The sequence below is a fragment of the Gossypium hirsutum genome, chromosome D05 (genome assembly GCF_007990345.1).
Source record: "Gossypium hirsutum isolate 1008001.06 chromosome D05, Gossypium_hirsutum_v2.1, whole genome shotgun sequence".
Taxonomy (NCBI): Eukaryota; Viridiplantae; Streptophyta; class Magnoliopsida; order Malvales; family Malvaceae; genus Gossypium; species Gossypium hirsutum.
Genome location: NC_053441.1, coordinates 2,121,294 through 2,192,699, shown reverse-complemented (window position 1 = coordinate 2,192,699; position 71,406 = coordinate 2,121,294). Strand labels below are relative to the sequence as shown.

General features: G+C 31.9%; 7 protein-coding genes, 1 long non-coding RNA gene and 1 other non-coding gene across 12 annotated transcripts in view; 3 read left to right on the top strand and 6 right to left on the bottom strand.

Moving 5' to 3' along the window:
- Positions 1–523, bottom strand: part of LOC107907214 (probable chlorophyll(ide) b reductase NYC1, chloroplastic) — a 3,654-nt gene extending 3,131 nt beyond the window's left edge. The window contains exon 1 of the mRNA XM_016834484.2: positions 1–523. This exon is cut by the window's left edge and continues 35 nt beyond it. Coding sequence (XP_016689973.1) covers positions 1–325 — 325 coding nt within the window. The 5' untranslated portion in view covers positions 326–523.
- A 4,315-nt stretch (positions 524–4,838) lies between these two features.
- On the top strand, positions 4,839–6,008 carry LOC107907215 (transcription repressor OFP8). Its single transcript, XM_016834485.2, has one exon. The coding sequence runs from the start codon at positions 4,903–4,905 to the stop codon at positions 5,797–5,799; it is 897 nt and encodes a 298-aa protein (XP_016689974.2). The 5' UTR covers positions 4,839–4,902; the 3' UTR covers positions 5,800–6,008.
- Positions 6,009–16,581: 10,573 nt separating this feature from the next.
- LOC107907217 (indole-3-pyruvate monooxygenase YUCCA2) lies at positions 16,582–19,495 on the bottom strand. 3 transcript variants are annotated; one of them, XM_041093089.1, is made up of 5 exons: positions 19,126–19,478; positions 18,232–18,909; positions 17,446–17,694; positions 17,211–17,333; positions 16,644–17,123 (listed from the first exon to the last, which is right to left on the bottom strand). In XM_041093089.1, exons 2-5 carry the CDS (start codon positions 18,859–18,861, stop codon positions 16,908–16,910), a joined length of 1,218 nt encoding a protein of 405 aa, XP_040949023.1. In that variant the 5' UTR covers positions 18,862–18,909; positions 19,126–19,478; the 3' UTR covers positions 16,644–16,907. The 3 variants fall into 3 exon arrangements, with proteins under 3 accessions (XP_016689976.1, XP_040949024.1, XP_040949023.1); XM_016834487.2 differs by having other exon boundaries at positions 16,582–17,123; positions 18,232–19,478; XM_041093090.1 differs by having other exon boundaries at positions 16,640–17,104; positions 18,232–19,495.
- Positions 19,496–23,821: 4,326 nt separating this feature from the next.
- Positions 23,822–24,862, bottom strand: LOC121217487 (uncharacterized). Its single transcript, XR_005913571.1, has 2 exons — positions 24,780–24,862; positions 23,822–24,047 (listed from the first exon to the last, which is right to left on the bottom strand). It is a non-coding gene; the product is annotated as an uncharacterized lncRNA (long non-coding RNA).
- Positions 24,863–37,456: 12,594 nt separating this feature from the next.
- On the bottom strand, positions 37,457–38,978 carry LOC107907218 (heat stress transcription factor C-1). Its single transcript, XM_041093088.1, has 2 exons — positions 38,503–38,978; positions 37,457–38,426 (listed from the first exon to the last, which is right to left on the bottom strand). Exons 1-2 carry the CDS (start codon positions 38,710–38,712, stop codon positions 38,019–38,021), a joined length of 618 nt encoding a protein of 205 aa, XP_040949022.1. The 5' UTR covers positions 38,713–38,978; the 3' UTR covers positions 37,457–38,018.
- Positions 38,979–43,449: 4,471 nt separating this feature from the next.
- On the bottom strand, positions 43,450–48,992 carry LOC107907219 (kinesin-like protein KIN-13B). 2 transcript variants are annotated; one of them, XM_041093087.1, is made up of 13 exons: positions 48,852–48,992; positions 48,602–48,747; positions 48,323–48,499; positions 47,825–48,013; positions 47,412–47,519; positions 47,004–47,081; positions 46,841–46,922; positions 45,647–45,806; positions 45,265–45,567; positions 44,653–44,871; positions 44,134–44,572; positions 43,979–44,044; positions 43,450–43,901 (listed from the first exon to the last, which is right to left on the bottom strand). In XM_041093087.1, exons 2-13 carry the CDS (start codon positions 48,731–48,733, stop codon positions 43,725–43,727), a joined length of 2,130 nt encoding a protein of 709 aa, XP_040949021.1. In that variant the 5' UTR covers positions 48,734–48,747; positions 48,852–48,992; the 3' UTR covers positions 43,450–43,724. The 2 variants fall into 2 exon arrangements, with proteins under 2 accessions (XP_040949021.1, XP_040949020.1); XM_041093086.1 differs by having other exon boundaries at positions 48,602–48,960.
- Positions 48,993–52,162: 3,170 nt separating this feature from the next.
- On the top strand, positions 52,163–53,480 carry LOC107907220 (uncharacterized). The gene is made up of 2 exons (XR_005913570.1): positions 52,163–52,579; positions 52,873–53,480. It is a non-coding gene; the product is annotated as an uncharacterized protein (transcript).
- Positions 53,481–56,947: 3,467 nt separating this feature from the next.
- On the top strand, positions 56,948–58,264 carry LOC107907222 (lysine-specific demethylase 2A). Its single transcript, XM_016834492.2, has 2 exons — positions 56,948–57,359; positions 57,652–58,264. Exons 1-2 carry the CDS (start codon positions 57,150–57,152, stop codon positions 57,838–57,840), a joined length of 399 nt encoding a protein of 132 aa, XP_016689981.2. The 5' UTR covers positions 56,948–57,149; the 3' UTR covers positions 57,841–58,264.
- A 2,806-nt stretch (positions 58,265–61,070) lies between these two features.
- LOC107907221 (ras-related protein RHN1) lies at positions 61,071–63,616 on the bottom strand. The gene is made up of 8 exons (XM_016834491.2): positions 63,058–63,616; positions 62,850–62,927; positions 62,595–62,762; positions 62,259–62,307; positions 62,096–62,169; positions 61,846–61,939; positions 61,641–61,748; positions 61,071–61,394 (listed from the first exon to the last, which is right to left on the bottom strand). Exons 1-7 carry the CDS (start codon positions 63,094–63,096, stop codon positions 61,648–61,650), a joined length of 603 nt encoding a protein of 200 aa, XP_016689980.1. The 5' UTR covers positions 63,097–63,616; the 3' UTR covers positions 61,071–61,394; positions 61,641–61,647.
- Positions 63,617–71,406: the final 7,790 nt, after the last annotated feature.

Genomic DNA, 71,406 nt, shown 5'->3' with positions numbered 1-71,406 from the left:
TTTCGTATTCATCTTGAGATTGAGAACCAAATTTACTAACCCCAAAAACAGCTGATTTCAAAGATTTCCAAAACCCATCTCCTTTTTCCGTCCAAATCCCGAGCTTTCTTTCACTTTCCATGTCTTTCTCTTCCACTTCCCCTCCATCTCCTCCCCTAAACGACCGACACTTTTGAACGTACGCCCCACGACGGTTTCTAGTTAGAACGGGTAACCCTACAAAACAACCACGTTTAACTTTAAACCAGCTCCGTTTCTGTTCCTTGAAACAAAAGTGTTGGTCTTTCTGGAAAGTACACAAGTGAAGCTTTGTCACTGCCGCCATTTCTGTAAGAGATTCGAACTAAATAAACTGAATGTTTTCAGTTTCCCAACTTTACTGGAAACCGAGAAATAGAAAATATCTTTTATTTCTCTCCTAATTATCCAATTTATTCTATTTTTTACATCAAATCTTTTTAGTTATATATACACGTAATAAATAATTTAAAAAAAAATCGGAGAGAGAATTGAAGCGGATCTTACCTTAGGTGGAGGAATGTGATGACCACACGTTATAAGAAACGTAATCTGCTGCAATTTTGGCCAAAACGTGGCGTTGTGGGTCGGTATCTGCCTGTCGTTTTGCTACAATGTTAGGAAGCCATCGAAGGAGGGTGACGCTTCTACGCCTTGTATTGTAGGGCTTATTGGTTTTGGGTCTTAGCCCTTGGGCAGTTGGGTTTTGGGGGTACTTACGTAATCTAAACGGTAACCATTACCGACCCGTATCTAGGGTAATGGAGATAACTATGAATAATAAGACCATGAACAAAAGCAGGGGCGAACCCGGGAACCCCCCTTAAAATTAAAAAACTTTTATTTAGACTTTTTTTTAAGTTTTTAAAATTTTAAATTTGTAAAATATTTTGATCTTACTACAAATATAAAATTTTAATTTAATCTTTTAAAAATTATAAAGATGTAGACTATTAAAATGATAAAATTATATTTTTTATCATAAAAATTAGAATTTCAATTTCCACCCCTAACAAATTTCATGGTTGAGGTTTTGAATGCTTAAACATATCTTATCATGGAAGAATATGTTTTAGACTGGTGAATATATGAGCAGGAACATGGGACATTTTCTGTTTTGGATTAATAATGCTGGGTGGGGGCAATGCTTTATATCAAAGAAAACTGAAACTCATATTCAGTCCAAATCGAAATCTTGGGTTGGGAGACGCTAGGCTCATTTGGGATGGGCCAGTATCCTCAGCTGTATTGGGCAGGGCACCCGTCTCTATTTTATACAAGATACATCGACTAATTTTAGTGCTAAATCATTCTAAACTTCGTTTCTGGATTTGTGCACTAACAAATAAAAGGCTCTAATTCGTACTTTTAACCTAAGCAACTCGTCTACTGTATAAGAGTTAAAAAGGTAATCAATTATAATCATCAATTCTTTTAAAATAATCATTTAAAAAAAATCTTCAATCGAATGCATTACAAAATTTTTTATCATTAAACTCATGTGAAAAATCTAAATTCAATCTGTACTTAGCTTGATTTTTTTATTATAAAATCTTCACTGATGAGCGTCTAACAATAAACTATTATCAATTAATAATCTAAATAATTTTGATCAAAATATGCCACTCAAATAAACTAAGTTATTCACTTTTCATTGTAGGTAAAGTTAACCCAACTTTGGCTTCAATGATTCGTAATTTTATTTGTGAAATCATGGTGGTGAGTACACTGTTGTTTTATTAACTTGTTACCAGAAACCAAATAAAAAAGACAAGAGCTTGGAACAAGACTTAAGCCAACCTAATTTCCCATGATTTTTCACTCAAATCGGAAATAGCTTTTGAAAAAAAATTCGAGACCAATAAGTTCAAGGGACACCTTTTTTTTTAAGAAAAAGAAACGATTATTTGTTCATGATATAATTTTGAAGGGTGCACTGATGAGAAAATTAAGCCATTTTTAGTATCTCATGAAAGACTTTGGCTTATATCTTTGTTCTTACGTTCCTGTCCTATAATGGATGATATATTATCCTATAAAAATAAATAAATTTAGTTAATGACGGATGACTGTTAAGAAAACTATTGTAACTTAAAAAATTTAAGAAAAATAATAAATCAATTAATAGGATTTATTTTCTTGAAAACTTTATGCGCCATGAATGTTGCATTAATTAAGCAGATATATATACATATATCGATAATAAAATTATAAAGCAGCTATTTGATTAAAAATTAAATGTATTATTAAGAGACAATTGCACATGAAAATTTGGCGTAAACCCACAAAACAGTACTTATAATATAATGTTATAAAAGTCATAATCCCACATGGATATGCTGCCACCCTATGTTGGGATTTGGGATGTTTTAAATTAAAAAAAAAACCCATTCGAAATGATCATCGAAGGTTATTTAATGTAATATTTATACCAAATCAAATGCAATTGTGAATATTTTAATATTTTAAGTGAAGATATTAGTAACTTTAAAGAGTATTTAGTCATAAAAAGAAAATTAAATTACTAAGAGCACACTCTATATAGTAATAATGTTTAGCTTCTGAAAATAATTACCAAAAATGTTATATTAACTAACCTTAAAAGAGCAGCCAAAAAACACTCAAATATAGGAGAAAAACAGTCAAAGTAAAAACTTGTAGGTGTGACTGAACTTGACCTCATACTCTAAATAAAAAAGCTGAAACTCAACCACTCAAAGACTGTCTGTTAGTTGTTGTTGTGGCATTTCCAACAATTGAAAGGGTAATAAGTAACCAAGTGAAGCTCTTTGATCCTATGTGTTTTTGTTGTTTGGAAGCTTCCCAGACAGTGAGATACTCTTAATTTCACTGTCTTACTATTCACCATTTTCGCGGGGGGGAAATAGAAATATATATAGACATAGATTTGATGTGAGAGTACTCCTTGTGTTTATTGATTTGTCCTGTTTACGTACAACTTTGAAACATAAGTATTAAAAATAAATAGATAAATAAGAATTATGAATCCATATTCATTATTTGTTGTTAGACAAGTAGAGATTTCGATCTAGATTCTTGGACCCTCATCCATCCTCTATAGCTAATAGGGTCATATCGAATTATAGGATATTTTCATATATAATAAAGTTTTGAAGCATATTCGTATAGGTGGTTAAGGGACAAGGGGGGGGGGAGGAATGGTCATAGAAAGGAATTTGTGTTGTTATACGGCAGCAACCCCAATTCATGTATGTGAAAAGAAATGATATGTCATTCTTCAATGTCCTATTAGAAGTCGGTGTCCCGTTTCCCACATTAACACTGTTCATCTTAAATACATCTTTTATTATAAAATTAATCTTCAATGTACATTTTTTTTAACTACTTTATTCAACATTCCAATTTTCGTTATATTTTAATTATTGGGTATTAGCCAAGAATTTTAACCATTATTATATTTTCTATAATATTTTTATTTATTTGTCAAAATTTTAGATGTTATTTGACAGTGACTGTTGTACACTTATATAACGTTATATTTGAAATTCAAATTATTATTTTTTAATTTTTAAATTTTTAAATTATAATATATTAATAATATTATTGCTTAGTGAAATTTAGACGGTACTTGTAAAATAGAATTATATTCATTTTATAAAGTATGATTAATATTTTTTGGGTAAACTATATCATTAGTTACTAAATTATGAGTAAGTTTCAGTTTTGGTCAGTTAACTAAAAATAGTTACAATTTGATCACTCAACTATTCAAAAATTTTCATTTAGGTCATTAGGTTGTTAAATCGGTGCTATATGGCCTTTTTTTGTTTGCATTGCTTACACCAGTTGAAAGCTCGCCTTCCCATTCTCTTCTACAATTTAATTTTTTTCATTAAACAGTTTTGGATATCACGAATTTACGAACCAAAATTCAAACAACTCCTTTTCTCTGATCTCCGGCACTGATCATTAGGTTGACTTGGATTAAAGGTATGTTCTTTTACTTGTCAATGTGTATTGATCTACCGTACCATTAGTTGAATTGTCGCTTGTAGCTTGCTAGCGGAACTTTGAAAAAATTAATAGCCCAATGACTTAAATAAAAAACCTTTTGAATTCTTCAATTACTTAAATGAAAACTTTCAAATAATTTAATGACCAAATTGTAACTTATTTTAGTTAAGTGACCAAAATTAAATTTACCCATAATTTGGTGATTAATGGTGTAATTTGCCCTATATTTTTATATAAAATTCAAACATTTATGGAGATAATATCTTAACTAAATTTTATTATTTTATTTTAATTAAAAATGAAACAAATTAAATTTACTACTATTCTAAGAAGTCAGGGTGGACCTGCATGGAGCCCAAATTCCTTACCAATTTCTTTTTATCAAATTATTTTTTATCCTCCAATTCTTCCAAATATATCCTTCAATAAACAAAAATGGGTAGTTTGCATTAAATGTAACAATACCATACCTGGAATTCATTTCCCAAACTAGGTTTGGCCAGCCCAATTCATTACCCTTTTTTTTTCTTTTAACCTGAAAAATTCTCCATTTTCAAAATGTGATTAAATTTTAAAACCGGTAATTAAATTTTGATTTGCAAACAATTTAAGCGCGCAAATTTAACAAAGAAAATTAAAGCAGGTAAGAAAAGTTGACTACCCGTGACTTTCATCCTTATTTTATATCACTAATTAATCCCAAAAAAATAAGTCGTCTTAACCCTTAACCCAAAGTTTAACACAATAAAGACAAATAGATAATATTTTAATAGTTTTCGGGATTTAAATTCCATTCCTCACATGTTTATATATAACTTCTCTTTCTGCATTGCTATATCACCACTCTCCTCTCAAAAAAGAAGAAAAAACCTCTCTCGCTTGATCCGTATGGAAAATCCATTCAAGCTAAGAATCTCTCGCATGTTTCGATCCTCGTTTGCCTCTTGTCGGACCCGGAACATGTCGGACGTTATTGAGAAACCTGTTTTTTCACCTGAAAAGCACAACAGCTTCCATTTGGTCGAGCCATTTTCGTCGTCGCCACCACCCAAGTCTCGACCCTTCCCTTCCGTTTCTAAACCCAGAGACGCCATCAATGCTCCTAAAGAATCTCTTCCCAGACGTAAATCGTCAGCTCGTTATCCCTCTTATATAGTCTCCGCCGCCGATTTCGACGGCCGAAAGTGTCCGCCGCCTGCTTCTCCTATGATGCCTTTGAATCTCTTCTCCGACTGTAAAGACTTTGGTTTCTATGAGAAAAAGAAAAGCTTACCCAGAAACAAGAAAAAGAAGAACAACAAAAGGGTTCATATTAAAAGCAAGTATATGTCTTCCACCGCCGCATTTTTCAGTTCATCTGTTGCTTACAACAGTAATACTTATTACGGTGGGTGGTGGTTTAGCAGTGAAGATGAAACCGACACTCTTTTCTCTTCAAGGACTCGCTCGTCGGATTCATCCGAGTCTCTCCGACAGCATTCTAATTGCCGTAAAAGGTGCAAAGTTCGTCGTAGAAGAGGTAGAAGCTCCGACATGGGGATGGGAGTTTTACCCCTGGAAGGTGGAACCGATAAAGTCAAAGACAGCTTCGCCGTAGTGAAAAGTTCTAGCGATCCCTACAATGATTTCAGGACATCAATGGTGGAAATGATCGTTGAGAGACAGATATTCGCAACAAAAGATCTGGAACAACTGTTACAGTGTTTCCTGTCACTGAACTCTCATCACCACCATAGCATAATTGTTGAGGTTTTTACAGAGATTTGGGAGACTTTGTTCTCTTGAAATGCACAGTCCGAAGAGAAAGTTGAAAACTTTGCTCGTTTTCGCTTTTGTTTATTTCGCTACCAGTAGTTTTTAAATTAGAATTTAGAGTTCTAACTCCGAATTAACGTTGTTAATTAAAAGAGAAGTTGAAAACATTGCTGGTTTTCTTTGTTCTTTGCTTTGTCTTGTCTACAGCACGGATCAATGAATGTATATGACTTTTTTTTTGTTTTGTTTTTTTATGTAATCTTTAAAATTTTAAACAGTGAATTTGATTATTTCGATGAAATCCCAAAAGTGGAATTCTTTTTCCTTCAAAACAAGCAGAGATTGCGTTTGTTTGTTCTAGTGTTTGTTTGCCTTTCCATTGACATATTACTGCAGGGGAAGAACTGTTACTGAAAAGATAGGGCAGTGGCAAAAAGGAAAACGAAATGGAAAATTTTGTGGCAGCAAAAATCCTTTGATTTCAAATCCATTTTATATGGGTGAAAGTACCCCCCCCCCCACTCCTACTCCTATTATCAATAATTCCTTCTATTCTACCAAAATTTCTTTTTTTTTTGAAGTCATTGATATATCATTTGTTAACATTTGTAATGGAAACAGATGACATGTCAGTAACAGTGCTGACATAATATATATTTAATTTTGACATGAAAATTTAATGTATATATAATATCTTTGTCATATTTAAATAATAATATTTTATAACTATGGTACCAATATTATGAGTGGCATGTCATCATTTATCGAAAAACCATATTTCGATGGTTTCCGTTAACAATTTTACTAATTTATTTACATTTTAAAATGCAAGATTTAATTGTTTCTTTTTTAGTAGAGGTACTTGTTTGTTCCATTATTGATAAAACAGGGACTTTTGGGGTTATTTGACCATTTTATATGTTTTTACACCCAAAAAAAAAAAAGAAAAGGAAATGTAGTAAAAAGTTATTGATTTAAAAGATTATTTTCTTGTCTTTTTTAAAAGCTCAGTAGGTCTAAATTAAATCTTCATTAAGAAAGTAGAACTAAAATTTAAAACACTAACACATGCATATTGATGAAAAATATTATATGCTCAGACGATGTATTAAGAAAGATTCCTTGAGTAAGGATAAAGCTAGTTTTTCATTAGTTATGTATTTATTTTCGGTACAAGCAATTGACTTGCAAATCATTAAATAAGAGATAAATTTTGAATTCTTGTTGATATCTAAACAAAAACTGCACATATTTATATCTAAAAAGTGTATTAATAGGAGTGGGTAAAACATGTATGGCTTATACAGAAGGTTTGTTTTAAGTCTCTCATTTCTTCGTCAAATAAAGAAATTGTACTATGACAAGTTCATGAGTTTAAATACGATATACATATAATAAACCCATTTTTTTATGAAAAAAATTTGCAACATAAAATTAAAGCATCTTATATCATTATTTAAAATGATAATAAATTTGATTAATTTCAAGAAATGTTTTGTTTTTATAATTGATTATTAAATAAAAAGTTTAATACATGTGGAGTTTATAATACCAATTTTATTGAATCATGTAGGTATAGCTCAACTTTTATAGGGTTGAATTTAATATATATATATATTGCTGAATCAGAAAAACGTTTAATTATACGAATATAATTAAGAAACCATTGTCTTTATTTGTCACAGGCTACACAAAAAGAAAAAAGATCGCTTACCTAATTTAAAAACGCCAATAAATTTTCATTAAAAAAACAATAAATAACACCATTTACCATACATATATATATTTATTGTTTTAAATGGTCCAAAATTATGGTTGGCATCATCCCAGAAGACAATATTCAAAACGATGATTTGAAAATTATTGGTTTGTAAAAAGAAGACTGTTGTGGATAATGGAGGAGCCAATACAATTATTAGTAAGGTACAAGAATTGGACGTCACAAGAATTTTTTTTTTAGAAACTACGTAGGCCAGAAAAGATTATATGAAATAGAGATGTTATTTATTTTTAATAATTTAATGTTACAGTAGAATAATTTTGTGGCGTCAGTGTTTCATATAATCCTTTCTTATATATAGATTATGTGATGTGGCTAGCTATTAATAGAGAGAATGTGAAAAGAGATGGTTTGGGATTCTATTATCTTCTCATCTCAAGTAATCCTTTATCTCATCTTTCTATTTTCTACGCAAACTTTTCCGACATTTAACACTTAAGATAACAACTTTGTTATAGAATTCATAGCAATAATAGTACTTTCACTAGAATACTCATTCTCTAAGGGCAAAGACAAACTTTTAGGACTAAAGTTATATAAGGTTACATCTCTCTCTCTCTCTATTATATTGACTAGTGTTGTGTTCTTAACAAATTACTTTATTTAATTTATTTGATGCAAATTCATTTTTGTTTGTATTATCAGAAGACAAAGATTCAAGCAAAAAAAAACACCACCACCCTAACATGAAACAAATAAAACAATTTGTTTCTATAGTATAATGCTTGCGAAAGGTTTCAAACCTAAAAAAGATAGGTGGTTTGTCCCTAGTTTAGAACCTCCGACAACATAATCAGTATAGTAGATCCAATCAACTATTAAGTCAATCACATTAATAATGATGTTTGGCTTATTTATATCCATAATACACATTTTAAAATTTGAAAACACCCATGAGATCTTTGTTTTGCATTATCCGTGGGGTTGAGTTGAATGGAGAAATTAGTATTTATGAGCTAATCTAAACACATAAAAGAACCCTTAACTACAACTACTAAAACACAGGAGAAAAATAAGGATAATTAAAATTTAAATGAGCAAAGGAAATGTAGGTTTCAAGTTTGAAAAAGATGGAAAAAACAGACAGAAAGGGTGGCGAGGAAAGGAAGAAAACATGTTGATGGTTAAAAAAAAAGACAAAATGTAGAGAATGTGAGCACTGCAGGCTATCTGGTTTTTCATTATGTAGGGGCCTATTGGATGTGCCTTTTTTTTTTTTTAATTGCAAAATCTGTACCTTAACTCTTTGAAAGCTATATTACGGTGCATGTATAAATGAAAAGGAGAAATGGGGGGGATTGGATTGGAAGGGTTGTTTTCTCTCTCTTTCTCCTAAATAAATGCCATTAATGAGCAACCTGGGTTCTTGTAAAACGATTATCTTATTGGAAGGATCATATCCCTTTCTCTTCCCACCCTCCTCCACACGGTGTTTTAAAATCTCGAAAATTTTCCCTAGTTTGTATACAAATCAGAAGAATGTCTGGTTTTGGCAGTGAGCATATATGTGTTGTGCTGGGCTTGCAAGTTGCAATGCCCTTTGCTTTATTGGGTTGGTTAACACTCTGGTTTTTGTCATTAATGCTCGCATGTTATGGGTTATTGTGCCTCTCAGCCAAACAAATACTCCATTATGTATTAACTCCTCTTTATCTCTCATTTGCCACCATGTGATGGTCTCTGATATTAGGTTTCGTTTTCAAATTTGAACTATCTATAGTCCTAGTCGTAGGGCGTCCTTGAATGGAACTACAAATTTGATCATATGAACTGGCAATCCATGCTTAGATAAAAGCTTTGAACTAGGCTTTTGATGACGGTTGCGACCCATGGACAAATTGGTGTTAGCCATTTAACCTTAGCTATAAGCCCATCCTACGTTTGTTTTAATCTCTATATCGGGTCCTTTCTGTGTACATGGAATAATCCAAAATTAGGTGAAATAGTACTCAAAACCTTTTTTTTCTTTCTTTTGAATGTTGGCATGCTGAGAGGCAGTAAGTACACTATGAATAGAATCATTTGTGAATGATTACTTTTTCATGTTTAGATTCTTGGAATTGATTGTGATTTTCAAAGTTTATCCTTACCAAATTTAAAAGTTATTTTATCAATATTTGTTGAGTCAAATGATAAGAAATTTAATATCTCTTAAATAAATTAATTTATGAATAAATAAATAATAATTTTAAATTATATTTTAAATTTAATCAAAATCTAAATTACCGATCCTACTAATAATAAGGTTAAGGTTCAACAGTTTGAAATTTGGAAGGAGGATGCTATTGCTAAAGGAATCCAAAGCTAGCCTTGAAATGTAAAGCAGGCTTGATTCTAAGTCTGAGGCTAGACTAGGCTAGGCTGCATCCAACTCTAAATTAAACTGTCTACATCTACTCCACATTTAGACCTCTACTTACCCTTTTTGTCTCTTCAACTGTCACTCTGTAAGTTAAACTAATTTGCCAACCTTTTAGTTAGAATGCTTTCTTGTAAGAAATTTAATTTCTTTTTGTAATTTATTTTAAAGTATACAATGTTGTTTATTTAATTTTGGAAAGGTTATGTTTACATATGATTTTTTAGGTCAAGTGTTATTTATATTTAAATATGTGATTTTAATATATAAAATTATTTATTCATTTAAATTGAAAATTTCAAATAATTTTGTATTGATTTGCTTAAAAGATATTTAAAAGTTATATTTTATTTATCACAGTTTAATTTTTTTTTTTGGATATAAACTAAATTAACTTATTTTATGCCTCCAAGCATGGGGCGCCCTTCACTTCAATCCTCACTAAAGAGGAAAAAAAAAAGGACTTGTTTTATTTTTTATAAGATTAAACTGAATATTTTAATTTTTAATTTTTTTTTTACATTTAAGCACTTAATATATAAGGGCAATTATTTAATACAAAAACACACTTTTGTTTTTACTGCACTTTAAAAACACTTTTTTTCACAAATAAAAGATATATAAATATATATTCTAGGTTAACCATCCATTGTCCATAATCCATATATATGTATTTCCACTGTGAGACCCATAGTTAAGTAAGAATATCATCTGGGCTTCCTTTTGACCCATAACACAACTACAAATGGTGATTGAGGTCCAGAACTAGGGGTTTTTTTTTTATTTTTTATACTTTTCTATTTTCATAGCTGTTTCCTTTAGAACCTTTTCATAGTGCAATAATTTGCTAATTAAAACTTTAATTTTGATATACACTAATATCTTTCTGGACATTACCAAAAAAATATAAACTTATATATATACGCGTATATTTTAAGGCGGAAATATTAATGATAGGATATATATTAATGTGTGTTGAATGTAATAGTAAGATACATTGTACTTTTAATGAGTTTAAATCATAGAAAGGACATTGTTGAAAGACTAACAATTAATCATGAGCATAGACTGCAAAACAAACATAAAAATATTTTGATATAAATTAGTAAAACAATGAAAGGATAACCATATGCCCGTTAGATGATAAAATGATGTCTAATAATGACTTTTAATATTCAATAATTTTGTAGTTGTCCTTATTGGGAGTATTTTTCTTTAATATTATTTTTTATTTGGACAAGATTTATCTTAAATTGTAAAATGGATGATCGAATAAATTTATTATTTAATTGTAAAACTGTAAATATCAGTGTGAAAGAAAAAAAAACGAGCTGGTAAGATTTATAGGGAATCAGAGTTAATTTTAAAGAAATGATGAGTGGCTAGGGATTGCAAAAAAAACCCTGGAACTGACGGATTATGACTCAATTCGATCCATTAGAGTCAATTTATTTTTCTTGAAATCGAGTTTGGGGTGGGTTAAGTTTAAAAAACAGTCAGGGTTGAGTTGGAATCAAGTTTTGCATAGACCCGTTCTGAAACATTTAAGAAAATACCCTATTTATAGTTTTAACCTAAAACGCCTCTTCTTCTTCATCTCCTACAGCCACAACCAAGAAATTTCTTCCCTTCTCTCTTTACTTTTTTTTTTTGTCATAATTTCTTTCACAGTCCCACTTATCTTGCTTTTGCTGACTTTAGATACTGCCCATGATTTGTGTTTACAACCTTGGATCTCCTATTTGTAATTTGAATGTAATCCTCTCCCTTGTGTTTCTAACTTTTAGACTCAATTGATTGAAGCAATTGGTTAAGTATAAAATTCCTCCACTTAGTTTAAAAGCTTTGTTCTTAAGAAGGAAATGAATAATCAAATAAAAAAGATAAAACTCAGGTCGAATCATATCAATGTCCAATTTTCTATTAAATTTCAGAGTCGGAGTCAGGTCAAGTTTTTTATTAAAAGGTACAGTAACTAAGTTTCAGGTGAGGCTCGCTCTATTACCAGATTTGTACTAGGCAAAGCCTAGACTAGAGATTTCTACATATTTTCTATACCCAGGCTTGACAATTCACCTGATGTTTTGATCAAGTCTGACCCGACAGTGCAAACGAAATTTTTTTAATTTAGTTAAAAACTTTAATTAATTTCATAAAAATTCTACAATAACCAAAACAACTACATATTAGTTGTGAAATATAAATCCATTATTACATCTAATATAATATAACGCCAAATTAAAACACCCAAAACGAGTGATAATAGTAACCAATAATAAACCCCAACAACCACAAACGAAGTTCCGAACATAAACTTATAAAAGTTAACACCACAAACTTGCATTGATAGCACCAAAATGGCACACACAGCAGCAACAAAATGACACCTATAACAGCACCAAAACAGCACCAAACCAGTACCTATTACAACACCAAACAACACCCATAACAGCAGCATTTTCAATTTCCAATTGCAACACAAATTGAATTTGTAATATATTAATACATTCATAATTATGATATTATAATGCATAAGTAACTAAACTATCCTAGAATGCAACTGACAGCATCGTTATCCTATCTTTGTTCTCATCGTTAGTAGAGTTAGATACTTCGCATTTTATTATTAGTGTACCAAAAAAATAAAAAAATTAGGTAAACCAAAGTGATAATTACCTATTGAAATTTTTTTAACTCGCATCCAATTATCAAAACAAATAACAACTTGAACCATTTTTTCATTCAAGTAAACTTTTTAAAGGGTTGATAACATTTTTCCCATACTAAAGGTTGGCTCAGAAGCCACAATTGATATGGAATTGTCAAAAGATCATGAGCAAGTAATGAAAGCTCGACATATCAAATTAAAGTCTTATTCCAATAATCCAATACATCCAATTGACTATTCAACTCAAATGATTGTTCATTCAAGTAAAGGTCCAATTGAGATTATATTTTTGCCAAGTCCATTTTCTGGATTTTATCTACTTGTCCAAACCTTTCCATATTTCGAGTGGGCCTTTGAGCTTAAACAGATAATTCGGCAATTGGACAACTTTAATACTTGGTAAAATTCATTGTTATTTTAATTAGGGAAAAAAATATAAACTGTTGTAAATTCCCAACCTTCAAAGAAAAACTAAACTAAAATTGGGAAATGGGGACCCTTTGAATAATGGAATATTCTGAAATATTAATTCTTTTTTATTTCAAATAGATTGCGCAAATATCTTTATTCATAATGTCGTATGTTAGTTTTTTTAATATTTTAATGAGTAGTTCTCACTCGTGAGAGACAAAATTTCTATCGGTGAAAATATTGATTCATTAAAAGGTTTATTGGCTTTTGACTGACAAACTTTTGCTTATGAAATCGTCCTCTTCTCCACAAATATGAAATATTTTTAAAAAAATTAAACAAATATATAATATTGAGATGTCCATAAATAAGTGGCAACACCCTCATATCCGAGCTTAAGTCAAGAGTAGAGGCGGGCGGCGGCGAAATGGGTGGATGCCAAATGATAAGAAGCATCAATAGATATACAAAGAGTGACTGATACTTGAAAAATAACTACACATGGGTGGATGCCAAATGATACGAAGCATCAATACATATACAAAGAGTGACTGATACTTGACAAATAATTACACGCTGATTCTGACATATTTCAATACTTCCGCTCTCTTTCTAATTAAAGTAGCAAGAACATTGAACCCTTCATGATTATAGTATTTATGTTGAAAATCATATCAAATATTAAATCCGGTTTGGTTTTTATGGGCGGTACCACCCCCCAGCAGGAAAGGAAGATCATCATGCCAGGAGAGAATTTTAAAAGTAAAATAGATAAAAATGAAGAAAGGAAAGTGCAGCCTTCCACTTTTAGGAAACCCATAACACGTGGAATGAGAGAGATCGTGGGTGGTCCCCTTTTCGCATATCAAAGGAGTCAACAATTAGATGTCAGAAAAAACACAGTGGTCATTAATCGTCCATCACAAAATTCGTATTAACATGTGATAAATTTTTATATTACACGCTTAAGTATATAAGTAAGCATGTTATTTTGAAAAACTACAATTTGATTAGTTTAAGACTTAGATTCTACAATATTAGTTAAAACATTTAGGGTAATTTACCTCTAAAATTATTAAACTATTAATAAATTTTCATTTTGATCATTTCAAATATTTATATTAAAGTTATTCAACTATTAAGTTTTCTTTTTTAAAAAATTCGGGAGATAAGTTTCAAGTGACAATTCGACAATCGGTATGGTGAAATAGTACCCGTTGACAAGTAGAAGAACATATATTATATTCAAGTTAATTTAATAGTCAGTGTCAGTGAAGAAAATTGTTTAGATTTTAGTTTGTAAATTGGTGATGTCCAAAGCTATTTCATGATAATAATAAAAAAAACTAAATTGTAGAAGAGGAGAAGTTACCCTTTCGATTGGTACTAGAGGTGAGAATGGAGAAAGCCATATAACAGTTTTTGAACAACAAAGTAACTTCAATGAAAATTTTCTAATAATTTAGTAACCATTTTGAAACTATTTTAAAGTTAAATAACCAAAACATAAATTTACTAATAATTCAGCGATATTGAATATAGTTTACCAAAATCTTTATGAATAAACCCATATTTTAAAAGCAGAGTATTGAAAAACACTATTCTTTTGTTGTTGTTGCAAAAGACATGAAAGATCAATATTTTCTAAAATCAAAATTCAAAACCCTAACTTTTTTTTCGACTATATGTTTAAAGGAATTTCAGAGCGACAAGTTGTTAAACAATAACCCTAAACCAATCAATCATCGTTGGTCCTATTTTTCTTACCCTTAGATCGTTCTTTGCGATTGCTTTCTTAATAGGGTATGATTAAAGGTCTCATATATTTAACAAACATGGACACCTATATATAGCTTCCATGCCTAAAGTAAACTTTAAGAAGCTATATATGGCATATTCTTCAACATAATCTAAGTTTGAACCCTCCTTTCAAACTACATGTGAATGAGAATTTATCAATAAGAAGATTAAAATAAATAAATGTCAAGGGCACAGCAGCTTTGAGATTGTGCATTTAATCATAATAATGGGAAAATGGTCCAATAGGGTTGAAAATATAGAAATAAGGCGGTTTTCCATTGGTATAATAAATTATAGGACCACGAGCAATAAAAGTAGTAAATCCATCATTATAGTAATTAGTTTTAGATGGTCCAAATCCTCGGGCCTGCAGCATGTGCACCATAAGTAACTTAGGCGCAGGAGAGTCGCACCCGGCTGCTACTTGTACAGCCGCATGGCTATCACATGCCCTCTGGTCCATCCCCAACCGGCTGCTGCTGCCATCTTTCACTGTCTTGCCTTCATCATCCAACTCCAAACAGCTATCTAGATGCAATAATAGAAAAAAAATTCTCCAATTCCAGTCTAAGTTAAGCCTTGTAGTCTTCACTCTTCACCAATAGCGGATGATGATAGTGGGAGAAAGCCAGCCAAAAAAGCAAGAGAATTAGAAAAAAAAAAATGGCACCATCCAGGGCTTATTAATTAATAAAACAACAAAAAAGGAAAACACAGAAAAGTCGGCAGAGAAAAAAATGGGGTTAACAAGGAATTAATGGAGAGGGTTTAATTTTGCTTGGGCCAGGTAATAATTAGTAGACCATTGTTGCTGGTCCTAAGCTGGATTTTACAGGCAGAAGCCATTGATGATGATGCTCTCTTTTTCTTTTGCTCTTTGAGTTACAATGTTCTTTTTTATTATTAGTATTAGTATTATTCTTATAAAGCCGATTTGCAAAATGGCCATCGAAGTCCATTCGGTCGGAATAAAACCTACCAACAACATATATCTTATAATTTTAAAACCCTAATAATAATACTTTGATGCTAACATTATGACCGTGTCCATAATATCCACACACCGTTGTTAAAAAGCATTTTGAATTATCACATCTTCTAACTCGTGTCATTTTTGTTCATGTGGGATTAAAATTATATGTTAATACTTTGTTTTTGAATATTTTATACTAATTGCTTAATTTTAGGGTTATATCGAAACCCTCCCCCACTCTGATCAGCTGAAAAAGACTAAAAATCAAACATACCTCTTTGTCTTAAATCTCCGATTTTCAGGTATGACTACGACCGCCCTTCATTTTTATTTATTTATTCTTATATTAAAAAATAAATAAATGAATTGAAATTCAGCGGAGACCCCAGCCAAGTGTTTGACAGGGAGCAAGGTCTGGTGGAGATTGCTTGGACTGTGCTGCATAGATAATGTGGGCGTGGTCCTACTGTCTCATTGCATAACTAAACCTAACCATTAACAACATTAAATTTTAATTAATTAGCTGTAAAACTAATTAAAGTGTGTAATCATCCATCAGCTCATAGATTTACACCTGAATCTCCACTTCTTTTCTACATGGGACCTTTACATCATCTTAAATATATTGAATTTTTTTTGTTAGCTTTTAATTTCTTATTGCTTTCAGCTAAAGAACTGTTATATGTGTATATATATATAGTGGTCCATTCTGTAGCTGAACGTTTTCAAGAATATAATCATTAAAAGATGACTATTCGTTCTTTAGTACAAATCATTTATGTGGTACCCAAAGTTATGATAAATGTGGAATTATCAATATCTAATTTAATGTCACTCAAAGCTTTTAACGGAAAACTATTACTTCAAACATTATATTCAAGAAAACACCACATTAGTGTTAATCACGAGTGATTAAGGACAATGAAATTTACTCTTAAAGAAAAATGAAATTCAAAATGTTTAAAATTCAAACTAAAGCTGCTGCATCTTTTATATTCACACGGAAAATATTTTTCCTGTAATCTTCTGCAAATTCCTAGCTACGTACTTCCCAATTCTATTTAGTTCGCAAAGTACATTAAACAATCACGTCGAGTTCAATGGGGAAATAACTTGTGAATTTGGATTAGTGCATATTATGATCAGCTTATGAAGAGGTGAGGGGATGAATATATGGCATGAAATTTGTGGCCTCAGCTTTCCACTGACGCTCAATATCTTCAGCTATCTTTTTAGCATCAAAGGAGGCACCAAGCAAACCACGTTTTGTGAACCCTACGGCGTACAACCCACGTTCACCTTTCCACCCTCTTGGAAATGCCTCCTTAGGCATACCATCTTCCTCTGAAAACATATCTGCCTCCTAATCAGTGCAAAAAAAACCCTTCAAGTCAACACTCTATTAACATAAAATATGATCCTTATAAAGTAGTCTCTTGGTGTTGATTACCTTCAACCATTGTGGTACATTGCTTTTGTAGCCGGTGGCAAGGATGATGGCATCAAAATTCTCTTTCTTTCCATCTACAAACTCCACAGCACGGTGTGTTATTCGCTTTATTCCCAGACAGACCTAGTTATATAGCACAGTGAGAGATTAATCCAACATCGTAAAATAAACATGCAAGATTGGTGTAGCTAGGGTTGTTTGAAGGAGTAATAGGAAATTATTATTTGTATTGAACCTTAATGTTTCCACTCTTGATCTTTGCTAGTGTCCCAACATCCAAAACAGGTGTCTTGCCGGATCGGTTCTTGAGCTCGAGAGGACCGAATTCGGGACGATGGAGGCCGAATTTTTCAGTGTCTCCCAACATGAAACGAGAGACGAGCAGTAAAAACCGATCCACGAGGCGCACGGGGAACCACTTGAGTAACCACATGGACAAACCAAAAGTTGATTTGCCTAGCATCTCTTGAGGCAGGACGTGCACCTGCGAGAAAAGGATTGTACTGCTTAATTAAGTTCAGATGATAAATAAGCCCCTGCAAACCCACATATATGATTTTGTTTTTTTTTTCTGGGTCATTTCACTTATCCGTACATATAGAATCTGGGATGTAACAGTACTTTTTGTACAGGAGAAAAAAGAAAAAAGGAGTGTAGGCATAAAATTTTGAGCTGCTGCAGCTCACCCATTGTTGCGCATGCAACCAAATTCCAAGAAAGTGAAAAGACTTACCCATGTACTTTAATTTCCCAACTTGGAAGTAAATGAATCCTAAGGGTGAAATAAACTTCAAATAAACATGGTCGCAAACTTGCTAAACCCTATGAAAAATATTTGTGCAAGTTTTTGGCTTGGAATTAATCGTTTTTTCAAGGAAATGAATCCTTGCTAATCAAAAATGAAACCTAAGAACTTGAGACGAAAAACTAGACACTTTTTTTGAAGAAGTTGGAAAGAAATCAATTGGATTATAGGTTGTTGATATAATGTATGAAATGGAACGGATAGAAGCAGGCTTACCGAGTCTCTAACCACGAGGGATGGGCGAGCATTAGAGTTGCAGAGATCCAAAGAAACCTCCATGCCTGAATTCTCACAACCAACCACCAAAACATCCTTTCCAAGAAACAACAGGCCACTTTTGTACGAGCTTGTGTGAAGTATAGGCCCACCAAAATCATCCATGCCATCAATTCGCGGCACCACTTCATCAGCATTCTCCCCAGTAGCAACAATGAGCCATTGAGATACATACTCGGTTTCTTCTTGTTTCAGCCCCAATGTCTTAATCCGCCAAAACCCACATTGATCGTCGAATTCTGCGCTCACTACGGTTTTGTTGAAAACTGGGACTAAACCAAAACTGTTCTTGTACAATTCCAAGTAAGCCACAAACTGGGTTTTGGTTGGATAGGTTGGGAAATTTTCAGGGAATGGCATGAAGGGTAATTCACAGAATTGTTTGGGAAGATGAAGGCGAAGACGATCATAGGTTTTGAGCTTCCACAAGGAAGCTATACAGTTAGCCTTTTCAAGGATCAAGCTAGGGATACCTCTTTCTTTGAGACAAGCAGCAACGGCAAGACCTGAAGGTCCAGCACCAATGATAACCGGGCATGGCACCCATATACACCTTGCTAACGTACTCATAGTGTTCTTGCCAAAACGATGATCATGGACTCTTTTCCCTTCAACTTCCTTATAGTTGTCCATGAACAGCAAAAGAAACAATAAAGCAAACAGTTTCAAGAATCAAGCCTGGATCTTTATGTTGGGTAGATTCAGATTGGATTGCTCTAATTTCGAAAATGAAGAAAAAACCAATGATAGGAGATGCGTGATTACCGGTTTTTGACACGAACTAAAACTCATCATCATACTAAGTACTTTACACACAGAGAGTTGAAACCTCACCTTTGTCACCGGCTCGCCGCTTAGCTATCTAGCTGACATGGTGGTACTTTTAATATTATCTACAACTAGGTATATTGGAAAAAAAGAGAATATATGTTGCCAATTCCTGATCCTGGACTTTTGGAACCATGAATTGAAAGGGTTTTCTTATCCACGTTGTGAATTGAAATATAAGGGTTTTTTGATTGAATCTTTGGTTGTTTTTTGCACAATGGAGAGCCAAAGTGAATGAGTACAAATATAGGCAGGGCAGCAAGAAAAAGAAAATTTTCCTTAAAAACTTAAAAAGGATTCTGCCAATAGTATAGCCTTAAAAAATGTGCTTCACCATGGCATAGGAACAGGGTTCACTCCATGTATATATAAAGAAGACTAGTTATCCATTTATAGTAGTAAGTGTAAACTCGATCATTTAATTTTACCATATTGTATTTTTCATAGTTTATTTTGAAAGTAGCAAATTTACAAGTATAAATACAATGTATGAGGAATGAAGTTAAAAAATTCAGAGATGAAATGAAAATGATTGGGGTAAGTGTAATTTTAACATTATATTAACATGTAATTTCATAAAATTTTAAGGGGTTAAATGATAAATTTATTATTTTTTAAGGTTAAGGTCATAGCCTCTTAATGTCAGTATAAATACATATTCAAGCAATTAAAAAATAAAATCAAACTATTATACACACAAATGATAAAAAAGCCAAAATAATTCAAACTAAAATCCATACATAAACAACTATGCATGGTACTGAAGGCTTCTATTAATAGTTTCATAATATTTTTTTGGTATCTGTCGTATATGTTTTAGTGTTCAGATTCAAGCTTTCTAACTATCTCTACTACATTTTCTCTAAGATTCTAAACTATAGGTACCAATTAAAATATATAATAATTATATATTTTTTAAAAAATTATTTATCAATTTGTAGATTACATGTGTTAATACCATTTAATAAAGTAAAGAGTATAAAGAAGGAAAGTAGGAAAAAACATCCCAGCTTTAGTGTAGAAAATAGGTATTGATGAGAATACAGAAAGAAGCAGAGGGCCAGGGGTCAACCAGGGTGCGGATATTATTCGAGTGTTTTCGGGGAAAGGGTGGCTTTCGATTTCGAGCTTCCCTCTTTATGGTCCTACCAGACTTTGCTCCTTCTCTTCTTCTCCATGCCATGGGACCTCTAAAGTGCTTAATAATAATTATATGAAATAAGAAACTTAGAGAGAGCGAGAATGAAAGAAACCGCTACTGAAAACACTCCTAACCATCCGAAATCTCTGAACTGCCATAAGATCTCAAACCCGATCTTGTTAATTAATGGTTAGTGATGGTGATTGATTGTGGGCTCATGTTTATCAATGACAGCCCAATTTTATGAACCCACGTGACCACCTCACCCACCGCTTAACTCCTAACATCAAAACTCAAATCACCAAAATAAGTAGAGGTAATATTTATAATGCTTGCATGCATGCATTTGTCAACAAAAAACATAACGTTTTCCTTTGTATCGGTTTTAACTCAAACATCCCGATTAAAAATTAAGTTATTCTCTTTATTCATAAACCCGAATTTAAAATTTATATTGAACCCTTATTAAAAGTTGCACGAAGAAAAGAAATCGAAAACAATCATAATCAAAATAATTAGTCAAAACTTTTTAAGTTTGATGTAAGATATACTGGCCCGTGTTTGCAATATTTCTTATGGTTTCACCCCTTTGATCTTTTTAATTGATTTGTTTTGTTTTTAACCAATACACTTTATTTGGAGGAAAACAGAACCATCCATCACAACTAACACACAAAGAGAGGACTGTTAAACTCGAGTTAGTAGACTCAGTCCATACACTCGATCAATCATGATTATTAACTAAGCACATAAGATTGAGAAGAATGACCGTGACAAAATTAATATCCCACTTAAAAGGGCTTGTGTGTATTAAGGCCACCCAAACCAATGAGCGGCTTTGTTTGCATCCCAACAAGTCCAAACAAAGGATATATATTGTAACTGATCTTTCTGAAAATTCCCAAACTCCGAAACATTAAATAACGGAGGAGAAAAAGCATTATTAACAGACAAACAATCGGATTGTATGATCACATATTTATCCAAGCGAAGAGCTTTCAACCATGCCCTTTTAAAGCCTGACAGCCCTCGAACCAATCGGCCATTACAATCCCGAATTACAGCAGCAAAACCGATTAACCCAACGGAGGAGGTGACACTAATCAACGCACTTTTACTCCGTTGTTGATATCAATTGAGGGGGTGAAGGAATAATTGTGATTTAATCATTTGGAAAAAAATCAAATAAAGACGACAGAATCGAAATGGGGGACCCTTGAGATGAAGCTCAATGAATAAGGTGATTTAGCTTTTAATCTTATTTTAATCGACACTCGTGGGTACCTTTCTAATTATGCGACAATAACGTCGTTTTCTTAACATCCTTTACAAAGGGGTTGGCTTAATGGCTTGGCGCTTAATAAGTTGCCTATACGTATGGTGCTTAACGTCAACAATGACGCATCCAAAGTTAAATTAATTAATAAAGCAATGTTTTGGTTATTCATAACACGGATAAAAACTTATGCATACTTGGAATTGGATTTTGGTTCATGTCTTAGGTTTACATATTAATCAATATTGTTGCGTCAAAACCTTTTATTCATTACATTAATTAAACTCCAAAATTTGTTTCATTATTTAAAAAATATTAAAATATTACACATTACTTAGTAATGTTTAATTAATTATTTGGTTAAGATTATGTGCAAATTAGATTCTTAGACTTACCTAAATAAAGCAAAATGAATCTTTTTAATTGTTGGGAGACAATGGATGTCCCAAAGAAGATTAAAGTCCCATTACTGAAAGGAAAAAAAACCAATGGAAATGTTAGATGCAGTCCTGGGTGGGAGGGTGGTTCCATAAATGATTGAAATAGGTGGCTTTGGAAAAGCTAACAAAGGAATTAAAAGTGAATGTATGGGTGGGAAAATGGGAGTATAAATTAAAGATTAAAATAAAACGTATATGATTTTTTTAAACCCAAAAAATAAATCAACATTTTTTTTCTGTTACATAAAACAATGAAAAGTAAAGGGAAAATGTTAGTGTGTTTGTGGCCCAACATGTTGCAAAAAGGAATGGAAAATTGTTGGGAAAAAAACTAAAATATGCCTCTTTGTTTTTAGATGTTGATAATGTAATTAGATTTTATTGGGAAATTGAATCACACTTTCTAAATTCTATGCTTTCAATAAACATGTCCTCTACTGTTCTCTTGATGTAAAATATTTGTACTGTAGGTTTGTTTGTGTGTAAGTCTCTTCATCTATATAAGAAGAAGCTATCTCCTCTTGTAAGATATCGGGATAAATTCAATAAAAAAATATTAGTGTGTTTGCTATCTATGGCTTTCTAAATTCTCCTACTTTCTCTTTGGATTTCCTTCTAGGATAAGTTCAAATTATGAGTTACCAATAAGTTTTAATAGAGTATGCTCTATGCTTGCCATACATATGGATCCTGCACATTAGAAACATTAAACTCTGACCAAAGATGTCAATGTTGTTGAGGATTTAGGAAGTTTCTTGGATTAAGGATTTGTAGCTAAAAGGCAGTACATGTTTTAATGACCAAAAGGAAGGAATGGTCAGTATTTTTGGCATAGCATACTTGCTACAAGTTATTTGTTCTTGAATCCCGTCCTATATCCTCTCCGGTATTTGAAAAAAAGCAAGGAAAATGACACCTTTGTGGATTTAAAAGTGGAAGATTCTCTAAAGCTGAAATTCATTACCATTCCACCTTTAAAGAAATCTTGGCAGTGAAGAAAGGTATCTCAAAGTTTAAATTTCATCTTGCAGGATATCATTTTCTTATTGAAATGGATATGTCTTTTTTCCCACAAATGCTTAAATTTAAGCAAAAGACAGTCTCACACTCTCAGCTCCTTAGGTGGGCTGAATGATTTTCCAAATTCTCTTTTGACACTAAACACATCAAAGGAAAGAACAACATTCTTGCTGACTTTCTTTCCAGGCCCAAGACTGAAATCTTTGCTTTCAAAAGAACCTCATCCAATTGGCCTGTAACACCCCGACCCGTGTCCGTCGCTGGATTTGAGTTACGAGGCATTACTGGTCAAAAACCCAACTCAGAAAATTTTTTTTTCATAAATTATACCAACTCAACTGCAAAATTTCATTCCATATATATATAATCACATAACCAATTAAAATCAACATGCATCATTAATCAAATTTCATATACTAACCATGTTTCAAAAATTCAACCATATTATTATCATTTACCTAATCAAAATTTAATATCATTCCAATTCTTAAAACATTTCCAAACATATATGATTATATATCATAAATCAAGCATATACCTAAACATTTATTTGAACACATATTTCATTTCAATTTACTAACTATACTACATATTACAACATAGGTAATCTACCTTGTTTGGACAGCCTTTTTACATCAATTTGAACAGCATTCATATACCAAACTAGACAGCATTTTCACACCAAAAATTGGACAGCATGTATACAATAATTTGGGCAGCATATATACATCAAATTTAGCAGCATTTTAGCATAAAAATTGGACAGCATATATACAACAATTTGGACAGCATTTAAGCATAAAAATTACATGAACATATACCACATTTTGGACCATTAAAGCATATGCATTAATATCGAATTCAAACCAAAAGAGATAAGCCATTTTCGCATGGCATTTAAATACATATACACATTGGTTCCAAAATCAATATTTTAACTATGCTATACATGCCACATATTTGAGAACAATTTAGCAAAATACCAAAAGAAATTATCGATAGTGTGACGAACTTAGCTGACGATCTCCGAACACGTAGCGATCACCAAAATCTATACATCAAAACAATTATCCAACACATTGTAAGCTAATTTAGCTTAGTAAGTTATAAGCAAATAAACTCTACTATTTAAACCGACATCTCAAATAATATTCAACCAATTCATACTACTAAATCATCTTACCTTTAGCTTACCATATCATAAGATAATTATTCACTTACTACTATGATTTAACTAAAATCAATATAATTACACAACCATAAACATTTCTTCAAATTTAAACACAAGACCGTATACATTATGCATTTCCTCATCATGTAATATAAAGAATCATATTATATATATATGATTCCAAATATAATCACCACATAGGTTTAATATCTACAAAGCTTAACCTTAAATACAACCATAATGGTTATTACTCAAGAATTCCAAGTATTTACTCATTTTAATAATCATGATTTCTCAATAAGACAAATACTCAATACTCATAGTTATTCGAAAATATTTAATAAGTTCGCACACTTAGTGCTTAATAATCAAACTCGCACACTTAGTGCTTTGCCATTAAACTACCACCCTTAGTGCTTTACAATTAAACTCGCACATTTAGCGCTTTACAATTAAATTCGCACACTTAGTGTCGAAAGTCAACAACTCAATACATCTTATTTCAATAATTTTATCATTACATGTATATATATACCATTCAATTCAGCATATTTACTTAGATACTAAGCTGATTTTAAAACGATACAATTAAATATATGCTTAATAACTTACCTCGGATGTCGTCGACTAATAGATCGGCTACTCAACCACTTTTGATTTCCCTCGATCTAAATCCGATTTCTTGGTTTCTTGATCTAAGCATATTCAAATAAATCTCATTTAAACATATTTTCATTCAATTTAGTCTAAGAACATATAAGTGGGAAAATTACAATTTTCCCCTAACATTTCACACTTTTTACAATTTAATCTTTTTTGCTCAAAACACAAAATACACAAATTTTGACTACACTCCTTAAGGGCCGAATATTCCTAGTGTCTATACAAGCTCATGCATTTTATTTATTTCACATTATAGTCCTTGAAAATTTTATTTTCTCAATTTAGCCCTAATTACTCAAATTCACCAAAAATTTAAACACAAAACATGTTAATCTAACACTTATATTTCATATTTCATCAACTAACATCATGAAACTCAAACATTCATCAATGGCACATTTCCAAATCATCAACAATTCACAAAATTAAGACATGGGTTTTGAAGTATTCAAAGCAACGATCTCAAAAACGTAAAAATTATCAAAAACCGAACAAAACACATACCTAAATCAAAGGAAAAAATGGCTGAACCTAGCTTTCTTCTTTTCTTACTTTTTCTTTTGATGTTTCGGCTATGGATGAAAATAATGCATGATTCATTTATTTTATGTTTTATTTTATTAGCATTATATTATAATATTATTATTTTACTTTTACATTTAATATATATAAAAACTATATATATATAAACCATCATGCCGTCCACTACATTTACTATTGGCTAAATTACAACATAAAACCTCCAAATTATAAAGAAAACAAAAATTAGGCACTTTCATATTTAACCATCAAATTTTTATTTTACGCGATTAAGCCATTTTCTCAAATTAAGCACACAAACAATAAAATTATTTCATGAAACTTTTACACATGTAAATTCACACATCATAAACTCACAAAATAATATTAAAATATTTTTTATTTTATATTTTTTTATAGACTCGGATTTGTGGTCTTGAAACCACTATTCCGATTAGGGTCAAAATTGAGCTGTTACTTGGCCTAAGCCTATAATGATGTATAGACCATCCTCATCATCTTCAACCTTATCCACTTCTTATTCAATTACCCCTAACCTTAATCTAGAATTCCTACCAGAAGTAATGAACCTTGTTCATCAAAAAACCTTTCACCAAAAGGCCAAGGAAATGATGTTTGAATATCAAATTCAAGTTTTTAAAAATTTTGGGGGACTTATTATTAAATCTTGGGGTATACATCCAGAATATCCATTCATACATCCAATCAAGTTTGAGTTTGTTGAACAACCAGATAAATTAAAATGGTTTTTATGGTATATCACTCATCTCTACCATATTGCCATTCAGTTCTTTGTTCTTGATCTTCATTATTATCTGATAAAAGCTATTAGAGGAAACATTGAACCTGAACATCAGAATTTCTTTATTTTTATGAGCTGGTTTCATCTCTGAACGCAATGGTTAAACATGATAGATCAGTCTTATCATGAAAAATCAGTGTTATATGGTAATTATTTTCTACAAGCCTCAATATTTCATGCAATGTGGAAGATCAATCCAACTAGGATCTTTTCCTATCGCTTGGATTCACAAAGTTTTCTCTGATGATATTTGAAATTTTAATACTCATTATAAAGAGATTCAGAAATTCCTTTGCCAACTCAACAAGGTCATTCCATTTGAAATATGGCCTCCTCTAGATGTCACTGTTCCATGGGATACTTGGCAAATTCAGCATAAACCTTATCATGAAGAAATTCTAAAGGTCATTTATTATGAGATTATTCCAAATCCAACAGAATGGTCACAATATTATCCTTGGTACTGCAGCCAAATCAATCTTGACAGGATAAGGATTTAAGATTCTCAGTCACAATATGAAGATAAGGATGAAGATTTTCATCCAGATCCTTTCAATAAAAATGTCTTGTACTATTTTTTGATGTAAAATATTTGTACTGTAGGTTTGTTTGTGTGTAAGCCTCTTCGTCTATAGAAGAAGAAGTTATCTCCTCTTGTAAGATATCAAGATAAATTCAATAAAAAAATATTAGTGTGTTTGTTATCTATGGCTTTTTAAATTCTCCTACTTTCTCTCTAGATTTCCTTCTAGGATAAGTTCAAATTATGAGTTACCAATGAGTTTTAATAGAGTATGCTCTGTGCTTGCCATACATATGGATCCTGCACATTAGAAATATTAAACTCTAACCAAAGATGTCAATGCTGTTGAGGATTTAGGAAGTTTTTTGGATTAAGATTTGTAGCTAAAAGGCAGTGCTGTTTTAATGACCAAAAGGAAGGAATAGTCAGTATTTTTGGGTTTGGCTGCTTTAGGGTGAAATTGAGATTTTAGATGGGCTTTAAAGGATAATGATGAAAACCATTGATTACATACACGATACGAAATTTTATACAAACCCAGATCAGATTACCGGCCAAGAATCTACTTTGGGTCGCAAATTCATGAGCAGCATTTCAATATTTTATTTTGCGTTACTAATCACCAGGAATGAGATTTTCAATTGCTTGTGTAAATGCTAAACCAACATTAATGGCAACATAAACTCAACCCATTACTTGTGTACAATCTCTAGTTATATATATAGAGAGAGATAAATACATAGATTTTTCTCATAATTATAACGAATGAAGCCCAGGCTCCCATTTACGAAGAATGAAAGATTTGTTCTCAATGTGCCACGGACCTATCTTAGTCGCCTGTTATGTAGTTCTTTGAGTAGGGTGGCTTGCTGATTTGACTTCAATTGAACCCTGCCCCCCTCTCCCTCACCCAAACAGATTTCCTATTTGTTGGAATTGGTTGAAATTAGATCGTCTTCCCCAAAATTTGAGCAACTAAATATGTCTATCATTTCTGTTTTGGTTTAATTGACAAACTTTTTTAAACATTGTGGTGAATGAAGTTTAAATCACACATCAAATCCTATGAATAATACGTGATAAGTCCTGACTGTTGATCCCATGCTTTAAGGTGATGTGATAACATTAATTACAAGATAAGTTTAAACAACATATTAAATTTTAATGTTATGATCCAAGTGGTATTAACTATTTAAATTATTCTCAAATTATTATTTTCATTTTAAATTGGTTTACAAATTTTAAAATATTCTAATTATATTTTTTTAATCATTGATGTTAAATTAAAAGTTTAGTGATGAATTTTAAATATAGTATAATTTGGGGGTGTCTAGTGGAATTATTCCAAACCAGAAGTGTGGTAGTTGTAGTTAACCCCTCTGATCAATATAGGGATTAGTTTGGTTTGTAATTGCTGTTAGTAGTATTTTTGTAAAAATGGTAGCAAACATTTGTTCTTTTGGAGGAAATGAAATTGTTATATGTATATAAAAAATTATAAAGATATATGTGCATTATATTTTTAATAAAATTCCTAAAGAAATGATATACTTTTAAATTACTAATCACCAAAACTTATTATTAATTTTAGCTTTAATAACGAGTATCATTAAACTAATTTAAAAATTATTTAATACTGTGTATTCTCTTAAATATAACTTATTCAATAATTAGGAATAAAAATATCAATTATTAAATTATAAATACTCTACTTTTTTATTTCATTAAAATAAAGGAAAAAAAGATTTAAGCAGCCAATCAGACCAACGACCTTTCCATTATTGACAAGTAGTAGGGCCCACATTCCTTCTCCGGAAAGCCCAACAAAAATTGGGTCCCACATGATCCAGCCCTCACGTTATTCGTTCGTTTAACGATTCTTCTTTATATTATTATTATTATCAAAATGATATTCTTAATTTATTAATAATTTAAATTTATGCATTCATAATACTATATTAATTAACCAATGGCATTCACATGGACCCCGTGATAATGGAGGAAACCGGAAATTTCAACGCTCTGGAAGAAATAATATGACAGTCTCAGTCTCAGGGACAGCTGGGGGGGGGGGCATGGACTGCAGAAAATCTCTGGACCTACTACTTATGAAAACAGATATTGCATATTTTGTATGATTAAAATATGATATAAATTTTATACTCTTCATAATTTTAATATTTAATATTTAATATTTAATTTTTTGATATTCTAAATTTTAAGTGTAACTATTAATATTATTAAATTTGTTGATGTTATATTTTGAAATAAAAAATATTTAATTAATAGTAATACAATTATAAAATAACGTTGTAATGAACTTAAAATTAATAAAATAATTTTTATAGTATTAATAAAACAACTTAAATTTTAAAATTTTAAAAATTAAAAGTAAAATTTTAAAAATAAAAATATAAAAATTAAATTATAAATTTATGAAAAATATAACAAGCTAATGCAGATTTCAACCTTTATGCTTTTATGTTTTAGTTTATTCCTTTGAGATGTCTTTCTATGCATCAAAGAGGCACAGTTGTATTCAAAGTTGCGAGTTATAGTATCATTTTGTAATTTTGCGGTGTTGACAGTCACGCGCTAAAAAAGGTCGGCGAGATAGAAATGCATGAGATAAAAGAAGTGTTAAAATTTTCGATATTTTTAAGTCGTGTTTTAAATCAAATGTTATGAAATAAAGAAATTAATGTTTGAAATATATAGCAACATTTAAAACACACACATAAAAAAATCCTTAAAGAAAACATAAACGACACATTACGATCCACGCGACCTATTGGTTGTTTGTTAATGTTTCAAATTGTTAAGAATACAAAAGGTACAAATACACAATGAAATATTGGAAGAGTGAAAATAGATGATGTTCTCCATGCTGTTAGGGATTATACTGCTGCAAGGAATATCTGGGACTATTCGCGTAGTTTGCAGGATTGGATTGTGCTTAATTTACAGGGTTATTAGGATTGGCATGTGAGAGATGTAAATTGGAAAAGCTTATTCGGGATTATTGCGTGGTACATTTGGAAGAAACGTATCTTTTTCATTTTTCAAGGGACTACTTGGAATGCTAATGAATTCATCAAGACATCTGTCAGTTGGGCAAAACAATATATCTCCCTCAACAAGGAATCATCGGTTAGGTCACAAATTAAGTCATCACGTCCACATTGGATGGTAATTGGGCATGCTTGAATACAGATTGATCTAATAAATTTGAAGGTGGTTCTGCAACGACAAGGGGTATAGCGAAAAACTGTGAAGGTGAGGATTTTGGGATTTAATAGATTTTTGAAAAATTGTTTCATTTTCGATGCTGAATTGTGGGGCATCTTAGATGGCTTGATTCTTTTACAAGATCGTGGCTTTGGTAGTATTCTTGTTGAGACTGATAATCTTGAGGCAGCTAAAGCTATTATGTAGAGGAATTCACTAGTTGTTACATTTTGAACATCCAACATTCGCCATATCCCCAGTGAAGATAATAAGGATGCTGATAGAATGTCTAAACTAGCGCATCTCAGATCTTATAATCTATATGTGTATGAGAACTCCCCGTTAGGGAGGATGATTTAGGTTTCTGTTTTTAGTTTATGTACTCCTTTTTTATCACCAAAAAAAATATCGACATTAAATTGTGGGTAGTATAATCTTCAATGTATATATACATTTATCAAGCATGAGATGTAATGTAATGGTTGTGCATTTCATTTCTTAATTATAATGTTGAGAGCTCAATCTGTTAAATAATACGGACATCACATATATATAATAAGAAAATCATACCTTAATTTTTACTATCATAAAAAGTTAGTACAAATTATAAGTGTAGTAACTAATTTCTAATTTATGATGGCTGATGAAAAATTCAGGTTAAGTTGCAAAAATTATATATTAGAATCATGATTCCCAAATTATATCTACGTAAGTTTTCTAACAACCTATCTTTAGGAAAGGAAGAGTCACCTTTTCTAAATTACTTGTGTTATTAATTTGGAATATCAAACCACAAGACTCAAAATTTTCAAGATATTTGATGGATTCAAGTACGCTTCTGCATCTCGTTTTGTTTTATCTCGATGATCTCACATGACAATCTTGATTTATTAAGTTTTATATAATTTTTTTCGATTCTATCATGATTTTATCCATGAGAGTGGAACACATTTTATGTTCAACCATTATTCAATTGTATAGCTCTTCAAAAAGCACCCGTGGTGAGAAAATTAATCATTCCACCGGCAATAAATACCTTAATTTCAACTAAAAAAACAATACATTTACGCTATCAAGGCCTTCAACAACATCCTTTTGTCTTAAAAATCTTTTTTATTACATTTTAGTCTCAAACAACATAAGACTTTGTGATTTTTCAAGCCATCTAAAGCTAACTTATTAGAATTACCATGAAAACAACCTGTTTTTAGGAAAATCGGAATAGTAGCTTCAAGACCACAAATTCGATATTAGAAAAAAATTTATTTTAATATTATTTTATAGTATATGGTATGATAGGAATGTCATATAAAAATTTCGTTAAGAAATTTTATAGATTACACGTCTAATTTGTTAAAAAGAACTAAATTGAAAAAGGTGCAAAACTTGTTAATTTAAAGAAATGGTGATTAAATAGCTTAACCAATAAATAAGGACGGATTTAAGGCATAAATATGCCAAAAGCATATGGTTGGGGCGGCATAAGCCTTAAAAAGATGACAAAATGGTGTGAACTAAATTTAATGAAATAAATGAGAAATTAAAGAATTCTAGAGAAATCATCATCATTTTCAGTTCTAAAAACAGACATTGAAGAGGGATTGAGCTGGTTTTTCAATTTTTGCTTCATGTAAGTCAAATCCTCACCCGTTTCTTGAAAAATTTATGTTTTTGTGATTGTTACAATTAGGTCCAAGTAACCTTTACCTTGGTTTTTGATTTTATTGAAAATTTTGGGAGTTATCATTGATGATTTTATATGATTTCAGTTATTAGATGATGAATTTGAAGTGTTAATGGTTATTTAAAAGTGTTTATTAAAGAATTTTGAAGAAAACATGATTTATGGGTTAAATTAAAAAGATGTTGAATTCATGGAAAATTAAGAATTTTATGGAATTCATGAGATTGCTATTATTATGTATGAAACTTTTAGGCTTGGAATGAAGATTAAATATCATGAATTTCATCTTCCAAGTTTAGGGACGAAATTAGAATTAATTAAAAAGTATAAGGGCAAAATGGTAATTTTTCCTAGGATGTAAATTAAATTAAATTGAATATGAAATGTATTAAATTGTTGTTAAATTTACTCATATAGATTTGGATAGACCTAGTACGAAATTGGATCGAGGAAAACAAAAAGTATCGAATTAGTATATTTTTGTACACAAGCAAGTGTCGATGTAAGTTCGTGTAACTATATTTTGTATATTACATAATTGAATTAAATGTTGTATTTATGAATGTTGAATTGTGAAACTGGAATGTCTATAAAATTAATCATAAAATCTGATAATGCCAGTAAATATTAAATCTCGTTTGAATACATGAAAATCAATTGGATATAGGGCTGTGCTCCCGTATTGGTTGTGGTCTTGCATATGTTGCGGACACACCATAGCTCAAAAGAGCATCCCGTTATTAGCTCTCATGAGCTTCCTGTTAAATGGTTCTTTCGAGCTTCCTACTATAGCTCTTCGGAGCATCCCGATAGGCTGTGATCTTACATGTGTTGTGGGCATACCTTATCTCTTTTGAGCTTTCTGAGTAAAGGCTTTCTGTGAGCTTCCTGATTAATGTTTCTCCGAAGCTTCCCGATATGGCTATCCCGAGCTCCCCGATTAATGGCTTTTCAGAGGTACCCGTTATAGGCTCGTACAAGCTTCTCGAATACAGATCTTATGAGCTTCCTGCTTATCTCGAATAAGCTTCCCATTTATGTGCTTTTATAAGCACTCACGAATATGAGTTGACGGATTTACTATATTGTATACTTCGTGTGTACTACCCATGTATCCATCGATATTTTAAAATGATTTAATGGGTAATGTTTCGGTATGAGATGATATGAATTCAAGATGAGTGACTATGAGAAATACTTGATATACAAAAATGTGATATGTACATGTTCATTGGAAACTAAAAGTGATAAATGTATGTACGTGGAAATAGAATATTGATGTGCTCATCTATATTTCTTGGTATCTATATGAATTACAATACTAACTTGTTTGATAAAGATGTATGCGTGTTTAGGTTATTGAATACATTGATTTAGGTGTGCTATGTATGCTTATTTTAAATGAATATGATTGGTAAGTTAAATTCCTGTTATACAAACTTACTAAGCATTAAATGCTTACTCGATTTTCTTTTCTCTGTTTTATAGTACTTGGAAGCTTCGTGAAGGTTGGACGTGGTCAGAGCAACATCACACTATCCTCCAGCTCGTTTTGGTATAAATAGTAAACTTATTTTGGTTTAATGACATGTATAAATTAAGTTGGCCAATAATGGCATATATATAGTTGGTTGTAACTAGCTATTGGAATGGCTAGTTATGGTATGTTTGATGTATATGTAGGAGGTTATATCATTGTAATATATATGTGCTTGGTATGATAGATTGAATTTTGATAAACTTATATGATTATACAAATAGATAAATTTGAATACTTAAAATACATGTGCTGATATATCATGCATAAGAATGATTTTGGGCTTGGTTTTAATGTCTTGAATTGGTTGGCGAATGTATTCAAGTGTCGTAGGTTGAAGGAAAATTTAGATGAGAAATGTGGCCTTGAAAATGACCTATTTTCATCCACATGGGTAGACACGCGGTCATGCGCACGGGCGTGTGGTTTGGCCGTGTGTCCCCTACATCCTTAAAATTGAGAAACAGAATGCCCGGATATTTTCACACGAGCAGAGACATGGGTGTGTGACTTGGTCGTGTGTGACACACGGCCTAGCACATGGGTGTGTGACTTGGTTGTGTGACCCCTGCACCTAATTTTCGAAAATTAAATTGTCCACACGGCCTAACACACATTCGTGTGGATGACCGTATGACGCAAGTCAAAGAGTTACACGGGCTGGGACATAGCCATGTGCCTTACATCGAATGCCCACACGACCTAAGACATGCGCATGTCACTTGGCCGTGTGAGCCACACGGCCTAGCCATATAGGCATGTGTCCCTGCACCTAAGAAAATTTTTAAAATTTTGCGAAAAATTCTCTGAGTTTTCTGTTTAATCCCGATTTGATCTAAATGCATATTTTGGGCCTCGATGGCCCATTTAAGGGACAATATGAATTATTTCGAATATGAATTTTTCTGTAATTGATCTGTAAACTCCGGTAATGCTCCATGACCCTGTTCCGGCGACGGATAGGGAGTAGGGGTGTTACAAACTATTTCACAAAATTATCAGAATTTTATAATTTATACAATGTAAAAACAATATATCTTAAATATAATTGTACTATTCATTTTTGTATGAATTTAGTTCCTCTATTATTATTTTAACCTTTCAAGGTTAATAGATTCTAACACCACTAGTTAGAGTTGTAACACCCCTAACCCATATCTGTCGTCAGAATAGGGTTACAGAGCATTATTGGAGTTTACAGATGAAATACAGTTAATTCATATATTTTATTATTCATATCCGAAATCAATCATATTGTCCCTTAAATGGGCCATCGAGGCCCAAAATATGCATTCAAAGCAAGTCGAGACTAAACTGGGAACTTAGAGAATTTTTTAGCAAAATTTCAATTTTTTCCTAGGTGCAAGGGACGCACGCCCGTGTGGGTATTCGAAATAGGGAACACAGTTGTGTCCTAGCCCGTGTCCAATTTAGGTTGCTTACTAACTTGGGTTACACGGCCAAGCCACACGCCCATGTGCTAGGCTGTGTGCCACACACAGCTAAGACACTCGCCCATGTCTCTGCCCGTGTGAACAATTCTGAGCATTCTGTTTCTCAATTTTTAAGATGCAGGGGACACACGGCCAAACCATACACCCGTGTGCATGACCGTGTGTCACACACGGTTGAGACACACGCCCGTGTCTCTGCCCGTGTAGACAAAATAGGCCATTTCCAAAGCCATATTTCTCACCCAACTTGGCATCAACCTAACCAACCAATTTTGTACCATTACAAGTCATAATAAGACCTTCAATTCAAGTCAACTTCAAGCTCAATACATGTCATAACATCCCATATTTCCAAGTATTCAATCTTACCTAATTGGCCATATAAATATATTTTACCAATTCATGCAACTCTTACTTATATCATTCAACCATTTCAAACACACACACACATTAAACATGTTTAGGCCATATATTTACATCTCAAAATATACCAAACACAAGCCATACCAACGACTAGTTTCAACCAAATATTATTATGCCATCATTTGGTCAATTTAACCTATACATGTCATTATACCAAAAAATAAGTTTGCTATTATCGGGAAGCTCGCAATAATCATATAACGGGAAGCTCGAGGGGGCTAATAATGGGACGCTCTTTTGAGATATGGTGTGTCTGCAACATATGCAGAACCATCCAATCAAATTTCATCTATTCAAATAGGACTTAATATTTATCGGGCTTTGTCACATATATGTAATCCATTTCGTGTACATGGCAATGATACAATCACATACATACAATTCAATTAACACATATAAATTCTCAATTTAGTTACACGAATTTACCTCAACAATGTTCATGAACTTGTATGCTACTAATCCATTACTTTTTCTTTACCTCGATCTAGCTCATTATTTGATCTATCCAGATCTATACGAGTAAATTTAGCTCAATTTAATACAATTCCTATTCAATTTAATTCAATTCACATCTTAGGCAAAATTATCATTTTGCCCCTATACTTTTAATTAATGACGCTTTCGTCCCTAGGCTCGAAAAATGAAATTCATGCAATTTAATCCTTATTCCAAGCCTAACCAATTTTTTACATGTAATATTTGCAGCCCATGAATTTCATAAAATTTAGAATTTTTCCGTAAATTTTACATCTTTACAATTTAGTCCTTAAACCACAATTTCATCCAAATTCACTTTACAAAAGTTGCAATCTTTCATTTTTTACCATAAATTTTCATAATTCATGCATATCCATCCATGGAAAAATCCTAGTACTTTGATAACTTTACAAATTAATCCTTGAGATAGCTAAATTAAGCTATTACAATATCGGAAACATAAAAATCATTAAAAACGGGACAAGAATACTTACCCAATTAAACCAAATAAACTTGCTTGAGTTCTCTTCTCTTAGCTAGGGTTTTCATAGAAAAAGATGATATTTTCGTTACTTAATTAATTATTATCTTTTATTATTTTTACTTTCCAGTTTAGTCCTTTTCTTTAATTAATTTTCCATGGATGAATCATCAAACTTTGAATTCCATAGCTATTTGATGATTTTAGCTACTATATTTCAACTTTTGCATTTCGTGCAATTTGATCCTTTTATTAATTAATCATGTAATTAGTAAAATTTTCTTAATGAAATTTTTATACGATATTCCTATCATACAGTAGACCAAAAAATGATTTTAAAATATTTTTTCTTACGAGCTCGAATTTATGGTCCCGAAACCACTTTTCTGATTTCACTGAAAACGGGTTGTTATAGGAGCGAAGTTAGAAATGTTGATAGGGGACCAAGATATTTATATAAAATATACATGTTGAAAGCGTCCCGTTTTTTTAATAATGTTTTTTTTTAATTTGAAATAATCTTGACCATCAAAATTTAGAAAAAAACAAAATAAGTTAAATGCTCGATTTGTATTAAATATTATAATTATTGAAGTTTATTTTTTACCTAATTAATATTTAGATACTACCTTATATTAGTTTACCAGATTAAACTAAAATTGTTACTAAATTATAAATTCTATAAAAGAAATTAAATTATAAAAAGTTTTAAAAACTTGGTAGCACAAACTTATCATTTTTTATGAATAATCATAATATCAAAATAAAAAATTTAAAAATGTAAAAAGACCTAAAAAGAAAATTATTTAGAATTTAAATATTGACATGGCATTGCCAACCCTTAAATTCATCTCTGACCACCAGTTAGAATATGTTGGTGATGTGGCCAATACAGGTGGAACTAACAATATGTCATTATTTAACGGTAGCAACAAAATCCGTTAAGCTTAGAACTAAAATAAAGCAATTGAAAGAAAATAGAAGAACAAATTTTAATCAAATAATAATAAAACTAAATCCATATAATTATGGCTTACAGAAATTAACTGAAAACAAACAAGCACACACTTATTTGTTGCGTAGTTGAGCAGAAAGATATAACAGTCACATGGTGTTGAAACGGCTTCGGTGCATATGTTATTTTGAAAGAAAAGTTGGACTATTAGACGAGGTGAGGTGACATGCTGTTTGTTGGGTAGCCCAACCTATAACAACCAGCTGACTGATTGAGGTGAATGAACATTCCTTTATTATTGGAGCCCCTTTCGATTAGTTTTATATTAGTAAAAGAAATCAACCAATATTAAATTTTATTACATATAACATTTATTATTTGCAAATGTTTTTTTCTAAATCTTAAATAGCAAAAATGTCTCATGATAATAACTATAATTTTTTAATCAAAATTTTAAAGTATTTATTAATTTATTGATATATAAAAAATACAAAACATTCTTAATAAATATTGAGTATAATCTCTCAAACTACAAACTTCGAAAATATTAATATTCATAATCTGCAAATACCTTTCATAATGAAGTCAAGTTAAACTTCTAACCATTTAATTACATATAAGCTCCTTTATTAACAATCTAAAAAAAAAAAACCTAAAAGCCACCCTCTAATAGCGAAAATGGATAAGGCAGTGGTGGACGCGCCTCCATCTCTTCCGCCACTAATTCTCCAAAATAACCCACTTGTTCATTCCTATCACCATACCCTGCTTTACTACTCGTCACTGACGACGACACCGTCAAGCCATTTACAATCACAGACGGAGCCACAATAACCGAAGGTAATTGCCTTGTTACTGTGGCGCAGCCGTAATTCATGAATTGCCCCACAAACTGATTGTTATTATGCCCCAATAACTCTTTAGAATCCTCAGGCGATGGCGACGATTGATAACTCGAGTAACGAAAATTGTTGTTGCCTATACCGTATCCAGTTTCTAGTGACGAAATTGTTCCTGCATGACATTCGTCTTCCTCTTCAGATTTTACTGAATTACTTGAAACCGCCAGGCTCGAAGAGGATGACTATGCAGATGATGGCATCACCGTCATCAACCGTCGCTTCTTGTTGGGGTTAAGCTGTTTTTTATGTTCCTTTTCGAGCAGCATACGTGGAAGGAGATCAGGGTCTTCGACGACTTTGTAAAGAAACGCCATCATTTGTTGCGGCCGTCTCTCGGTGGCTTCTAAACGCTTATTCATGCCTTTTATCTCTTCTTCCAACGACTTTTGTTCCTCTTTTAGCTTCGCTATTTCCATCACTATATCTTCTTCTTCCTCCTCCTCCTCCTCGTTTAAACCCTCAGCTTTCACTTGCCTGTTTAGATTTTTATTATGTTTTCTCCTCACTATGTTCTTCAACAAATGCATTTTCCCTCTGAGAAACCATTCATTTGCAAACTCCCACTTATCTGGATCCACCTTTTTGAAACCCTAAACAATATACGTATATTAGTGTATATATACAGATAAATAGAGATATCAGATTCAATTGAAATATACTACTTACATAAGTATTAAGCTGACGAACGAAGCTAGAGAAATTGCTATGCTTGAAGTAAACAGGCAAAATCCTCTGAGTGAAAACTAAATGGTCTATCACTATGAAACTGTTATTAGCTTTACCCCAAGTGATCACAGTGTTAGTCATCGGATCATTCACCATCTGATAAGTTTTCACAACGAAAGGGGCAACAATATTGGTACTGTTACCCTCCATCTTAGCATCATAGCTTAACCTTTCTGTGCCAATTCCCCTCTAAACTAAAGAAAAAGTTTGGGTTTTTATTTTACTTGAAATGAAGATGTTTGTGGTAGAAATGGAGAAGAAGAACTGTAATATATAAATACAAAAGGCTAAATATAATTGGAGGAAATGTACAGTAAGGAAAAAGGGTGGTGTCGTGGCTAGAATCAAGATGGCTTTGATATTTGTTGGGTCACGGGATGGGCACCCACATGGTTCCGCTTTTATCATCTTTTAGCAACACGTCTTGGTCCCAACGGTGTTTATTTTTAGATATTTTTACAGGCTTATTTGAGTCTAGGAAGAGTGCTTGACACACGCGCCTGATACGGTGGTTTTTGTGCGTCTCAGCTTTAGAATTAGTGACGTGGTCCCTCAGTGTATAAACAATTGTAGCTGAAGAAGACAAATGACTATAGTCGGGAGGCCCCGTGCCTTAATGTCAGATGGATTCCATAACTACAATATAATAAATCCGAGGCGGAGCGGAATTTTTTTAGTGGAATTTAAATACCAAAATGATTGATTTTAGATCATAAAATGAATACAAATATTTTTTATTATAACAAAAAAAATCTGAGATTAAAATATGCTTTTAACTACCTCTATTTTTTATGATAAAATTTAATTTTTATTTTAAAATAAAAGGTAATGATTAATATTATTAAAATTAATTTATTATAATGTGATTTAAAATTTTAAAATATTTTTATTTTAAAAAATTATATCAATAAATTAAACAAACAGATGGGAACATTGATAATAATTATATTTAAAATTAAAAATTAAAAAAAGCAGAAGAACTATATTCAATTTAAATTATTGTTTCATAAAGGAAGTGTGTTTATTTATAAGATATAAAATTATTTTGAAACATAAATTTAATATTGGTAAGCATAGCAAACAAGAGTCAACGTCATTATGTTATCATGTGATATTTTAATACGTGAGCATTTAATTTAAGATAAGCTTTTATAATGAATAAATAAATGAATTTGTCCAATAAGCGGAAGAGGTTTATTATTGTTGTTGTTGAATAATAATTAAAATAATAATTTATAGGCTGATACAGTCATTTCATTTGCTTTCGGCATTTCTTTTTGGCCTCGCGCGTTGTGGCGTAAGGCTTTATGACATGAAGGTGCCGCTTCCCCATTGGTTCACATGCTTAAGCCCTAAAAGATTAAATTCTACTCATTGGTACTAGCTAGGCCCTTGACCTTGGAGAGCACTTTTTTTTATATACCCCCAAATTTATGCTGCTTGTCTCCATTTTATAAGCTTTTCTTTGTCTTTGTCCGATTATTTATATTTGTTTAGAATAAAAAATAATTTAGTTCCTTTTAAATAACATTAAGACAATTTAATTTTTATATTATTTTAAAGCCAAAGATAATGATACTATTTGACAATTGGTTGATAGTTGATTGTAGTGATTAATTTGATCAACTGATTTTATTCACAGTTTATTTACAAATATTTGGTAAAACTTAGCTGAAAGCTAATAGGTGAAAAATGACAAATAAGGATATGACATATTTTTTTATTAAATATTTATTTGTTTATAATACTTTAGTCTTTATTGGGTGAAATTATTGAAATAAAACATTATTACTAAGGAATTATAATATTCATTATGAAAATTAATTAGTGGATATTTTTTAAAATTTAAATAAACAAATTTCTTAATTTCCTTATTTGTAAATTTATCAAGTTGCGTAAGAAATCATTTTACACGAGTAAATTAAAAATAAATCAAGAGTACATAACCTAATTAGTAAATATTTTTTAGAATGGAGGCTACTCATATCTTGGCACTCCCTATTAGGTTTGAGAGCACGTGATAAAGGGAGTAATTTTTGAACAAGCATAATCAGACATGTCATTTCACATATCTCATTCTCAATTAGTTATGAAAAAAATTGTCCATCACTACGTTTTTTGTTTTGGCGCAATAAGCTATTACAAATCTCCATTCACCAAACAATATAATTAGAGGGTTTAACTACCCAACCTTTCATTTGTGCCTAAATTTTGTTTACTAAACATTCTCATTATAAATTGACAGTAATTATTTTGTTAATAAGATAAATGAAATAAGCGAATTGAAGTGTCAAAATATGTTGTTAGAATGGCTCACTCACTTTTTTAGACATTCAATATGTTGCTGTCTTTTTATAAACTCGCCAACAGCACCTCTGTATTCTCGATAGAATTGGAAGACAATACCAAAAGTGCTGAGCCATCATCTAACAACATTTAGAAAAACTTGATCATATTTTATTTATATTTTTAATAAAACATTGAGTTTATCTAGCTCTTTTTTCCTTTTAAAATAAAACCTCAAATCCATCTTATTTTAAGTTTATAAAGTTCATGATAATTAAGATATGTATTATTTTTCATTACATCAGGTATTAGTTGAGGTGATCAATTTTTATTATTTTATATATATATTTAAGAGAAAGAGTCCCACTTTTCATTTCTCGCTGTTTTTCTCTTTGTTTTCTACTCTTTTAGTTGTTCGATACTGTGATAAGATCAAATATTGTACCAACATGTTTGTATATTCGCGGAAGATTCGCTCCGATGGGAATTTGGATCATGCAGTAACGCAATGAAAGTACAGGCGTTCGGTCGATTCTGATTTTGCTTTTTATTTGTCTCCCGATTATGTGGCAATAAACATTCATACTTATCTTAGCTTGGATTTTGGACCTATATCATAAAATAATTTAAAATTGGAGATGAATAAAATTCGATTCGATTTAAAAAAATAAAATAAAATTTTAAATTAATCAAAATAAGTTATTTGAGTTTCAAGTCCGAATTGAATTGAATTTTAAAATTCAAATAACAAATTTCGTATCTAAACAAGTTAATGAATAATTCAAATTTATTATCCTAAAATATGTTATCTTTTTATTATTTTACTTTGAAAAAGTTTTTAAATATATATGATTTCAAATTTACGTGCTTTAATATAAAATTAGTTATACTATAACAAAATTTTAATTTAACATTTTAATTTTTTAATTTAATTCAAATAATTTTACTCGATTTAATTCGACTCGAATTTCATTTTACTCGACTCTATTAAAAAAATTCAAATCAAGTTAAAATAATAAAATAAAACTCGTCAGCTCAAAATAATTTCAAATCGAGTTAAGATTAAACTCGTCAACTCGAAATCTTTTTTAGATGCTACTGTTCTATTTTTTTATTGTGAAATATTTATTCGGAAATAGGGGCACCAAAATGAAAACCGAAAAAGAGGAGAGAAATGTCAAACTGAATAATAAGAGGTGAGAACTACAAGGTGGCAAGGCATATCAAAGAAATTCAACGATAACGAAATGCCGAAAACAATGTATTCAAGACAGTACTTTAGTTTAATCCCTATATCTACCTCTTTCCCTTTATATTGAAGCAAATCTCGTCACCCACATCACATGGTCAAAACTGCTTTTAGGAGTGAATGAAATCTTGTCCAAGTGAAAAGATGATGTTATAATTGTGGAACCTTGAATCTCATGTTCAAAATTGATTACGTCCTATTTGTTCAACTTTTTCATTCAATTTATCTCGTTTAGTGCATTTGTTTTCTAACCTTGAATTAATGAATCGCATGTGTTATTCAATTAAAAGTCTGTTTGATTGTCAGTAAAATATTTTCCGTAAAATAATTTCGGAAAAATATTTTACTTTTCTATAAAATGATTTACTGAAAAATATTTTCTGATGTTTTATTAAATCTATGTAAAATATTTTCGGCTGTTTGGCAGATTTTCTGGAAATATTTTTCGAAAAAATTGTTTTTACATATATTAATATATATTAATAAATTTTTATATTTTAAATTATTTTTACATATATTGTAATGATTTATTTATAATAATACTTAATTATTAAGCTACAATATTAATCGTTATAAATTGAAAAAAATTAATATCAAATAAATTATTGGTAATTGTGTTAAAAAAACAAGTATTAAATAATTAAAAAAACAAGTTACTGAAAAATCGATAAACAGAAGCAATTTTCTACCGAAAATGAAAGAAGAAATGAAGGAGGCAATAGAGAGGAGAACACGAAAAATGTCTTACGGAAATTGAAAGGGTAAGACATTTTCCCTAAAATGTAACCCATTTTCCTTTGTTTTGGAGTTCATTTTCCAAATAGAAAATGTTTTCCGCCAATCAAACGCTAGAAAAGTTAGAAATGATTTTCCGGAAAATCAATTCCTTCAATCAAACAGACCCTAAATTAAAACATGCTAAATGTATTTCTACTACATTTTAATTCTAATCCTTCTACACCACTTTTTGAATTTTAAAAAGTAAATTCAATTATCATTTTTTCTCAGTTAAATTCATTACATCAAAACATTTTTATTATACGACTACTGACTTTTTTTAAATTTGACCAATGTTATACAAGTAGATTAAATAAAATATTTGTAACAATATTAACAATTAAATCTCATTTTTTAAATCTGAAATAGTAAAGGGATTAAATTATTGACAATAAAAGTGAAAGAACTAAATTCTAAATATATAAAGAGTATAAAAACTTAAAACATATTTTAATCTAAAATGAATTCAGTGCATTTTGATATTTAAAATCAACAAAACAATGCAATATAACCAAAATTAAATGAGAGATGGCGTATAAATAAAAGCTATACCCGGTCCAAAACAAGCTTGAAAGTTGAAACACAAAAACAAGGTGTTTTTTTTTATCATTAACAATAATATTATTCTGCTGAATAAATTTCACACATTTTATTTATAACGAAGGGAGGAGCAATGCATATATTTATAATATGGAGTCACAACAGTAAACTAACCTGAAGCATCAAAAATGGAGGAAGAAAGCCATAGCATCAAAGAAGAAACAATCAAATCAAAGGCAGGTCTAAGTCCACACCCAGGCTGAACTCCACAGTATATCAATGGGTTTCACCAGCTTCATTAACCGGTTTATCAATTGCCTGAAGATACTAAAACATTGTACTCCTTTAAATGTTTTTGGAATTGATCCAAGCGCGCTTGCAGTTGTACGATTCCTGCAGCCTTCTGTGAAAGAATGGTATTTAACTTCGAGATATAATTATCCAGTTGATTGCCTGGTTGGTCAGCTTCAACTAGCAGATTCATTTCCTGCAGGCATAATAATAGTCAGAACAGATGTGATTGTAGCACGCAAGGAAATGAGCTACAGGCATACTGTTATCTACCTCCCTAACAATCTCCATTGTGTCCTCGACTTGCCTTCTATGAGCAGATACAAGATCTTCCTCTTCCTAAGAATACGGAAAGACAAATTGCATTTCATCATTAAATTACAAGCAGGGAAGAAAAATCAGATGTCAAGATTCTAATTAATGCTAACCTTCAACAGGGCACTCAAATCATCATCTGAATGATAATTGTTATCATCAAAGGTTGAAGGATTCACTTGCTTCATCATAGGATCTTTTGTTTTCTGCAACATCTTTGGTTGCTCAAATGCCTCCTCTGAGTAATCAAAATCATCCTCGGGCATGTCGTTTAGTTCACCTCTCTGACTGTTAAAATAATCGGAATATGGGCCAACCAAATGTCCGTCCGCCCTTCCACTAGCAACAGGATCCACTTTAAGAGACGTATCTCTTTCAATCGGTTTGGACCAACCAAATTTGTTCTTTTCAAAAGGAACATCGGTTATATCATCCTCAAATGTGTCAGTTCGTAAAGATGAACTCAAAGGCAAAGCAGTTGACTCCCTAAGATTTGATGATGAAGATAGCATATCCTTCTTGAAGTTGTTCCCTTTTGATAGGCTCTTCACCCTGGAATGCAAATATCCACAGTATTTTCAGTAAAATGCACCTAGGTTCTAGAATGCAATTTCAATTGCAGAACCACATACCTATCAGCATATCTGAGTGTATTCAGGGTATGTTCACATGACCCTGAGCTTGGTGAAATACATGATATCATAACAGTACGTGAGTCACCAACAAATGAATCTCTAAGAACTTCAGTCAGCTTACTTCCTCGGAAAGGTATGTGACCCTGGTCATTGTCAAGAGCTCTGATGCATTCTTTTAAAGCAAGTAAACTTTTATTAATTTCAGCACCTTCCATTCTGCAGAAATGTGAAATCAGCTTGTTATGATTTGAATAGCACAAGTCTTGGTTATCTAGTTGGGGCACTTTCTGGCCTAGTAACTTCATGGAGCTGTTCAATAGCTCTATGGCTCCATAAATATGCCAGTTAGAATATTAAAGTTATCTAGGAGACTAGGATTCTGTTTTACAGAGAAATATTAAAGTCATCTAGGAGACTAGGATTCTGTTTTACAGAGAACCAAGATATGCCACTTAAGATATTATGTTTAATGGTTTGAGGCTTTTGATGAATAAATTATAGAGATTTCAGGAATTTTTAATACTGAGTTACTTTTCCAACATCATCGATTCATAGTTTTGCGCTTTCAAGAAGTATAATTGCAGATTGCATGGATTCAAAATCTTTTACCTTGTCTGTTTATCATTGTCAGTTGTATCAGCACCACGCTCACTTCCAGCAAGATCTATGAAGGAAAGTTTCCCTACAGGTCTAGGAGGCTTTGATTCACTGCCATCAGCTGATCTCTTGATGGCAAGCTGAAGAACAGCATGTGACCTTGAAGATTCCTCATTCGCTCCAGTAGTGCCAGTGCTTCTTGTTGCATTTCCTCTCTCGATTAACTCCTTGATTGTCTGAACATCTAATACCTTGTACTCTTGCAGACCCACAATACATACTTGTTGTTTACCATCTTCTCTCATACAAAGCTTTCTGCAAAAAATAGAAATCTAATTACAGGACCATAAACAATAAGACAATTTGTCTTGGTTTCCATATGGAAATAACTTACTTCCGATCATTAAGGAGATCAAAGACTTTTCCTCCATATATCTCAAAAAAACTGACAAAGAGTTGGAAACCTTGGTTCCGATATGTGTGATACATTAGTCTTAATATATCTTGAGATGCTTTTAGAGGCAGTGGCTGCATAGTATATGTCTTCCCACTTCCTGTAAAGAAAACATAGGAGTAACTAAATGTTATTTGTAAGAATATAAACCGAAAAAGAATTATTAAGATATGGAGAACCGAACTGTATGAACATTGTAAAGGACAGAATTTCCGAAAGAAACACAAAGCCAAAATTACCTATACAAGATGTTATAAGAGTACACAAAAACACATTCAAAAGGTGTAAATCTGAATTAATTAAGAAATGGACTTTTAAAGATGCATGTATCATATATCACTTAAAAGGGAATTTAAAAAGAGTTAGTTTACCATTTATTTCATTCCAATAAAATTTTTGTAAACTGTGGAATGGTCTGCCTTTCATATCATTATTAAAAATTTTGCAACTGGTAAATTGGATAACCAGATACATCCCTTTAAAATATCCATACGTACACATTCACCAATATGCTAGCTTCAGTACTTTCTCTCTTTTCTTATACAACTTATGTGACAACTCAAACACCATATAGAAGAAGACAAAAAAAAAAAAACTAACCATACCAAAGGCACTGGAGCATAATGACTGGTCAGAGAATTTAAATCATACATGTTCTCAGTATAGAATAACAGGAATAAATGCCAGGGTAAATAAAAAAGGATCAATTGAACAGCATATCACTCATAAATGACAAACAGCAAAGGAGACAGTTAAATCGATAGAAATACATATCAAGGTGCATTCTCAAATAGGTACCATACTGGCATTATAATTAACCATTAAACTCTGCAAACATTCAGGAACATCCGCATGTTGGTCATCATGAGAGTAGGAGAAAAGATATATAATGTATGAGTCTATATATAAATCAACCATAACACTTCAAACCAATCTTTGTCAAAATCTTGCATAAAGAACACATAAAAACTACAAATATTAAAAGATTAGCGTTCAGGCAAAATAACATAATATAGCTGGCACTCAGCAGAGAAAGAACTGGCGTGTTCATAGTGAGAAGAGAGTTCAAACTAGAGAATTTTTAAGAGTGCGCTGTGGCATACACATAACTTTCAAATCTAGGATAAAACTTACCTGTTTGCCCATACGCAAAACAGGTTGCTTTTGTTCGATTGAAAATTAGTGGGACTATCGGCTCCACAGTCTCCGAGTACACCTAGCACAATAAAAAAATGAAATCTAGTTACATTAGCTGGATGACTCTTTAAAGGTTATTCACTTTCCATCATATACTCACCTCCTCATTGCTAACATCTTCATTCAGTACGGCATCAAAAATAAATCCATGCTTCTCAACATATTCTGTCAGGTCAACCTGCATGTATCAATCATTACACCTCATGCAAAAGACTGCCACAACGTCATTTATAGATAACCATGGAAGATGCAAAGTGTTTGAGCTGGTGGAGGTTATTACGAATTGCTTAGGCTTTTAAATAATAAGATAATTTGGATTTTCATGAAAAGTCAAGGCAAAAAGTGCTAAAACTTTTTGGTTAAATAGACAGTAATCTCTTGAAAAAACTATAGCATCAAACGACTGATCCATCAAGAGCTCAAGTCAGCAAGTGCCGCAAATAATAAATCCAAATACCTGCATCATAACACACTTTAGGAAAACAGAGATGCCCTAAAAGCTCCTCACCTTTAGCTTTTTCTCGTGAACCATTAGTGCATTGGAATTTGGCTCTATAGTGATAATATCTTCTTCTTTCTTCGCAATTTCCTTCTTGTTCAATGGTCTCTTGCGCACCTGCATTGGAAGTTATTATTAGCTATTTTAACAATTACAAATAAAAATCTAGCGAGTATGCATATCTTGCTATAACATGAAAAAAGCCTGGCTACGCCTGTCACATTCAATTGGCTATAAACCTTTAACATGTTCAGATCATAAATTCATCACTCAGATGAGCATTAAAGTTCCGGGAAAACACAGCTTCATTGCATTAGCTCAACTGATGGGTCAATTTGGTAGTTGAATCACTCAAAACATAGAAACCGATATTTTCAGTGGGATATCATATAAAACCCAAAAGAAGCATTCAAGTAACATACCACAACTTTAATCTTGGCAACATTGTTAGCTTTTTCTTTATCTACTGAGATGCTTTTGAGAAGGTTATTCTCAGCCATTCCACGTGGCCTGTTCGGAAGTTTGTTGGTAGATAGATACTGTTCAGAATCATCAAAACTTTTACCACAGACAGGTTTTTGAAGCCCGTATCCTTCATAAAGACTAGGAACCTGAAATTATGAAAAGGACTGATAAATTTCTTATTCACGAAAGAAAATGAAGCTTCTAATAACTAATTTAAAAACACCTCTGATTATTAATATAAACAATTATTTATGATTCAAGAAAAATGTAATGCAGTTATCTAATTACCAATTTGTCACTTGGTTAACCACAGGATCAAATCAAACTTTATACATAAGAAATTTATATATTAATTAGCATTCGATATTTTATTGAAACAAAGCTAAATAAATTAGGCATTCATGCGTGACAACGAAACCGGAAACTTTAATCTAATTGAAGAAATAGAGTAAAACCTCGGGAAGCAGCTCAGTATCAAATGAATGCAGATCCAGTAAGCCGGGGCTGAGCTCACTGGGCGACACGTATTCATCGCTGTTCTTCCTCAAGCTCGACGACCTCGAAGAAAGCGGCGGTGTCCCTGGCTCCGGTGACTTCCTGCTCATTCTTCCCCCGCCGTAGAACCCGAAATCCTAAACAAACATCAAAAATAAAAATAAAATAAATGCGATGCCATTACAGGAAGAAGTGCAAAAAAGTAAACGTGAAGGGAGAGATTGGGAAAGATTGAAGACCTGAGAAGAAGGCAAATTAGAGGATTGAAGCCATTTGGCGTTAAACGACGCGTCGAGGAAGTTATCGGAGTACTGCCGTTGATGATGAGCCGCCGAATTAGATCTCGCCATCTGTCTCCCTACCACGCTCATTTTCACTGGCCGGTCTGCAATAACTCCGCAGAGCTTGTTTCACAATCGAAAGCAAATAAAGGAAAAATGAAGAGAGAAAGGGAAAGCAAAAACTAGAGAAGACAAACAAAGTAAATACAAGTGGTGGTTGGTGTGTTGTTGTTTTGAAGCTTTCTTCTTTTCACTTGCTCTTTCAAAGTTATTCAAATTACCAGTACTAAATTTGAATAAGAGAGAGAATGTGTATAATCATAGCTCATAATATACTCGTTTTCAAAATTAAAGGGGCGAGTCTCGAGGAGGAGTGGCGCGTGTACAACACGCGAAGAAAAAAAGGAAAACACGGCAATATAAAATAGGTTAAATTCGAAGGATAATCCTTTACTTACTGATTTCTTCTGGAATTGCTTATTTTAAGTAACCCCATATGAAAATTAAGCATATTTATAAAAAGAATAGGCATAATTAAAATTTTAATCCTTAATCTTTATATTTTTTCAATTTTACATTTATTTTTTTTCTTAAATTTGTCCCATCAATTTGGATAAACTCAGCATCTGTCACGCTAGTCTTTTATGTTATTAGCAATTCAATTATAATATTAACTTAGATATAGACTAGGCAACTTATGTACTATTCCACACATATTTTTCATAATTAACGTGACACTATTTTCTAATTATATAAATTAAAAATAGAATTCATTAAAATATTAAGCCCAATATAAAAATCCTAAAAGTTTAGGATCAAATTTATTATAAATAATTTTTAAATGGGTTAAAGTATGTTAGAAGTTTTTAATTTTTTTTTAATTTAGAATTTAGTTTTTGTATTTTTATTTATAAGAATTTAATCTTTTTTTTCTGATTTTAAAATTTAAATTCAACTCACTGTTAAAATTATTTTGTTAAATTCAGTTCATTATAAATGTCTTTTTTAGTTACATTTCTACTAAATAAGTATTTTTTATTTTAAAATGTCACACCAAAAAAATAAAAATAATGCTAACAATTATACCTAAATTTTAAAATATAAAAAATAAAAAAATTAAATTCTTTAACATAAAAGTATAAGGATTAAATTTAAAATTTGTAAATAGTATAAAGACTTATAGTATATTTGAAACTTTTAAATGTAATTAAAATAAACATAAATTAAATGCATATATTACGTATCCTAAAAAATTATTTAACCTATAAAACACAAAGCTTTATTATTTTAAAATTTGAACGCAAGGAGTAGTGAAGTGAAAACAGCGCGTGAGAGAAGTGGCTTTGCTTTTAAAATTTAAAAATGCAGGCAGGCAGGGGGGACTGCACTGGACATGAGAGATCAAAGCGGCTTTGTTGGATTGGTAAAAGCCTAAAGCGCAGTGTGGGAGTGGATTGTCGTTGTCGAGACCTTGTAGGACGCTTCAGCGGATTGTGGACCTTGATATTTTATTATTAAATGCCGACCACCTTACCTTTCTACTTTAGATGATTTATGTTAAGATACTTGATTTCGATTTCGACATATAAAATATATTTGTGGACCTTTTAAATTGCTAAGGTTAGGATTGAGATGAGTGGGCAGGCAGCTTCAAATTTTGGTTGGTCAACTGGCCATTAATGAAATGCTGTATTCTTTTTGGAATAAATGAACGACTAACACCCAAAAAATAAGATTGGAGGGAGGGAAAGTTTGATTTATTTTAATTTTTTTATTAATAAAATAAGAGATTAATTTTAACGGGGGACTTGCTACAAATAGGTTTGGGAGGGAAGCCTGAATTTGAATTTAATTCTGTCGGTGACTTCTTTTTCATTTTTTTATATTCAAACAGTGATATATCATTTCCATTCCTGTTTATGGATATTAGTAATGCAACGGGTTATTTAAATTGTAATATAGTGGCATTTACCTTTTAAAGAAAATTATTCTCATTTTTCTTTTTCTAACTTTACAGAAATTTCATTACTGCCTTGTTTTTATGTAGAGTTGTATTGAAAATAGAATTTATTATTTGGAGTTTAATTATGTAAAAGTCTTCGAGCTCGTGTTAATGATGAATGAAACAATTGAATGTCATTGAATTTTCTAAAGATTAAATAGATTTTATATTATTAAAATAGATTTTTATTTTCATGGGTATACCAATAAAACCCTAACAAATAAATCACACTCAATGTCTTTGATGATCGGGATCTGTTATAAATAACCTAACAAACATTGATCCAAGGTCTTGAGTAGTCTAAAGTTTCATAATTTGCCTTGGCTGCTTTTAATTCAAGAGAAAAATTAAATGTTGAAGTATGTCTCTAACATTAATCTTCATTTTATTTTAATAATTTGTTTTTGTTTCATCATAAATTCATAGGTGATTCTAAAGGTTATTTGAGAATGTAATCGTTCAGGTCTAGTTAGAAAGGACCATTTTTTTTCAACTTTTAATGTGTGAAAAAAAAATAGACAAATTAATTAATTAAATATCTAAGATTTTTAATTTTTCACCATAAATGCTTCATCTCTTAGAGTCTTAAGAAAATTTCAGCTTTTATTGCATTACATTTTATAATTTTTAAAAATTAGCTCAATTTATTATTTCGCCTAAGGTCTCAAAAATGTCAATAACGGGCCTGATTATAAACATATCAACAAAAAAAAAAGTTTTGACTTATTAGGAAAGGTCTTTGCATTGTTATATGTCAAGAGACAATTTAACTCCTCAATGAGTATAAAACCAAGCTCAAGGTGTCTATGTTTGGCTTCTATTATTGGATTTTATTTTTCGCCTTCATGCAGAGCCTCATCAAGTTCATGGAGTGAGAGTGCATTCACCTACTAAAATTCAGAATTTGTATTTGGTGGGAATTGAAACCCATGTCCTTTAGCATATAGGAGTTTAATGAACATAATATATCCTATTGCAATTGTAAATTACATGATTCGTGGTATCTATAAATGTTGAGTGTAATAATGAGATAAATGACATTTTCAATGAAAGACGCAAATTTAAACCTTAAAAACGACATTGTCAGAAGCAAGTAATCACAAATTCCAAACATGAGTTGTAAGAAAAAACATAATTGGTGGTTATGTTCACGATATCCAATGATGTCATTTCCATACATTTCCTTTTATTACGAAGTATAGTGAATTATTTTAATTTTGTGAGTGAAGTTATCAATCTTATTAATTAATATTTAAAATAATAGTAAATAAATTAAATATGTGATGAATTTTTAATTATCGTTAAAAAACCTATAAAATAATAATTGATTACAAATGTTGACTCTAAAAACTAAAAGTTGAATTTGGTTAAAACTAGTCTAATACTCTGAGCCCATTTATTTGGGTCAATTCTGAGTCCAATTTAAACTTCATTTGGGACGAAAGGTGAATCTAAAATGGCAGTAAATCCTAAACGACCTTAAGAAAGAATTATAAATCAACAAGTGGATTGGGCAACCCATGAGAAAACAGAGTCACAGACCCATAAACGCTGAAAGAGATGCTGAACTTACAGATGTTAGAATTGTGGCCATTGGGGATTTAGGGGCTGAGTGCAGGCCGACCTAGCCAAGACGAATACGACTCGGAGATAAGGCAGTTAACTTGGTACTTCTTTAATTTTTGTTTGTTTCTGCGGAAACTGTTCCCACCAAGAAACCAACCATGGCATCATCCATTTGCCTATCCTTATTGCCGCCTTCCAAAACCCTAAAGCCGGGTTCATCCACTTCCAGTATACGCCGTTGCAGATGCTCCCTCGTCGTCTCCATTTCTAAATCCCATCAACTGACGACGAGAAATAGGCTGCAGGTGGTTTGTATGGCTCCCGAGGAAGAAAAATTGACTCGTCGCAATCCCCTCGATTTTCCCATTGTAAGTTCATGCTCTGTTTATTCAGCTATAAGTAGCTTTAAATTGCCTTGTTAACAGGACAGGGAATTTCCAAATTAGTGATATGATATTTGTTTTTAACTTTGTGAATGAAGAAAAAGCCTCAGCAAGATTTTTACGAGATGGGTTTAATTTTATGCAGTAGTATTCTGTTGGGGTAGTTTTGTTTGGTTGATGGGTACCGTTTAGATAATTCAATCTTGGTTTTTTTTGTTTGGAATTTTGTTTCTTCAAGACAGTGTGATTAATCATGAGCACCTTGGTTCACATGGCAGGAGTGGGAGAGGCCTAAACCTGGACGCAGACCTGACATATTCCCTCAATTCAGCCCTATGAAAACACCATTACCACCACCAATGCCATATGATCCCCTGAAGAAGATGAAGAAGAGGAAGAAAGAAAGAGGAAGAGGAGGAAGATCCTGAAAAGGAAGAACCTGACAACCCTGAGAAACAATAGTTAGTATTTTTGCTGCTACTTCAATTTTGCTGTTTTTAATATTCAATGGTGGTTACCACTTTGCTTATGTCCTTATAATAGATGGAGTAGATAAGATGTCACAGTCATCCATTTTAGAACATGGAGTTGAGTGGTATAACCATATTCGAGTTGAGGGGATTGTGCAGGCATCTTCTTGGGATTTTATTGTCTTGTTAGGTTAATATAGGGAAACTTAGGTCAAAGTTCCTGTTTTAGAGTGTTGTAATCCGTAAGTCTTTCTTATATGATTATACTAGTTGCTTTCGAATACCTTGTTCTTAGTTGTTATGTTCTTGTTCATTTGTTTGCGGGACTAGAATTTATTGATAACATGAAATTCAATGTTGTCAAATTCTAAGTTTGAAAATTTAAGTGCAATAATACAACGAAAGGGTTAAGAGTTCATGGATGAAATTCAATGAGATATACAAGGAATGGTGTTTATTCGCATTCTGACTTTAAAACTGCGTCTCATGCATCTATAATGTGAATCATAGGATTCCAGTTATGCAAATCGCTAGACTGGTTTTTTCATTAAGCATTTGATCAGACTTCTGAGGCTTCATATAGAGTTATACAATTAAAATGCCATTTCTATATTTGGAATTGATAAACACAACAAGGATAAACTTAGCAGCATTCAACTTCATCATCTCTCAAAAGGCACATTGAAGAAATACCACATGATATGATTTTTCTGTACAGTGTGAATATCAAAGCACATAATTATCTTGAAATTTGGGAGGAAAAAAGCATAATTCATGACTGCACCATTATGGATATAGATGACTTTTAATAGCATCACATGCAGATTAATTTTGGTTCTTATAGAAATGTAAAATCAGTTGTAAGTGAAGACATAACTTCTGGTAGGTCTGTCAGTTGCACTCGTTTGCACGCCCAGCAAAACAACTGGAATAATAATACTCAACAGCTCTTTTTGGGGGCATGATTCCAGTGATTCATCCTTCAGCTCGAGAAAATCACTTTGTTTCTGCGAATCCCATGCCTGCCAGAGTTGATGTCAAATGGATGTCCTCATGCAAATCTGCAGTTATGCTTTAAGATTGAGATTGAGATGTTGTCACTCAGAACAAATGACTGAGAACTGAGCAGGAAAAATTCTGAATTGGGCGTATTGGCCATGATACTTTTGTGGGTTGTACCTTGCTCTATGTATCAAGCTATAGCTGCGGTTACTAAATGACCCCTATGAACTTGAATTCCAGAGAGAAAAGACAACACAGAAAGCACCCAACCATTGAAGAACCGAAGAGTTGCTTACGCATTCTCACGAGATTTGCCACCTACTGTTGCCGCCAAAAAAGGAAGCTTTCCCACTCTGTCGGTCCTCTCCAAAGAAGTTAAAGGAAAAGAGCTAAGAGAAAGTAAAATGGGTGCGACATTGATAATGGTGGTTAGCCTGGCCATTGTATTAGCTTTAATCGTAGTACTGCTAGCTAAGCTCTATTGCTTTTGTCTTACTCCGCTGGCGGTGTCAGCGTATACACTCTGCTGCCAGCCCTATCATTACCAACACTGCAACTGGTGCCCCCACCCCTACAAATACTGCTTCTTCCTTTCCTCCTCTTGATAACCAAACTCAATCAACCAGTCCCCTTAGTAGCTTCTATGCACAAGGAGTTATTCATGCACCAAGGAACTTCCTTTTCCCTGCTGTTCTCCCTTAACATCCTCAAGTTTTTGAAATCTTTGCCCAAGAACCAAACACAAGCCCCCTCATCAATTTGGTATCTTATCTCTGGTATCTCCATCAACGTCCTTGGCGACTTCCCCTAACCCTGTTCAAGAAATCTCAACACGAATTGGCACTGGAACTACTACTAATTGTAAAGAAAAGCTAACGGTACTATTCCTGGTCATGGTGTGGATAATTTTGCTTACATATCGAATCCTATTTACAGCAATGATGTTGGCTGCAGCATGCCAGATACTCCGTTTGAGAGGTCTAGGAAACAACGGTTCTTCAGGGGATGATGAGAAGGCTGAGCCTTGGATGACATCTTCGAGTCCAATGAAGAATCTCCCAGCTCAGGCTTGTCCTGTTTCTCTTAGAGATGCTAGGTCTTTAGTCACTTCGGGCAGTGATTCTAATAGTGTAATAATGGTCTTTCATCATCTTCATCAAGTTCTCCATGCACTTCTCCTTCATGGTGATTAGGGTTTCTGTCAAAGCTCAAAACTAGCCAGGGAATCTTTATTTTAAGCTTTTTGTACCGTTTTCTCAAATGTTTTCAAAATTCTAACAACCATTGGTAACTAAAATTCCTACTTTCTCATTGGTTTTTTTATTTAGCAGAAAGGTTCTCTTGGATTCATTTGTTTGTTGACTGTGTTGTGGTGTTCTTGAAAAAGCTGTTGACAGCAGAAAACAAAGCTTAATGGTTTTGTTTCTTTTTCTTCTTTGGCATTCCAATAATGCATCTGACATTGCAAAAAGAAGTTAGAAATTTAGTAGTTGTTTTTTTTTCTTTTTATTCAAACAGATATATTATTTCCATTCCTGTTTATGGATATTAGTTATTACCAAATCATCATGGCTATGACTAAAGTTTGCTGCTATTATTAGTCATTTCTTTTTTCTTTGTAATCTTACACAACCCTAATCCAACGGGTTAATTGAATTATAATATGGTGGCATTTACCTATAAAAGAAAATTATTCTCTTTTTTTTTTTCAAACTTTAAAGAAATTTCATTACAGCCATGTTTTTATGTGGAGTTCAATTGTATGGTTAAATTTTTTTTTCTTAATGGAATATATTATTTGGAGTTTAATTATGTAAAAGGTTTCGAGCTCATGTTAATGATGAATGAAACAAATGAATGTTATTGAATTTTCTAAAGATTAAATAGATTTTATTTTATTATAAAAAATATTTTGTTTTTATTAAAATATATTTTTATTTTTAGAGTTATACCAATCAAACCCTAACAAATAAATGACACTGGATGTCTTCGATAAATAAGATCTGTTATAAATAACCCAGAGTTTCATAACTTGCCTAAACTACTTTTCATTTAAAAGAAAAATTAAAAGTTGAAGTATGTATTAGGGATTAAACTGCAATTTGTTTTAATAATTCGTTTTTGTTTCATTATAAATTCACCAGACATCAATTTAACTCTTTTTTAAGGGTGTTTTGACTTATTAGGAGAAGTCCTTGAATTGTTATTTGTTAAAAGACGATAAATCTCTTCAATGGGTCTAAAATTAGGTTTGAAGTGTCTATACTCAGTTTTACTATTAAATCCTATTTTTCACCTTCGCACATAGCTTCATTAGGTTCATGGAGTGAGACCACATTCACTTGCTACAAATTCAAAATTTGTACTCGGTGGGATTTAAACCCTTTTCTTATGGCATATATGAATTTAATGGGCATAACATGTCCTATTGCAAATGGTAGATAACATGATTTGTGGTATTAATAAGTGTTAGGTATAATGATAAAACATATTACATATTCAATGAAAGATACAAGTTCAAACTTTGAAGACGATATAATCGGAGAAAATAATTATAAGAGATAGTAAAATGAATATGAAAGAAAAAAAAACTATAAGTGGATGTATTCATAATAGCCAATGTTGACATTTTCATACATTTAGTGAATTATTTTAATTCTGTATGGGAAGTTATGAAACTATCATATGCTTTTAATTAATATTTAAAACTAATAAATAAATAATATATACCTATCACTCTAAAAACTAAAAGTTGAATTTGGTTAAAACTAGTCTAACATTCTGAGCCCAATTTTTGGGGTCAACTCTGAGTCCAATTTAAGCTTCATTTGGGACGAAAGGTGAATCTAAAATGGCACTAAATCAACAAGTAGATTGGACCACCCATTAGATAATATAGACCCATAAAAGTTGATAGAGATGCTGAGCCTACAGATGTTAAAATTGTGGCCATTGGGTATTTAGGGGCTGAGTGCAGGCCGTCCTAGCCGAGACGAACACGACTCGGAGATAAGGCGGTTAACTTGGTACTTCTTTTATTTTTGTTTGTTTCTGGGGAAACTTTTCCTACCAAGAAACCAACCATGGCATCATCTATTTGCCTATCGTTATTGCCGCCTTCCAAAACCCTAGCGCCGGGTTCATCCACTTCCAGTATACGCCGTTGCAGATGCTCCCTCGTTGTCTCCATTTCTAAATCCCATAAACTGACAATGAGAAAGAGGCTGCAGGTGGTTTGTATGGCTCCCGAGGAAGAAAAATTGACTCGTCGCAATCCCCTCGATTTTCCCATTGTAAGTTCATGCTCTGTTTATTCAGCTATAAGTAGTTTTAATTGCCTTGTTAACAGGACAGGGAAATTCCAAATTAGTGATATGATATTTGTTTTTAGCTTTGTGAAAGAAGAATAAGCCTCAGCAGGATTTTTATGAGATGGGTTTAATTTTATGCAGTAATATTCGATTGGGGTAGTTTTGTTTGGTTGATGGGTACTGTTTAGATAATTCAATCTTGGTTTTTTTTGTTTGGAATTTTGTTTCTTCAAGACAGTGTGATTAAACATGAGCACCTTGGTTCACATGGCAGGAGTGGGAGAGGCCTAAACCTGGACGCAGACCTGACATATTCCCTCAATTCAGCCCTATGAAAACACCATTACCACCACCAATGCCATATGATCCCCCTGAAGAAGATGAAGAAGAGGAAGAAAAGAAAGAGGAAGAGGAGGAAGATCCTGAAAAGGAAGAAGAACCTGACAACCCTGAGAAACAATAGTTAGTATTTTTGCTGCTACTTCAATTTTGCTGTTTTTAATATTCAATGGTGGTTACCACTTTGCTTATGTCCTTATAATAGATGGAGTAGATAAGATGTCACAGTCATCCATTTTAGAACATGGAGTTGAGTGGTATAACCATATTCGAGTTGAGGGGATTGTGCAGGCATCTTCTTGGGATTTTATTGTCTTGTTAGGTTAATATAGGGAAACTTAGGTCAAAGTTCCTGTTTTAGAGTGTTGTAATCCGTAAGTCTTTCTTATATGATTATACTAGTTGCTTTCAAATACCTTGTTCTTAGTTGTTATGTTCTTGTTCATTTGTTTGCGGGACTAGAATTTATTGATAACATGAAATTCAATGTTGTCAAATTCTAAGTTTGAGATTTTGAGTGCAATAATACAACGAAAGGGTTAAGAGTTCATGGATGAAATTCAATGAGATATACAAGGAATGGTGTTGATTCGGGTTCTGACTCTAAAACTGCTTCTCATGCATCTATAATGTGAATCATAGGATTTCAGTTACGCAAAAAGCTGGAATGATTTTTTTCATTAAGCATTTGATAAGACTTCTGAGGCTTCATATAGAGTTATACAATTAAAATGCCATTTCTATATTTGGAATTGATAAAAACTACATGGATAAACTTAGCAGCATTCAACTTCATCATCTCTCAAAAGGCACATTGAAGAAATACCACATGATATGATTTTTCTGTACAGTGTGAAGACATAATTTATAGAAATGTAAGATTAGTTGTAAGTGAAGACATAACTTATGGTAGGTCTGTCAGTTGCACTTGTTTGCACGCCCAGAAAAATGACCTGAATAATACTCAGCGGCTCGTTTTGGGGGCATGATTCCAGTGATTCATCCTTGAGCTCGAGAAAATCATTTTGTTTCCACAAATCCCATGCCTGCCAGAGTTGATGTCAAATGGATTTACTCATGCTAATCTGCAGTTATGCTTTAAGATTGAGATTGAATGTTGTCATTCACAACAAATGACTGAGAACTGAGCAGGAAAAATTCTGAATTGGGCGTATTGACCACGATACTTTTTTTGGTTGTACCTTGCTCTATGTATCAAATTACGGCTGCGGTTACTAAAGTCTCACGAAGAGTTGCTTACGCATTCCCCATGTCCTAAGTCTCACGAGATTCCCCACCAACTGTTTCCCGCCAAAAAGGAAGAAAGCAAGCTTTCTATTGTCTTACCCTGTAATTACTTTCCCTCTTTGTCGATCCTCTCCTAAGAAGTTAAAAGAAAAGGCTAAGTAAAACAATGAAGGGGGCATCCTAGGTAATCATGGGTGCAACACTGATAATGGTGGTTAGCCTGGCCATTGTATTAGCTTTAATCATAGTACTGCTAGCTAAGCTCTATTGCTCTGTCAGCGTATATACACTCTGCTGCCAGCCCTATCATTACCAACACTGCAACTGCTGCCACCACCCCTACAAATACTGCTTCTTCCTTTCCTCCTCTTGATAACCAAATTCAATCAACCAGTCCCCTTAGTAGCTTCTATGCACAAGGAGTTATTCATGCACCAAGGAGCTTCCTTTTCCATGCAGTTCTCCCTTTACATCCTCAAGTTTTTAAAATCCTTACCCAAGAACCAAACACAAGCCCACTCATCAAATTGGCTTCTTATCTCTTGTAACTCCATCAACTTCCTTTGCGTCTTCCCCTAACCCTGTTCAAGAAATCTCAACACGAGTTGGCACCGGAACTACTACTAATTGTAAAGAAAAAGCTAACGGTACTACTCCTGGTCATGGTGTGGATAATTTCGTTTACATATCGAATCCTATTTACAACAATGATGTTGGCTGCAGCATGCCAGATACTACGTTTGAGAGGTCGGATACATCGCCTTCACATTTAGAAAACAACGGTTCTAAGGCTGAGCTTTCGATGACATCTCCTTTGTGTCCAATGAAGAAGCTCCCAGCTCAGGTTTGTCCTGTTTCTCTTAGAGATGCTAGGTCTTTAGTCACTTTGGGCAGTGGTTCTAATAGTAATAATGGTCTTTCATCATTTTCATCGGGTTCTCCATGCTCTTCTCCTTCATGGTGATTAGGGTTTCTGTCAAAGTTTAAAATTAGCCGGGGCATAACCAAAACCATTTTCTCTAACGTTTTCAAAATTCTAAGAGCCATTGCTAACTAAATTTCTTACTTTCTCATTGTTTTTTTTTTTTTGAAGAAATGCTTTCTTGGATTCATTTGCTTATTGACCGTGTTGTGGCGTTTTTAAAATAGCTGTTGACAGCAGAAAACAAAGTTTAATGGTTTTGTTTCTTTTTCTTTTTTGGCATTCCAGTAATGCATGTGACATTGCAAAAAGAAGTTAGAATTTTAATTTTTCTTGAAAAACAGTAAAAATATTTCTGTTCTAGAGGGCCTTGAATAGTGATTCTTACGGCATAGAAAGGCCAAAACCACCAGCGAGGCTTTGCTTTTGTCCACATCATTTTAATGACATGTCTTGTTGGTTTCCATGAGTTCTATAGGGTAAAGAAGCTTCAGCTTCTGAAAGTCGACCCATTCTTCATTGTATTTGGGACGTTTCACCGCAGAAGCAACAAGAACAACTGGTTTTTGGTCAAAACTGTAGTGAGAACTCTTGCATTTCGGTCAAAAGTGTTTTTGGAACCATAAAAAATATTAAACTGACAATTTTTGGAGTGATATGTGCTTTTGAACTTCAAAGCAAAAGCAATTTTTTTTAGCATAAGCATTTTAGGAACAAAAGACAATTTTAACTCTTATAAAATATTCTAAATAATATCTATATTGGGTATGTAATTACTTTCCTATTGAAATTTATTTTAAATATATACTATTATATATTTAAAATTTTATTGATTATATTCCTGAGAAATAATACTAAATTGAGGCTATCAAGTTGGTACCCTTGTTGCCTTGCTACATGGGAAAAACAACAACCTTGTAATTGAAAAAAGAAATAAAAAAGAAAGCAACCCAGCACTGGACCGTCTGATTAGCCAGTTTTGAACCTTTGAGACACTTTGTAAATAAAACCATGAGCTTTAATCAACAAAAGTGGATAATATCTTGTAAGTTGGTAGAGATGGTGACTTTTAATACCAAAGTCGGCTCTGAGACACTAGTTGTCTAGATCCTTATCGGAGAGTCACGAATCCCACGTCTTTTGTATACGGTGACTTGAAACTTCGAAAATAATGCAATTGATACTAGAAAATCAAACCATGCTGAAAAGCTTATAAATTATAACAGAGGATCTGGAACCGCGGCACTGGTTACCGAGTCGTCTTACTATACAGAGAAAAACTAATTGGACATAATAAACACACTATTAATTCAGTAATCAAAGTCATTTTTTTGCTTTGAACCTTTATTCATTTAGAGATCCATGATCATCTCTTACACAAAATGAGCGCATTTGAAATTCATATAAAGCTTTTCCTGTGTTTCAGCAGTGTACGTGCATATAGGCACAGCCAATATTCATTGAAGCAAATTCAGCCAGGAACCAGCATAATCTTCAGTTTCGATGACCTGCAACAATTTCTTTAGCTGTTAATTAAAAAGAGAGGCCTAAAATGTATTGCTTGTAAATTAAGGGGAAATGCATTATATCTAGTTAGTATGACAGCAGTGATTCCATCGCTCCAGGGGAAACTAAAGCCCCTAGAAACCCCCGACATGGAACCTCAATCATGGTAATAAGACCTTCATGTCTTTAGTTGACTGACAGATAGTGATGAAAACATGTTCCCAGATTTATTCAGATGCAAAGCTAACCCTTGTATCACGAGGAGCAACAGAATAGCCTTCTTCCGCTTTCTTGCCGTCGGCTATGCAATTTCATTCCACCTGTCCGAGAAGGAGCAGCTTTTGCCAACCTCTTTGCTGCAAGAAAGTATGTGAGCATAAGAAACAAGTTCAGAAGATGCTTGCCAATTTACATCATATAGGAAGCAAACGGCTTATGAAACACAGTATTTACCTATTTCGTAGAAGAGTTCGCTGACATTCTGTGCCGTCTTTGCAGATGTTTCCATGAAAGTCAAACCATTTTCTTTGGCATATACTTCACCTTCCTGAACAAAAACATTAAAACTCACTTAAACACATACAGGGATTACTTGTCAGTGGTGATGCAGTATGCAATTATGAGTAGAGCGGCATTTAATCGCAATATTTCGAGTTGGAAAAGGTAAAATAGATGATTGAAGCGGATATCAGATTGCAGATACCTCATTTCCCACCGCTCTCTTTTCTTCCAGGTCGACCTTGTTTGCTACCAAGAACATTATCAGATTCGGATTTCCTGAACCATTGTAATACGAATCAAACAACATGTTGGAATATGAAACATGCTTGAACTAAGTAAATTTTAAGATACTATAAGTCAATTACCTCGTCTTTGCAGTTCTTGAACCCATTTTTTGGCACGCTCAAAGGATTCCTGAAATACCAACACCATCATTTGATCATATGGACAATCACTTACAGAGCATGAACGCATGGAGACACTAATATCAAAGATAGGAACTTCGACTCAGCTACCGGATAAGCTATGGTACATTTCTTATAACTAGATATGCAGGTATGGCATCTAGACCAGATACAGTTACAAAGAGACATCAGCTAATAAACTTATAGGGACATCAGTTATAAAGAGATCGAAGCTTAATCATAACTGCATAAACATGTTAAAGATAAAATGGGATAAAACGCTCGAGAGGAAGTTACCAAGTTTGTGATATCGTAGACCACGATGGCAGCTGCGGCACCTCGATAGTACATAGGAGCCAAGCTATGGTATCTCTCCTGTCCTGCTGTGTCCCATATATCAAACTTAACCGTGGCTTCGTTTAGAGACAGAACCTGAGTGAAGAAGGCAGCTCCAATTGTGGATTCCTATATTACATTTACACTTGCATTAGATGTATATATAAATACATATATATACCTTGATCATATGTTAAAAAAAAATAAGATAAAAACCTGAAAATCAGAAAATTGGCCTTTGACAAATCTCAAAACCAAGCTTGTTTTCCCAGTTCCCACGTCCCCAAGCAGTACCTGAAAGAAAAAGAATATGCTTCATCAACACATTTTCATGACCATAATTTTGGTTCAGGCGTCAAGATCATATTCTTCATGAAAATAATTCCTTTTTTAAACCAAAAAACAAAGGGAAAGACATACCTACCAGCTTGGCTTGTACGTTCTTGTTGCTTGTTCTTGCCATTAACGATTTGATCAAGGATTCCCAGAAAACAAAGAGAAAATTATAGAGTTTTAAAGGTAGAGAGAAACTTTGGGATTTAAAATTGTGTTGAAAAGCGAAATGGAAAGGGTCAAAAACTGATAATTAGAAGATAAGATTACAAGAGGGAAAATGGCCAACTCCAGGAACGTTTTTATTGCTTCCAGGTAAGTGACCAACAAAGATTATACCCAGAACTACAAGTAAGAATGGAAACATAGAGTGGGAATAGCAGTTGTTTTTTAAGTGAGACCGGTAGTTTTGGCAGTTGACTGGTAAGTTGGTGTTCATTATCTAGTGTTTTCAGGCTACAGCTGGAAATTTTTTATTTCCTAATTTTGATTTTAAAAAGGGCAGCCACCTCTGATTTGGATACAAATACACGGAACATCATCAATGTATCAATGGAAGTGAACAAAGCTGTTGGCTTAGCTGTCCGGTTTACAAGCTGGGATTCACGGGAAATTCTTAATTTTCCCGAGAAAATGCTTGTCTTGGCTAGAATATGGATTTCATGGATGCCAATTTGATCTTATATTACATGCATATAATTAGCCAATTTGATCTTTAATGTGCTTTTGCCACAACTAGAAGATTTAGCTGTCAATCCTACATGTAGAGGATTTGGCTTTTTATTTCTACACAGAACCTTGTTGCATTGAATCCAGATAGGAAGCTCTATATTAGCTCCATGTGACCCATTGGCTGGATCTCAAATTCTCAATGTCTGATCCATCATTTTTGTTTAAATCTGTCAAATCTGAAGCAAAAATGACTGTAGGATGATGCACTTTTCACATCAAGAATCGGTAAAAAAATATATTCTTATCCTTGCAACAAAGAATTTTATGAATGTGGGATACAATTATATTTCAATAGTTTCATCATAAATTTTAATATTTTTATTTTCAAAAAGAAAAAGTTTATATGAAACAGTAACGCCATGTTATCCTGTATTCCTTTTTAATTATTTAATAACATTTCAGTAATTTATTTCATGTTATTCATACATAATTTTAGTATTTTTTTAACTTAAATCTTGAATCTAAACTCGAACCCTGAATCTTGAATCCGAACTCTGAATCCTAAACTTTAAATTGAACCTTGAACCAAAAGGCCAAGTTTAGGGTTCGAGTTTTGAGTTCAAGTTCGGGGTTCAGGATTCCAAGTTTTGAGTTCGAATTTAGGATTAAAGATTCAAGTTCGAAGTTTAATAACATGAAAAAATTTACTAAAATATCATTAAATAATTAGAAATAGATATAAGATAACGTGTCATCAAATTGAACATGATATGTTAAAATTTAAGATAAAAAAATTAAAATAACATAATAACTCAATTTTATATAATCTTTTCTCGCACTAGCTACTTAGTACTTACTAATATCTAATTAGTCATTAAATGTTTAGCGTATCATTAAAGTTGAAGAATTTTTTTCTTTTAATCACTGTGCCGATATAGTGACATGGCATTAAATTCTGTCAATTGACCCCACAATATAGCACTGCAATCCCTTAGACTCATCATCACATTGCACCTTTGTCCTAATGAGAATTCTTTCTTACATTCCCTTTTTCTCCACCACCACAACCACCAATTCAACCTCAAACATGGGTTGGCCGTCTCAAAATTCAGACTTCTCCATGTTTGAACCAATGAACTCTCAGTTTCAACATCCATCACGGCTTTTTGCTACCTTATCAGAGCCCACAATTCCCATACAATCATCCCATAGAGCAGGCTCCTATGTACCCTTTCTTTACGAAGCAAAAGGTGTTTGAATTTAGGGCATGGAAGGAACAAGAGAGAAGAACCATGGGTCCTTATAGAACAGAGCTTGCAAGGATTAAGAGAAAGTTGGCATGACAAAGAAGCCTGCAGTGAAATGCTAATTCAGGGGCTTCAACACAGGTGGATGCCAGGAGACTGAAAAACTCTGGTGCTGGCATTGATACAAATAAAAACAAGGGTACCAAAAAGGATCCATACAAGTTTTCCATTCCAGATAAGAAGGTGGATTTTTTAAAACTTGTTGATCTTTTGAGTTTTAAATTTCATTATCTTCACTAATGACTGAAATTGTTTATAACTTGGAATAAATAACGCAGAGTCTGAGGGTGCTGCTAAAGAAAGAGTTGAAGAACAGTGATGTTGGGTCCTTTGGGAGAATAGTTCTTCCTAAACTTGATTGATCCATTATGCCATTCTCAAAGCTTGTTCTTCCACTTTAAAGCAAAAATGAAAGAAACAAATAAATAATAAATAATAATATAATAATGACAGAAATTAACCATTTCTTAAATTTTAGTGATTAAATTAATTTTTTTTATAATTGAGTGATAAAACAGAAATACGTATATCCTATTTATTTAATATTTTTATTTTATTATATATATACATACATGTTGATTTTAATATAGGTGAGTAATTGATACATTAGTAGTTACTAGTTAGTGTCGGATCTAGAAATACGATTTAGGTGGGACGAGTAAAGTCATAAATTTTTTTGGAGGAGTTAGAATTAAATTATATATTTTTATGATAGTAAAAATACATTTTTGTTATTTAAATAGCTTATATCTTTATAATTTTTAGAAGATTAAATCAATTTTTTATATTTTTTAAGGGTCAAAGTGTGCTTTTATCATTACTAATTTAAAATTTTTCATTTACGAAATTTTATATATTATAAAGAGCGTAAAAATTTTTCATTTTAGGGGCTTAGATCTGCCCTGCCAATAGTGCCAACCCTCTAACTCTACTTGTGGAGTTAGAGTCTAAAATCTTCACGGAAATTTATTGATAATCGAGGAAAAATAATAAAATTGCTTAAGATCTCTTGTACCTACAAAACTTATAACAGCAAAGCAAAACTACTTATTTGACCTTTTTAATTTGAAATGTTTGGGATGCCCTTACGAACAATATGACAACTTTGGCCCTCTATATGAATTGTAATTATAAGAAAAGTAGAACTTTGAGATTATTATAAATTTAAAATCATGCATATTAGCTCCTTTTTTTTTAATTAAAAACATGTATATATAAATATTTTATTTTCCTTCAAAAATTGAAATTAGAACGTAAAATTCAAATTTAACTAGAAGACAGAAAACCAAAATAAAAGTCATAAAACTCCTAAATATATAGAAGTGATGGTTTGTCATGGTCCAAGTGGAAGAGACATTTTACCAGAAAAATACTACTATTCTAAACTAACGACTATTAAAAGAACACAAGGGTAGCCAATCACGACCGCTGAGACCTCACACTTCAAACATGCTTTTTTTCTTTATTTAAATATCATAAGTCATAACTATAAATAAAAATGGGTCTATTTCTGCCTTCACTCTCTGTATTCTTCTGATTTTTGAAACATAATCCCTTCACTCTTTCTTTTTCAGGATAATATATTTTTTATACTTGTATTTTTTTCACTTTGGTCCTGAACTTGAATTTTGTCAAGATTTGATGATGAGAACAATGTTACTGAATCAGACAAACCGATAATTAATCGATTTAATAACAGCACAAACAAATGAATTGAACTGATTGACTCAAAAACTGCTTAACATTGATAAAAATTGAAAGTCGATTAAAAAATCAACAGTTGAACAAGTTGAGCCGATTTAATAATTTTTTTTAGATTTTTATGAATTTAAATTGCTTCTTTAATTATTGTTGATCCGATGTCGAACCAATCAAATTGGTTAAATGAAGAACTAGTGGACTGACCTATTCAACCATATATTTGGTTATTAAAACACTGAATGTAATTGTACCAAATCGTCACCTAAAAATTAAATTTATATAAAATTTGTAATTTTTAAGTGATCATGTGACATAATCTCATATAGCTACATCATCAAATTTTTATATTTTTTAAGTTTAGGGGCCAAAATGGACCCTTTTATCAAGTCTAAGTGCCAAAGTGGACAAAAAAAAGTACAAGTACCAAAATAAATCTAGTTAATTATTAAGTTCAGGGACTAAATCTTATATTATCCATTTTGGTATTCAAGTAAATAATAATATTTCAAAATTTAAATTTAATCCAAATACTTGAAAATAATTAAACTTAATCCTTGAATTCAACCCCACTAATCTAAATTTCAAATCATGGAAGAATATAAGTACAGAAGATAAAATTAAATAAAAAAAATTATCTCGATGAATATATACGAGAAAATCAAATCAAAATAAAAAAACTAGTATATAAATCTGGGAAGTTACCTTAGAATCCTAGTAGGTCAATCTTTTATGGTTTTACGTAAGCCGCCAACTGAGTAAAAAATTCTCGCATCTACGACGACGCGTGCATCAGTTTCTAGACCTTTCAATTTTCTTTTCCCGGAAATTGCAGACCTAAACCTAACCCACAATAAACGCTCTCCCAATATAAATACCATTAAATTCCTCTCGCAAATTCACATTCACAAACATCCTTCTTCTCTTCGACTGCTCTTTTTTATTTTTCCGGTGAAAAAAAAAAACAGAATTTCTCGTTGATTAATCGTAGTATTTTGATTCGAAGATGAGGAAGTTGCATGTAGTTTCAGCCATAGGGTTCTTGTTCTTGGCACTTTCGCAGCTCAGTTACGGTCAAAGCATGGGTTCATCGCCTGCACCACTTCCGTCCAACGATGGTTCTGCCATTGATCAAGGAATTGCTTACATTCTCCTTTTACTTGCTCTGGCGATTACCTATCTCATCCATTGATGATCTTTTTTTATATTTTATTTTTATTGGTATATGAGCTAAATGATTTTTTATGTATTTTCTCCATATATCCAGTGAGAGAAATTGCAGCAATTTTGTATTTTTCTTCTCTCCTATCTCTGTGTTGTAAATCTATGCAGCAAATAAATCCAGTTGAGAATTTGAGATCACATAATCATTTTACTACATAACTTTTTGCTCCTTGTGGAATTTGGAATATATTTAGATTCATATGGCCAAATCGATAGATCAAAACGTTTTTAGTTTTCTTCTTTAGGGGTTTGGAGGAAGATTAGTATTGCTTCAATTTTTTCCCTAATGCCAATAAAAGTCTTTTTTTTTTTTGAAATTATTGGGTTGACTTTCAATTGTATTTTGATTATAATTAATCAATTAATTACGAAATAATAATTTTTTATTGGAACTTGTTCTTACTACTTGAAAACACTCCTTGGAATAACATTTATGAGGGTTTCACTTAATCATTAAAGACATCACCTTGAAAATACTTGTCAACTTAGTGCTTGTGTTGACCTCACTCGCTAATTGTCATCTTTGATTTCAACTACTTTATTCCATTCAGAATGATTAAAAGGATGTTCAATTGTTAATACGTAGCTCATAAATGCAGTTAAGGCTATAAAAGCCCATAGCACTGACATAAGAAAGGGGATGCTTTTATTAAATTTCATTTACCGAAGTTGTCAATTTTTAACCAGTAGACTTACTCAATTTTTTGGATGAGATCCTGACATATCTGGATTGAGATGTCTTCTTGAAACACATTTTGAATCACTTGATTTTGATTTCGGGAGTTTATTTTAAATCATATTAGATTTGGGTTTTATCAGCTTTCATTATTTTATTATTCTGAATTTTTAATAATTATTAAGTTATTCCGAGTTTTTAATAATTATTAAATAGTTTTAAGTTATTTAAGAGTTTTATGTCAACAAGAAAGTTTAGTTTAAAACTATTTATTAACTAATCCTAAGTTAAAGGATTGAGAAACTCAACAACGCCACTATTATTGAACAACTTGGAGTTAGGCTTTCCTTTCGCACTATTACGGATACTAAAATAATGGAAAAAGTTGGATTCAATTGTCAACTGCTCCTATCGGAAATAGGATTGACTACGGATTTGAGCTATATACGCATGGTTTCATAAAACCGTACGATTCTCCCTGTAATGACTCAAAATTCACGGGCATCGGAAAAGTATGATATCGGACTTTCCGTCTTAGTAATTTGAGTCATAAATAATGATTAGAAGTAATTAAATTATGAGTTTAGTTAGTGCTTAATTAGATATTAATTAGGTAAATTTAGCCTAATTTAAAGTAATTAGGAAAAAAGATCAAATTGAATAAAGAATGAAAGCCTAATTATAGATTAAAAGAAAGTAAAAAGGGCTAAAATAGAAATTAAGCCATTTATATGAAATGAGGCGGCATATATGCATTAAAATCTAAGATTTTATTTAAGTTATACATAAATATTATACATATAATTATTATAATTATTAACCATTATTATGGTTTTATATTATTATTATTATTATTAAATAAAGTAAATAGTAGACAATTGTATGGTAATAAAATATACATGTGTAAAAATTATATTTGTACATTTGTAAACTAAACACCTAAATTACTTATAATTTAAGTATGAAGATATTTTATAATTATTAATTGAATTAATTATATTATGATATTTTTATATAATAAATAAATTAAAGACATGACAAGTGTATGATGATGATAAGGTACAAATGCAATAATATTTATGTGTACAATTGTAATAAATGTAAATGATATTAAAATAGATATTTACTAATTATTATTATTATTAAGTTAAAATATTTATTAAATTAAATAATTAAATTATGAGATTTTTATTTGATAAACAAATTAAATAATGACAATTGTAATAAAATTATTGGTACAAATGTAAAAATATAGGTGTGACCAGATGTAAAATAAATATTGTTATTAAAAAAGATATTTATTATAATCATTGTATTATGTTAATAAAATGAATAAAATATAAAAAGAAACAAAAACAAAGAATTGAAACAGAATTGAGACGAGAAGCAGGGGAGAAAAAGCGAAAGAAAAAGGGAAAGAAAAATAAAAGAGAAAACTAGGGATTTGAAGTTTGAAACTTTAATTGGTAAGTTTAATCAAGTCATTTTTCTTATAAATTTGATGTTTTTGGAATCCAAGAGTGAAATACTCTTGGATTTAAATTTTGAAAGTTAATAGATTTTTTAGTAGGGTTTATGTTGAATAAATGATGGAATTGAGGGTTTATTTGATAGAAATTTTGATTGGAATTGAATAAAGGATTGAATTGTAAACTAAGCTATAAGTTTTGAGTTTTAGGGATTAAATTGAAATAAATTCGAAATTAGGAAAATATGCTGAAATTTTAATAGTTAAATTTGAGTTCGGATGAAATTTGAATAGAAACAGAGTATGAATTGAATTAGGAAAGTAAGTGAACTTAGTTAGGATCAAATTGAGAATAAGGAAGAAATTTAATAGAAATTTAATTATTTATCATAACTAGCGCTGTAATTAATAGTGTAAATTATTATTATTTTCGTAGCTAGCAAAGAACCAGAAGCATCGGCACGGAAGGGAAAAGAGAAGATTATCGAGGAGTAAACTCGAGAAAATCACGGTTTGTATTACTATAATTCAAATCTATTTATTATTAATTGTTATATTTTAATTAAAAAGCATGGTAAGTAAAATTAGGTAAGCAATTGAAATGATAATAGTGATTTGAATTGAATCAAATTGAATTGAATGAAGAAAATACGTGAGTATTTGAAATATATATTGATTGAAAAATAATTAGTGATTTGAATTTGATTGGAAAATGAATTAAAAATATGAATTGAATAAAAGTGAATTAAATTATGATTATGTGTGAATATCTGAAATATGTATTGATATTGAATTGTATATTGATTAGAAAGTGGGAAGTGAATCTGAATTGAATTGTGATTTGATCGAAAGTGAAATTGAAATAGAAAAATGATTTGAATACCCTATTAATTAGTCGGGCTGAGTCGGATATAGTTGGCATGCCATAGGATTGGAAGAGTTCAGGATACTTCGACCTCGAGTCGATGAGACACTAGGTGTCACTATGTTTCTTCAGATAGATTCAATGAGGTACTGGGTACCAACTTTCTTCGGCTTTACCGATGAGACACTGGGTGTCAACTATTGATTCAAACTATCCGATGAAGCATTGGGTGCCATACTGGAGTGTTTGGTTGGATCCGTGTATCCGCTAAAGTCCGAGTTTTGTTAATAGGGTAAATAATGAAATGATAAACTGAATGAGTTGATCAATCGAGCTATTGAAATGAAATGAAAAGTTGAATGGTGAATTGAAATGTGATATGAGATTAAGAAATGAATCTGAGGTTCGAAATGTGTCCAAGTTCCAAATTGCGGATATATGATATTAATTGATGAATTGTTATTGTTGAAATATAAAATTTGAGTTTAAATTTGTAAGTATGATTTTATACATTACATGTTTATTAATAT

Bases quoted from the DNA above. Each gene is read 5' to 3' on its own strand.
- LOC107907221 (XM_016834491.2), bottom strand. From the start codon at position 63,096: ATGGCAAGAACAAGCAACAAGAACGTACAAGCCAAGCTG. The intron at 62,928-63,057 runs GTAGGTATGTCT...TTTTTCTTTCAG, and splicing joins AGAACGTACAAGCCAAGCTG to GTACTGCTTGGGGACGTGGG. The intron at 62,308-62,594 runs GTAACTTCCTCT...TTGGTATTTCAG, and splicing joins TCTACGATATCACAAACTTG to GAATCCTTTGAGCGTGCCAA.
- LOC107907215 (XM_016834485.2), top strand. From the start codon at position 4,903: ATGGAAAATCCATTCAAGCTAAGAATCTCTCGCATGTTTCGATCCTCG.
- LOC107907219 (XM_041093087.1), bottom strand. From the start codon at position 48,733: ATGAGCGTGGTAGGGAGACAGATGGCGAGATCTAATTCGGCGGCTCAT. The intron at 48,500-48,601 runs GTCTTCAATCTT...ATGTTTGTTTAG, and splicing joins CTAATTTGCCTTCTTCTCAG to GATTTCGGGTTCTACGGCGG. The intron at 44,573-44,652 runs GTATGTGGTTCT...TTTGCATTCCAG, and splicing joins ACACTCAGATATGCTGATAG to GGTGAAGAGCCTATCAAAAG.
- LOC107907217 (XM_016834487.2), bottom strand. From the start codon at position 18,924: ATGGACAACTATAAGGAAGTTGAAGGGAAAAGAGTCCATGATCATCGT. The intron at 17,695-18,231 runs GTAAGCCTGCTT...CTTTTCTCGCAG, and splicing joins CCCTCGTGGTTAGAGACTCG to GTGCACGTCCTGCCTCAAGA. The intron at 17,124-17,210 runs GTAATCAACACC...TGCACTGATTAG, and splicing joins ATGTACCACAATGGTTGAAG to GAGGCAGATATGTTTTCAGA.
- LOC107907218 (XM_041093088.1), bottom strand. From the start codon at position 38,712: ATGGAGGGTAACAGTACCAATATTGTTGCCCCTTTCGTTGTGAAAACT. The intron at 38,427-38,502 runs GTAAGTAGTATA...TATATTGTTTAG, and splicing joins TTCGTCAGCTTAATACTTAT to GGTTTCAAAAAGGTGGATCC.
- LOC107907222 (XM_016834492.2), top strand. From the start codon at position 57,150: ATGGCATCATCTATTTGCCTATCGTTATTGCCGCCTTCCAAAACCCTA. The intron at 57,360-57,651 runs GTAAGTTCATGC...TTCACATGGCAG, and splicing joins ATCCCCTCGATTTTCCCATT to GAGTGGGAGAGGCCTAAACC.